General features: G+C 43.8%; 1 protein-coding gene across 1 annotated transcript; it reads left to right on the forward strand.

Annotated features, from left to right (window-relative positions):
* The first annotated feature begins 6,086 nt into the window (after positions 1-6,086).
* Positions 6,087-17,259, forward strand: FBXO4 (F-box protein 4). Its single transcript, XM_060190993.1, has 7 exons — positions 6,087-6,372; positions 9,166-9,401; positions 11,082-11,302; positions 12,757-12,832; positions 12,978-13,153; positions 15,104-15,279; positions 16,871-17,259. The coding sequence occupies exons 1-7, from the start codon at positions 6,184-6,186 to the stop codon at positions 16,958-16,960; spliced, it is 1,164 nt and encodes a 387-aa protein (XP_060046976.1). The 5' UTR covers positions 6,087-6,183; the 3' UTR covers positions 16,961-17,259.
* The last annotated feature ends 37,326 nt before the right edge of the window (positions 17,260-54,585 follow it).

Genomic DNA, 54,585 nt, shown 5'->3' on the forward strand with positions numbered 1-54,585 from the left:
TTCCAGTCGCCTATCAAACATCTTCACATCTGTACAGAAACCCATTTTAAATGCAGTGCGTCTGCACTGTTTGATCATCTTTGGCCTAAACTCTTTTTCTGGTGAGGCTTTTCTGTTCTTTTCTCTTCTTTTCTGTTCTTTTCTTTTGAAAGATTCTATTTATTTATTAATGAGAAACATAGGAGGAGAGAGAAAGAGCCAGACATCACTCTGGTGGGTCTGATGTGCTGCCAGGGATTGAACGTGGGACCTCATGCTTGAGAGTCCAATGCTTTATCCACTGCGCCACCTACCAGACTACTCTTTCTTCATTCTTTCTTCCTTCCTTCCTCTCCCCTCCTTTCCTCTCCCCTCCCCTCCCCTTCTTTTCCTTTCCTCCCTTCCTTTCTTTCTTTCCTTTCTGCCTTCCTTCCTTTCTTTCCTTCCTGTTCTTCCACAGAGCAGGGCAACTCCTATACCTACTTTCCTAACCTAATCTCTACAGTTCATCCTGTGTGATTCTGTTCTAGTTCAGAGTTCCTCAGACCGAACCTAGGCTCCCCCCCCCCTTTTTTTAAAATTTCTTTATTGGAGGATTAATGGTTTACAGTCAACAGTAAATTACAGTAGTTTGTACATGCGTAACACTTCCACACAACAGTCAAGCCCCACTAGGTCCTCCTCTGCCATCCTGTTCCAGGGCCTGACCCCCTTCCCCCCCCCCCCAGAGGCTTTTACTTTGGTGCAATACGCCAGCTCCAGCCAACATAAACGTTCTGCTAGAGCTCTTGGCGCAGGGAGGGTCTCGCTATATATTTGCCCTTACGTGCTTGCTTACCCCTTATAACTGGACTTTGCTTTAACGTGGCCTTTTCCCAGGTTCTGGAGGTGCGCTGTGGAGGCAGTGTGTGCTTGCTTTCAGACCCTGCAGCAAAGTGAGTCAGTCACACGAATGTGGGGGTCACTAGTGGATCTGAAAGTATGTTCACACTGTGCTGTAGTCTGCTAAGTGTGCAGTGACAGTGCACGCCAAAAAATGTACATTCCATAAATCACAAGTGACCCAAAGGAATAAACAACATGACAATGCAAAATGACTGATAGCATTCCTTGCAGGGTTGCCAAAAACCTTGACTTAAATAAATAAAGTATCTGCCAAGTTCCGCTAAGGCAAGACTTCAGAAAGCAAGGTATGGAATGTAGGATGGAAACAGACTTGCTTTTCAAGTCTGCAGATTGAAGTAATCTCTGGTAGGGTTTCCATAAGCAGAGTGCCCCCTACTGCCCTTCCGGAGGCTCGCGATCAGTGACGGGCACATCAAGCCCCAGTGTGCTGTGTGTTCCCAGCGCTTTCGAGCCAAGATGAGATGTTTCTATGCCTGCATCCCCTCAGCCTCCTCTCACTTTATATTTGTCACGTTGCTGCTTCTTCTTCTAGCGTTTGCCCTTCTTCCGTAGCCAGTCAACAGCGTCAGGTTGAGCCTGATGTCAAGTTTCGAGACCTCCTTTGAATCTGGAGAGGTGGCAGTCGTTGACTATGTGGGTCATAGTCTGTCTGGAGCCGCAGGGACAGTTCGGGTCATCTCTGGCTCCCCAGCGGTGGAACATAGCGGCGCACCGGCCATGGCCTGTTCGATAGCGATTGAGGAGGAGGTCACATTGCTTTGTGGTTATCTTGCTTAGGAGTTGGTGAGTCCATATTTAACAGCGATAGCAGCGGTCTTTCTCTGTAGCACTTAAAGAGCGATCGGCTCTTGGTCTCTTCTTTTTTAAAGTAAGAGACATGACTCTCAAGTGCAGAGCCACACGCAGCTGGGCTGCTGCTGTTATATTCCAAACTGCCGTCCCGTCTGTGGTATCCCAAACTGCCGGCCCGTCTGTGGTATTCCAAACTGCTGGCCTGTCTGTGGTATTCCAAACTGCCGGCCCGTCTATTGTATCCCAAACTGCCGGCCCCTCTGTTGTATCCCAAACTGCCGGCCCGTCTGTGGTATTCCAAACTGCCGGCCCGTCTGTTGTATCCCAAACTGCCGGCCCGTCTATTGTATCCCAAACTGCCGGCCCCTCTGTTGTATCCCAAACTGCCGGCCCGTCTGTGGTATCCCAAACTGCCGGCCCGTCTGTTGTATCCCAAACTGCCGGCCCGTCTGTTGTATCCCAAACTGCCGGCCCGTCTGTTATATCCCAAACTGCCGGCCCGTCTGTTGTATCCCAAACTGCCGGCCCGTCTGTGGTATCCCAAACTGCCGGCCCGTCTGTTATATCCCAAACTGCCGGCCCGTCTGTGGTATCCCAAACTGCCGGCCCGTCTGTTGTATCCCAAACTGCCGGCCCATCTGTGGTATCCCAAACTGCCGGCCCGTCTGTGGTATTCCAAACTGCTGGCCTGTCTGTGGTATTCCAAACTGCCGGCCCGTCTATTGTATCCCAAACTGCTGGCCCCTCTGTGGTATCCCAAACTGCCGGCCCGTCTGTGGTATTCCAAACTGCCGGCCCGTCTGTTGTATCCCAAACTGCCGGCCCGTCTATTGTATCCCAAACTGCTGGCCCCTCTGTTGTATCCCAAACTGCCGGCCCGTCTGTGGTATTCCAAACTGCTGGCCTGTCTGTGGTATTCCAAACTGCTGGCCATCTGTGGTATTCCAAACTGCCAGCCTGGCTGTGTATCCCAGTGGTCGCCAAGGTGAATAAGGAATAGCTCCTTGAAGCAGTGAAGTATTACTGAATTTGACGAAGCCAGAAAGCTTTGTCTTCAGGAGCTGGAGACTTCCATTTTGCCATCAAGACCCATTTGAACCCCTTGGGTCTCTCTCTGGTTGGTACAATTCTGAGGGTACAACGGGGTGCTTTTTGTACAACTTTTCCATCCCCCATAACTGGAGAATGATTTAGAAACCCTAACAGTACTTTTTATTCTGCTGTCTTAGAAAACAGTAAACAACACATTTTTTGTATACGTTCGAGCCTTCTCAGTAAACGGCTTCATTTAAAATGAGGTCACTGAAGACACCAGGTACCCCACGCAAAGGGAGTGTGATGGCCCACTCCTTCCATCTCTGGTGCATGTGCTTCGTGCCAGGTTTAGTTTGGGGGGCACCAAGGGTATAATCTTGCAAAGCGCCCTCTTTCAGAGCTAATGTTCTGTAGAGGAAGTCTGCCAAAATGTGTCAAGAAAAAAATGGTGTGTTGGGAAGAAGACAGAGGGGCCGGGGACCCGTGTGGTGCTGCAGAGGGAGGGTGGGATCCGGGCTGGATGGGAGGCCGCCTCTCACTCGCACCCAACAAGGGCACCTCCAGAGCCGGCCGGCCGCGTGGGGCACGCCCCGCACACCAGCCACAGCCACAGCCTCTCTGGCTTATGGAAGTTACAGTAGGAAAGTAAGAGACGAGCCACTACTTATTCATTCTCCTGTCCCTTTCCTTCAAAGGGTTTCTCTCCCTCTCAACGTGTGGGCTTCACTGCTGTGTGCATAGTTAACCTCATGGCCGTGTCGCCTTTATCATCCTTGGGATTTCTTTCTCTTCATTGTGAGTTCCCTGCTGGTCACTAACACGGAAACTCTGTCAAAGAATCTGTTTGGGATCCTTTAATTTGCACGGCTCTTTCCCAGTCTGAGTGTTCTGGCTTCCAGCCACCCGCGCCTGTCACTTCTGCTGCATTGGTAGCACTCTGGATGCTGGGAACTGCCGAACGCTGATTGAAGTGCAAGTTCTGCTTAAAGCCTCGTCTTTATTCTTTTGCAGAGAGCAGAGTGAGGGGAGAGCTGTGACTAGAGCCCCCAGCTGTCCAGTCCCCCTGGGAGCTCTGTCCACACTGCAGAGTGGGAGCCGGGTCTGAACACTGTCAGATTCACTCTCATGACGCTTTGAACTTGCAGCTGGCTGACCCTGACCCCGCAGTTGCAGGTGTGGATTCCCTGCGGTTGCTCTGGGCCTCCAGCAGGGCTGCTTTTCTGGGTCTCCAGAGGAACCCCATACTCCGCTTCGCCCCTTGTGTTACTTGCTGACGCGCTAGGAGACATCCTGACACAGAAGTATGGCGGTTAGCACAGTGGCTGCCGACACAGGGACGTCGGTTCATGCTGCTGTTCCTTACTGTCTGTTTTCCTACTTGTAGTGAACATTTCCAAGTCAAATGTTTTGGAGCTGATACTTTTTTAAAATAAACAAACAAAACCATATTCCCTTATTTGTGTGTCTGTCTCCTTTACTTTACTATTTGGTGTTACATCATAGTGAAAGGAGGTCTCGATTTACTACTGAGATCTGCATATTATTACTTCTGGTTCTTATAATTTTCAGACAGGGTAGCACAGTGGTTAGGTGGATGAATTTCTGGAGCCAGAGGTTAAGCTGTTACTTCTCTGTGGTACTCCCCATCAACAATTCAGCTTTTATGCCTTAAGGGCTAATCACTTAGCGCCCCCTCCCATCATTTCTCAAAGGAATTACCATAGTAATGGGATAACCATAGTATGGAAATTAAATGAGTCGGATGGTGGCACTCCTAGGTGAGCACACATGTTACAATGTCTAAGGGTCTGGGTTCGAGCCCCCGGTCCCCACCTGCAGGGAAAGCTTTGCATGTTTGAAGCAGGGCTGCAGGTGTGTCTCTGTCTCTCTTCCTCTCTGTCTCCCCATCTCCCTCAATTTCTGGCTGTCTCTGTCCAATAAATAAATGAAGATAATAATTTTTTTTTTATTAAATGAGTTACTGTTCCAAGTGTTCAGTTCAACACTTAGATGCTGGAAAGAAAACACCCTTAAAGGCGTTTAAGTTCTGCTGTGACTGTCTTCTGTTAGCAGGCGAGTTTGGGTTATAGGGACTCTTTGGGTCAGTGACATCATTGGACAGTGGTAGGTGATGGGATGTAAGTTTCATATACTTGACTGTCTGCCAAGAGAGTGGGCATGGCTATTCTCAGCAATTACCAGCTGAAAATGACTTTAAACTAGATTGTGGGGGAATCTATCATGTCCGTTCTCAGAAGCGGGAGCCGCTAGATTATTTCAGCTGTGTTCCTTGTCACTGCATGGTAGCACAAATGCTGTACTGCTCTCTAGGGAATGAGCCCAGAAATTATACATATGCACATGGTCCATACTAAAACACTTAGGCATAAACATTCCGTTAAGGAACAGAGATCTAGTTTTGGAGCAGAGCTGTTTGATTAATCTATTTGAAAGTGGCCGGTACAACCCACTGCGATACGTGTGTCCTTTCTGTTCACAGAGACCATATTATTCTTCGCTGGCTGACAGATCAGCTCAGAACGTCATTTAGAAAACCGTTTCTTAAAACGCTCTTAAAGAAATGTTGGACAAAGTGAGTGGACTTGAGAGAGAAAACTCACTCTGGAAAACTCCCTCTTCCTTCCTTCCTTCCTTCCTTCCTTCCTTCCTTCCTTCCTTCCTTCCTCTCTCTCCCTCTCCCTTTCTTTCCCTTCCTTCCTTCCTCTCTCTCTCTCTCTCTCTCTCTTCTCTTTCTTTCTTTCTTTCTTTCTTTCTTTCTTTCTTTCTTTCTTTCTTTCTTTCTTTCTTTCTTTCTTTCTCTTTTGCCCTAAGCCCCATATTAATTGGGCTCCTGTCTATCTGGTCTCCATTTCTGCAAGCCCCTAAGAAAGAAAGAAACAAAAACCACGAGACGATGAAGACTGAAAAACAGGGGCCAGGTGGAGGCGCACCTGATCTCAGCACACATGCTACGGTGCACAAGGACCAGGGTTCGAGTCCCCCGGTCCACACCTGCAGGGGCGAAAGCTTTGCGAGAGGTGAAGCAGGGCTGCAAGTCTCTCTCTGTCTCCCTCTCTCCCTCCCCCTTCCCTCTGGGTTTCTGGATGTCTCTAACCAATAAATAAATAGAACACAAAAATAATTTTTAAAGGGCGGAACAACAGGCAACTCCCAAAGCCTCACACGAGCTCGGGAGGGAAAAGTGTGTGCGGGGCGGCGGTGAGGAAGTGGGGTCTGGGGGCGGCGGGCAGGGGGGAGGTGGGGACGTGAAGAGCAGGTGCCCTGCCGCCACCCCTGTCCGCCGTGTGCGGGAGCTTTGCAGAAGGTGGGCCGCGGGGCGGGCGGGCGGCCGACACTCCCGGAGGCCTGCGGGGAGGCGGCGGCCACTGGGTCCGCAGGGCGGGCGGGCGGACACGCCCGGAGGCCTGCGGGGAGGCGGAGGCGCCGGAAGGACGGACGGAGGAGGCCGCCATGGCCGCGAGCGAGCGGCGCCCGGAAGGCAGCTCGGCGGAGGCGCCGCAGGGCGACTGGGGCCGCCTGGAGGCCGCCATCCTCAGCGGCTGGAGGACCTTCTGGCAGGCGGTGGGCAAGGAGCGGCCGGGCCCGGGGGCCCCCCCGGAGGAGGCGGCCGAAGACACCAGCCGCCTGGCTCGGCTGCCGGTGAGCGGGGCCGCCCCGCACCCAACCCGGGCCCGCACACTCGGACCCCGCACCCAACCCGGGCCCGCACACTCGGACCCCGCACCCAACCCGGGCCCGCACACTCGGACCCCGCACCCAACCCGGGCCCGCACACTCGGACCCCGCACCCAACCCGGGCCCGCACACTCGGACCCCGCACCCAACCCGGGCCCGCACACTCGGACCCCGCACCCAACCCGGGCCCGCACACTCGGACCCCGCACCCAACCCGGGCCCGCACACTCGGACCCCGCACCCAACCTGGGCCCGCACACTCGGACCCCGCACACTCGGACCCCGCACCCCCGGAACTGCACAGTCGGACCCCGCACCCAAGCCGGGTCCGCACCCCCACCCCCGCACACTCGGACCCCGCACCCAACCCGGCCCCGCACGGTCGGACCCCAGGCCCGCACCCCTGGACCCGCACACTCGGACCCCGCACTCCCAGACCCGCACCCCCGGAACTGCACAGTCGGACCCCGCACAGTCGAACCCCGCACCTCCGGACCCCGCACACTCGGACCCCGCACCCCCAGACCCCGCACACTCGGACTCCGCACCCAACCCGGCCTCGCACACTCGGACCCGCAAACCCGGGCCCAGCACACCCTGCCCCCCCCCCCCCGCAGCCCCGGATCCCTCACACTCGGACCCCGCACCCCTGGGCCCCCCCAAACCCGGACCCGCACCCCCGACCCACACTCCTGGGCCACCGCGGCCCTGGCCCCGCACCCCAGGGCCCCACACCCCGGGCCCCGCCCCGCACCCAGGCCCGGCCTGGAAGCCCCCGAGCAGCAGTTAGGCCCTGGGGACCCGCCAGCTCACCCCCGCAAGGCCTGGGACAGGACACCAGCCGCAGGTGTGCCACCACCTGGCCCCTGTAATTTTTTTTAAGGGGGAGCCAGGCAGTGGTGCACCTGCTTAAGCGCACACGCTACAGCGCACAAGGACCCAGGTTCAAGGGCCCCGGCCCGAGTGGTGAAACAGGGCTGCAGGTGTCTCTCTGTCTCTCTCTCTACCTCCCATGCCCCTCTCAGATTCTCAGTCTCTATCCAATAAATAAGTAGAATGAAGTATTTTATAAAAGGAGGGCAGGCAGTGATGCACCTGGTTAAGCACACACACTGCAGTGCAGAAGGTCCCAGGTTCAAGCCCTCGTCCCCACCTGCTTCACAAGTAGTGAAGCAGGACTGCAGGTGTCTCTCTGTCTCTCTGTCTCTCTCTGTCTCCCACTCTCCTCTCAATTTATCTCTGTCTCTATCTAATAAATAAATAAAATATTTTTAAAAGGGAGGATGGCCTCTGTGGTGGTGCACCTGGTTGAGCACACCTTTTCTCATGCACAAGGACCCAGGTTCAAGGCCCTGGTCCCCACCTGCAGGGGAAAACTTAACAAGCATTGAAGGCGGGCTGCTGGTGTCTCTCTGTCTCTTATCTATCTCTCCCCAGCCTTCTCAGTTTCTCTCTATCTGTATCCAATAATAAAAAAATAAAATAATTTTTAAAAGGGAAATAAATTTATTCCAGATATTCTAGCTAGCATGATGAAGTATTCAAAGTGTGTGCTCTTAAAAAGCTCAGACTCAATATATGAAAATAGCAGAAAGGAGGGCGAGGTTGTTACCCTAAACTGTTCTTTAGACATCTTTCTGCTAATACTTACCCTCTAATTTGGAAATAGTAAAGCTACCGCTCGGTTAAAAACAGCCTCACCAACAGACCACAAGAATTGTACCTCATATATATATATTTTTTGCTAAACTTTTTTAGGTAGATGGGAAAATGGATGTGAGGCGAAATTCTTAGAAATGTCTAGTGAGCAGTGACCCTCAGAAGCTGAGGACAGAGAGATCAGAATGTCTCCCTCCCAAGTCCCCGCCTGCCCTGGCAGGGGTTCTTTGAAAGAGATTTTACAGAGGAACTCGATGACAAACCTGCATTCTCCATTTGACTGCGTGATAAAATGAGTAGTGAGTCCACTTGATAAAGGCTTTGCTTGAGAGAATTCTTTCTTTTTTTTAAAAGATTTAAAAAAATATATTTATTCCCTTTTGTTACCCTTGTTGTAGTTATTATTGTTGTTGTTATTGATGTCATTGTTGTTGACGTTGTTTGTTGTTGGATAGGACAGAGAGAGATGGAGAGAGGAGGGGAAGACAGAGAGGGGGAGAGAAAGACAGACACCTGCAGACCTGCTTCACCGCCTGGGAAGCGACTCCCTTGCAGGTGGGGAGCCGGGGGATCGAACCAGGATCCTTACGCCGCTCCTTGCGCTTTGTGCCACGTGCGCTTAACCCGCTGCGCTGCCGCCTGACTCCCTGGAGAATTATTTCTATAAGTAATTCATCAAATGGTATATCAAAATATTCATGAGAAATTAAATTAACTACTTATTTCATTGAAAAAAAAACCCAGAAGTTGTTGGGTTTTTTTTTTTTTTTTTTTTAGGAATGTTTTAGTATGCCAAAAATTCAGTTTTCAGTTACTGTTGTCACTTACTGGCAGGAAAATTATTCCAGAAATCATTCCGTCATCATCGTGAAGATCACTGGCTGCTAAGTTGCCCTTTGGTTATGCAGTGTAATAATCCTTCCTGATTTCCGTGATAGATCTAATTATTAACAAGCGGTTCAACTGACCTTTAGCTTCTTAGTATAATATATTATGGATTTGCAACTTATCATCAGACATCAAAATAGCTTTCTGACATGCAGTAATTCACTCCACTTGTTTGTTTTTTTTTTAACTTGTTTTCTGCCTCTGTTTCAGGTTGATGTCCAGCTATACATCTTGTCATTTCTTTCCCCTCATGATCTGTGTCAGTTGGGAAGCACAAATCATTACTGGAATGGAACCGTGCGAGACCCGATCCTCTGGAGGTATTTCCTGTTGCGAGACCTTCCTTCCTGGTCTTCTGTTGACTGGAAGTCCCTTCCAGATCTAGAGATCTTAAAAAAGCCTGTATCGGAGGTCACTGATGGTACCTTATTTGACTACATGGCCGTGTAAGTATATAACTATGTGACTTCAAAAGATGATACTAAGTTTGATTGTACTCCAAGTTAATAACAATGGCCCTGCTACTAATTTGCATTCATGAATTTTGGTGAAGTGTCCTTTTGTGAAAGTTTGGAATTGGACCCTTTGAACGTTTAGATTTTGTCGCTGCCCAGTGGTACTTGACTAGAGTGTTTGAATTAAAGCACTCCTTAAAACTGTCATTATCTGTAGAACCTTTTTAATTTTATTACATGGCAAAACCTCTTCCATGTCCAGAAAAGTGGTAGCCAGAGTGGTGTTCTTTGGTACGATAGAAATCAGTTATCCTGAGTGACGGATAGCGTGTGCTTAATTCTGGATAGCGGCTGGGCCTCACGTTCTGGGAGCATAAGGGACTCTCCTCCTCACTGTAGAATCTTTAACATCCTCACTGGCCTGTCTGCAGAGGTGACCAGATGTTTCCCAGGGAGCAGAATACGCTGAGATGCAGAGTCACTGCTCTGTTAGTGATTTTTCACCATTGAAGTTAAGTATCAGATGTGAGGCCCAGGAGATGGCACAGTGGCCAGAGCTTGGGCCTGGCAACATAAGGTCTCCAGTTTGGCTCTGGCATCACACTTGCTAAAGTGATGGTCTGGTGCCTTCTCACTCCTCTACCTCGTGTAAATATATAATGTCAGGCCAGCCGAGAGAGAGAGAGAGATGACCCAGGAACCAAGCTTGTGGCAGTGAGGCAATTCATATCTTTATTCATCAGAACGCCCCAGAGTCCGGGCGGTATCACACCTGGTTAAGCCACGTGCCGCAAACCGCAATAGCAGTAGTCAGCCTCCCAGTTTTCCCAAGCGCTTCCCCAGGCCGGAAAAAGGAAGAGCCAAGTCGGAAACGGAAGTGGCTTGATAATACCCTACATGGTTAGGAAAGGGGCAGAGAAGGGTGAAAAAGGGAGGGACTTCCTTAGCAACTATTGCTAGGGGTTTAACTGGTAGGATTAATGGTACGCTGCGGTTTTGAGGGAAGAAAAAGAATATATTAAATGAGCAGAATGGGTGGGGGAATAGGGTGGAGGCCTTAAGTCATTTGTTAGACAAAGCAGAAGATTGATACGGAGATAATAAAAGGAGGGGCCAGAGTATCAAGGAATGCAGGGTGGAGCAGGGGGAGCTGCCTTAATGTTTTAAAGAATGTCGGGCTCCTGGAGGCAGAAAAATGCAGGGTGCTTTGTGAGGCGGGAAGTCTGATAAGAGGAGGCAAACCTTTGGGGTCACTCCTTCTTGCTCAACCTCTCGGCAGAGAGAGAGACTGACAGGAGAGACGCACCCCTCAGGTTCAAGCCCTGCCAGGCTCCACCACAATTTCCCGACAATATAGCATTTAACAAATAATAGGTGTTAGACTGAATGTCCCATGAGGGCAGATACACAAGTGGAAAATTAGAATGTAAGTCACCACTCCCAGGGAAGACGTCAACCACATCAGGACCACTCCTGCTCCATGATGCCTGCAGGTTTTTACTCTCCATCCTGGCTCTCAGCGACGCGAACTGTGCCATCCACCCTTTGCTGCCGTCCACGATGACGGGGTTGTCGTCGTTATACGCTTGAGTGTAGCACATACGCCATGAGTTACATATTGTCGCATGAATACGTTTGTGTTTATCTTCTCATTGTGGTGATTTCATGCAGCTATAAAATGTGCTGCCCGTACACAAGACCGTCCTCTAAGCCCGGCCGTCCAATGTATGGAGCTGTCACCTCTTTTTTGCACTCACTGATCATTCAGAGTGAACCGCGCTTTGCCATGTTTGGACCGGGTCTGGAAGAACTGGACACGTCTCTGGTGTTGAGTCTGATGTCTTCTGAGGAACTTTGCCCGACAGCTGGTTTGCCTCACAGGCAGATTGATGGTAATCCCCCCCCCCCCAATTTCTATTTTATTGAATAGGACAGAGAGAAGTTGAGAAGGGATAGAGAGGGAGAAGAGGGGTCTGGTAGTGGTGCACTTAGTTAAGCACACATGTTACAATGTGCAAGGACCCAGGTTTGATCCCCTGGTCCCCACTTGCAGGGGAAAGTTTCCTAAGTAGTGAAGCAGGCCTTCAGATGTCTCTCTGCTTTCTCTCCCTCTCTACCACTCCCTCCCCTCTCAATTTCTGGCTGTTTCTACCCAGTAAATAAAATAATAAAGTTGAGAGAGAGAAACCCATAGACCTGCTTCACTACTTGTAGAACTTCCCCTCTGCAGGTGGGGAGTGGGGGCTTGAACCTGAGTCCTTGCTCACTGTAACGTGCACTTAACCAAGTGCGCCACCACCAGGCCACCGTCTCCCTCCCTCTCTGCCTCCCTATGTGGTGCTCAGCAGGCCGCACCATCACCTTCTTCTTCTTCTAGCGTTTGCCCTTCTTCCGTAGCCAGTCAACAGCCTGATGGTTGAGCCTGATGTCAAGTTTCGAGACCTCCTTTGACCTGGTGCCCAAAGTTAATTTTTTAACTAAGTGTTTCATGTGATAAAATGTACTGATTTGATGAACAGAACCACATTGTTCCTAATGGACTAAACGAATGAATAGACTCGTATAAGGGTGAGGGCCTTCCTTTCTCAAGTTTGTAGAGTCTAGAATATAAAATCATGTGAAGTAAACCATGTTTTCTTTGTACAGTGGACAGCACATTTACCACACGTGGAGGGAATGTAAACAGCAAAATCATTCCGTATCTGCTATGTGCGAATCCCTTTGGTTTATACCGGAACTTAAAAAATGAGATAAATGTTTATTTTACCCTTCTTTGAAAAGAAAAAGCATCCACCACTGTGTAGCTGGTCAGAGGTGTGCCTAATTTTTTTTTTTTTTTTTTTTTTTTACCTGAGCACATTACATGTGCTCAGCTCTGGCTTATGGTGGTGCAGAGAACTGAACCCTGCAGGGGTGCAGACACAGGGAACGCAAGTACGGCGAGGTTACTTCCTGGCTCCAGAGGTGCGGGTCAAAGAAGGACCCACACCGAACATGACGCCTGGCTTGAGCTAGGATGAGTTGGAGTAGGCTCTCAAGCAAAGAAACAAAAGATACACACCTCTAAATAACATCACGAGAAAAACGCAAAGCACTACATTCCTAAATGGACCGAGCAGTTCTGTGTTGCGTGGTCATGTTTCTGTCACAGTGCCAGCGGGAACTGCTCACACCCTGTTTTCCTCAATATTTCATTTTGTAACTTCTCACAGGGTTTTGTTGTTGTTTGTCTAGTGTTCTGCTTACCCTGTGTCACTTTTTCTTTTTGTATTGTGTGTCTGATCTTTTGCTTCAGATCTACTGACTCACCTTTTGATAAGTGCTACTTGTCTGTCCCCTCCCTTAGGTATTGGGTCAGGAGTCAGTTTTCAGCTGACTAACCAGCATAAGTTCAACATCCTGATACTGTATTCAACGACCAGGTAAGCTCCCTCGTTAGCCTCCTGGAGACGTCAGCGCTGGGGGGTGTCTGCTCCTTTGTTTCTGAGGGGTGTGGATGGAGCCTGTCTAGTGCCGTGTTCTGTATTGACATATATATATATATATATATTTTTTTTTTCCTCATAGAAAGGAAAGAGACAGAGCAAGAGAAGGACAAACAAGTACCGTGAACAAGATGTTCAGTGTGCAGAGCGAAGGGGCTGACCAGCAGGGCAGCCGGTACAGCGTGATCCCTCAGATCCAGAGGGTGTGCGAGGTGGTGGACGGGTTCATCTACGTAGCGAACGGCGAAGCCCATCAAAGTGAGCACACTCTTCTCTTCTTTCTAGAAAGCTCTTGAGGTGGGACAAATAAAATAAGAACATTGTTTTATTTTTTATCTCTCTTTTTTTTTTTTGAGTAGTGATTTAATATTGTCTTTCCTTATCTTCCTTTCCTTCCCCCCCCCCCCTGGGTCCTGATGGAATTGGGACAAACACACACTTCTTTTAAAATTTTTTTGGTATTGATTTAATTATGAACGGGTCTGTTGGATAAGAGGAGTACAATTCCACATAATTCCCACCACCAGAATTCTGCGTCCCACCCCCTCCCCTGATAGCTTTCCTATTCTCTATCCCTCTGGGAGTATGGACCCAGGGTCATTGTGGGATGCAGAAGGTGGGAGTTCTTGGCTTCTGTCATTGCTTCTCCGCTGGACATGGGTGTTGACAGGTGGATCCACCGCCCTCCACCCCCCGCCCCCGCCTGTCTCTCTCTCTCTCTCTCTCTCTCTCTCTCTCTCTCTCTCCCTCCCTAGTGGGGCAGCTCCTCTGGGAGCTGGGGTTCTAGGACAGACTGGTCAGGTCGTCTGCCCAGAGAAGTCAGGTTAGTGTCATGGTAGCATCTGCAGCTTGGTAGGGTTTTGCTTCCTTTGTCCTTTAAAGTCCTTCTTGCTGGCTTATAGATGAGTTATAATTTTCCACTGTGGTTCCTTGTTGTCCCTTCCTCTCTACTTTAACTCATCTTGGCCTGAAAATCCTGTTTCTGCTTAGAATTCTCAGGGTTGGAATCAGTTTTTTGGGAGAGTCTGTCTGGTTGCGGCCTTCAGATCTCCATCTTGACTCCAGCCCAGAACATACCTTTCTCATCTTAAACATGAATCGCATTCTTATTTGTTGATTCATTTACTTATGTATTTTGACAGGACAGAGAAATTGAGGGAGAGAGAGAGAGAGAGAGGCCTGCAGCACAGCTTCACTGATTGTGAAGCTTCTCCCCTACAGGTGGGGACGTGGGGGCCTGAAACCCTGGTTCTTGTGCGTGGTAATACGTGCACTCAGCCAAGTGTGTCACTGCACAGCCCTCGCTGTGGTCACTACAGAATGTGTTGGCTGTGAATCGGGAAGTTCAGACAGCGGCTGGAGCTTTGGACGTACAAGCATAAGGTCCAGCTTCTGACCTGTGACATTGCGTGTGCTAGGGAAATGCTTTTGTCCTCTGCCCCTCTCCCATTAATAAATAAACCAGGTTCTTTTTTTCTAAGAAATAATGTTAAGCTCACTGAGGTGGTCCTGTGCTCAGTAGGGCAAGTAGTGTGTTGTAAACCTGAGGTCCCTCAAGGTCGCCTGAGAAGAGGCCTGGTCCCTCCCCTCAGAATTATGGTCACAGGAGTGTGTGGTGGGCCTCGGGAAATCGGATGCAAGCCATTGCTAGGCACTTGACCTCACAGTGTCTTTGTCCTTCTAATGCTCACCCAGTCTTAGAGCCATGTGCGAGGCGTCTGGATTTATTTCTTTGTCGACCCCTGTCCTGCCACATCCATAAAGTCACTGCTGCCGACACCTCAGAGCTCTCCAGGCCATCCCACTCCCAGCATGGCTGAAGGCGGGCCGGGCAGCGCAGTGCAGATCCTCCTCCCCCCCCCCCCCCCCCCGCACCCCAGCAACCTTCCTGATCCCTAGGCTGGGTGTTTAAGAAGTGAGAGCTACAGATTTGGGGCAAGAAATGATCTATATGAAAGCTTTTTTTTTTTTTTTTTGCCGATAAATTATAGACACATCTACGTTCCCCACCTCCCCTATCTCAGCTGAATTCTTAACCCATGCTGGAGGGTTGATAATGCATGTGCCTAGCCATAAAGGCAATTTTTACATTTGGATTCAGCTGGAGTTTTGGTTTCCTTGTGTTCTTTTTATTTATTATTTTCAACGTTGTTACTTCTAAGTCACTACAAGTAATGTAAATTAAGTCCTCCCCCTTACATTCCATAGACCACCAGTGGCAAGATGAATTTTCCCGTATTATGGCAATGACAGATCCAGCGTTTGGATCTTCAGGAAGACCAGTGCTGGTGTTATCTTGCATTTCTCAAGCAAATATAAAAAGAGTGCCCTGTTTCTATTTGGCCCACGAGCTGCATCTGAGTCGGCTAAAGCAGCCCTGGATGGTAAGGTTCTGACTTCTGTGGGGAGAACAATCTTGTTTTACCTTTCAGTTTATTTTCCACTTGATTTTATTTCCTCTTCCTTTTGTTTAATAAAATCATGTTCTTTTTTTTAATTTCTTTATTGGGGAATTAATGTTTTACATTCGACTGTAACTACAATAGTTTGCACATGCATAACATTTCCCAGTTTTCCATATAACAATACAACCCCCACTAGGTCCTCTGTCATCCTTCTTGGATCTGTACTCTCTCTCCCCACCCACCCCAGAGTCTTTTACTATGGTGCAATACGCCAAAAATCATGTTCTAAAGTTGGTAGCTTCACCAGAGGAAGAGCACTGATGGGTGTGGCTGCGTCTCAGCTGGTGGGTTGCTCCGGCCTGAAGCCCACCTGTCAGAGACACGGTGTGGGAGTAATGGGGGATTTTTAGACTGCAGATGCCACAGCACGCCCTCAGCGCTCACGCACTGGGCTCTAGCGGGCCTACAAACCTGTACATCTCAGCTTACACGGCATTGCTTCTCCAATTACATTTTGATTTTGGAATCCTGTCCTCAAATAAAAAACTTACTCAAGCTTCTTGGCAAAAGGAAGGAAAATTAACATTGGAAGTGCTTGTGCTGGAAGAGGCCCCATCGTTTCTCCCTCTCCATTTCTCCCATGGAGCTACAAGACTCTTAGGAACACAGTCTGCAGCTACTCACAAAGGTGTATCTTCCTCCGTGGACGTTGTTTTAACTTAGCCTTAGGTGAGACAGGAAGCTTTGCAACAGGGTGTCTGCTACACTCATCTGTAGACTAGCTGGGTTCATTTGAAATTTACTTTGTTGGGAGTTGGGCAGTAGCGCAGCGGGCTAAGCACAGGTGGCACAAAGCGTACGGATCCCAGTTTGAGCCCCCGACTCCCCACCTGCAGGGGAGTCGCTTCACAGGTGGTGAAGCAGGTCTGCAGGTGTCTGTCTTTCTCTCCCCCTCTCTGTCTTCCCCTCCTCTCTCCATTTCTCTTTGTCCTATCCAACAACGAACAACATCAACAACAATGACATCAATAATAACAACAATAAAAAGGGCAACAAAAGGGAAAATAAATAAATATTAAAAAATTTAAAATATTACTTTGTTTTGTGGTCCGGGAGGTGGCACAGTGGATAAAGCATTGGACTCTCAAGCATGAGGTCCTGAGTTCAATCCCTGGCAGCATATGTACCAGAGTGACGTCTGACTGTTTCTCTCTCCTGTGCGTCTCAGTAATAAATAAATACAATCTTTAAAAAAATTACTTTGTTTTTAAAGTGAATTTGGAACAATCTTCTTTCCTAATGTGTACAATCAAGTTACCAGAATTGTAATTTTCCCCCCATTTTCAAAGATGAGTTCCAAGTTTTATATTCTGGTGATAATTATAAGACATAAAAGAAGCTCCTATTTTTATTGACGCTTTCTAGACAGCAAAGCTCCAATGATTTTACCCAGTGTTTGGGGGTGGGGAGGAGGATTTAGTTCTCTTCTTTTTCTACAGTCTAGAAAAATATTCCTTGTAATATTTTTGACTCAGTTGAAAAAAAAAAAGTCTCACTGATCTCTTTATAGGTCCAGGACACAGAAGCTGAAACTCTGACTGGTTTTCTGAACGGCATTCAGTGGATCCTTGAAGAAGTAGAAGCTAAACACGCAAGATGATCCTTCTTTTAGGCCTTGGTACTGAAACCCTTGGCACCTTGTTACTGAGGTCATCATATAGATATTATATTGTCCTGCCTTTTTGTAGGTGGGCTGATGGAAAATTGGACTGCTATAACTACTATGTTTATGTAAATGTAAGTCTTACTTTTCACCTTAAATCAATCACAAGGAAAAAGTTCCTAGTGCTAGCTAGAATATATATATATCCCTGGAATGAATCTTTAAATATTTTTGATAATTTTTATATTTTTATGTCTTTTTTTTAAAGATATTAAACTCTAGGAATTTAAAAACAGCACATTTGAATTTGTTTGATTCCTTCTTGTTTCTGTTCTTGTCAAAAGTTGTCCTTCTTCTAGCGTTTGCCCTTCTTCCGTAGCCAGTCAACAGTGTCAGGTTGAGCCTGATGTAAAGTTTCGAGACCTCCTTTGAATCTGGAGAGGTGGCAGTCGTTGACTATGTGGGTCATAGTCTGTCTGGAGCCGCAGGGGCAGTTCGGGTCGTCTCTGGCTCCCCAGCGATGGAACATAGCGGCGCACCGGCCATGGCCTGTTCGATAACGATTGAGGAGGGCCCAATCATAACGTGCTAGGTCAAAGCCGGGTTGATGCTCGCAGGGGTCTGTGATGAGGTGTTTGTTCTTGACCTCAGCTGACTGCCAGCTCTGTTTCCAAGAGACTGGAACAGAGAAGTTCAGTGTAGGCGTAGGGGACCAGATTGGGTGACGAGACATCAAGCGTTGGACAGGGTGGGCGAAGATCTCTGCGTATATTGGCAGGTCCGGTCGAGCGTAGACGTGGGAAATGAACTTAGATGATGCCGCATCCCGACGAATATCTGGCGGGGCAATGTTGCTAAGAACTGGCAGCCATGGGACCGGGGTGGAACAGATGGTTCCAGAAATGATCCTCATGGAGGAATATAATTTGGAATCGACCAAGTGGACATGGGGGCTACGGAACCATACTGGGGCACAGTAAATAAAAAAAAGTTGTCCTGGTGGGGAGTAACAGGTTTTCTTAAGCATGCCATGAGATCTTTTCAGTTTAGTGAAAATGACTTTTCTTAAAGGTTCTTGCTTTGGGGGGCCAGGTGGTGGCGCACCTGGTTGAGCACACATCACAGCACACAAGGACCCGGGTTCGAGCCCCTGGCCCCCACCTGCAGGGGGAAAGCTTTGTGAGTGGTGAAGCAGGGCTGCAGGTGTCTCTACCTCTCTCTCGCTTTTCAGTTTCTCTCAGTCTGTATTCAGTAATTTTTTTTTAAAGTTCCTGTTTTTGTTACGTTACCTTGAAAGCTTATAAAGTACTCAAGCCAAATTCTACACCTTACTGACTGATAGAACAAATGTTCCAGAGACTGGCTCCCGACCTTTTCCATTCAAAGTCTCTATACTTTATGTAATAGAGAAGAGTGGCACAGCCCTCCTACTCGCCCAGCTGAGGCTGTAATTTTAAAAGCACAGCAACAATTGTATGTTAGATAAGCTATAAGGTCATAATGTGCTCATAACTAATATATAAGACAGATGCTAGTAAAAAGAGCACAGCATCTCTCCTGGTGCTGTCTGACGTGTAGCCTCCTCCCACAGTGCTTGCCGTTCCAAAGAAAGGACCCCCTCCACATACACCCCCATCTCAGAAAGACTCACCCAGATCCAGAGGCAGCTTCAGCAACTTGCAGCTGTGGCCAAGCTGGGACAACCGTAACATCTTGCTTCACTAGGAAGAGAACTTTCTGGCTTTGGAGGGGAGTCCCATGTTTTCTGATGTTCTAGTCTGGACTGGGAGAGGGGAGTTGGGAGTGGGTTTTGACTCAAGCTACACGGGGGCTTTTCTTGTTGCCAGATAGCTATTTTAAAATAAACGTTTCGTTTGCCTCATAGGAACATTTACAGGTTTATTTATTTATTGGAGGGAGGGAGGGAGAGAGAGAGAGAGAGAGATCAAAAGGGAACAGGGAGACAGGGAGGGAGAGAGAGGCCTGCAGTGCTGTGTCAGCACCCATGAAGCTCCCAGCCAGGTTTTTCCGTTTAGCTTCATAAGAGAGATTTGATATAAAACCCCATTTAGTCACCATTGGATCTAAAAACCTATAGTAGATGTCTTGAGTGATTCAATGGAGCTATGAGGTTTTTTTTTTTTTAACTCACAGAGAACTGAGTTAAAACAGAAATCTGGCAAAGAGCATGTGTGTGTGCCCTTCCTTCCAGCTGGACGGCAGAGGCCGATGACGTCACCTTTGATGTCTTAACTCTTACTGCATCTTTGTCAAATGGGAACTCTTGTCTTTCATCTGACATACTTATCTAGACAACCAGTTCCATATTTTTATGCTCTGACATAATTTTCCTAAGAAAACAATTCCTATACAAATACATTTGTTACAAGTTACTCACAAGTGAGCTGTCTCTTGGCCCCTAATTCCCATCTGTTTCTTGGGATTATAGGTCAATAATAATGTGAGGGCAAGGCTTGTCTGTTGTTTTATATGGATTTATTAAAAGCAAATGTAAAAGTCTTAGTTCTTTATCAAATAATTCTATAATTAGCAACGTTTTATTTTCTTTTATTTTCTCATTGCTTGGGCTTCACCCTGCTGGGCCAACATTTTCTTTTTTTTTTTAAATTTCTTTATTGGGGAATTAATGTTTTACATTCAACAGTAAATACAATAGTTTGTACATGCATAACATCCCCCAGTTTCCCATTTAACAATACAACCCCCACTATGTCATTTATCATCCTTCATGGACCTGTATTCTCCCCACCCACCCACCCCAGAGTCTTTTACTTTGGTGCGATATGCCAATTACACTTCAGGTTCTGCTTGTGTTTTCGTTTCTGATCTTGTTTTTCAACTTCTGCCTGAGAGTGAGATCATCCCATATTCATCCTTCTGTTTCTGACTTATTTCACTTAACATGAATTTTTCAAGGTCCATCCAAGATCGGCTGAAAACGGTGAAGTCACCATTTTTTACAGCTGAGTAGTATTCCATTGTGTATATAGACCACAACTTGCTCAGCCACGCATGTGTTGTTGGACACCTGGGTTGCTTCCAGGTTTTGGCTATTACAAATTGTGCTGCCAAGAACATATGTGTACACAGATCTTTTTGGATGGGTGTGTTGGGTTCCTTAGGATTTATCCCCAGGAGAGGAATTGCAGGGTCACAGGGTAGGTCCATTTCTAGCCTTCTGAGAGTTCTCCAGACTGTTCTCCACAGAGGCTGGACCAACTGACATTCCCACCAGCAGTGCAGGAGGGTTCCTTTTGGGCCAACATTTTCAGACAGAGGCCAGGGGAAAGACACCACAGCACAGAAGCTTCCCCAGTGTGGCAGGTCAGTGAGGCCCTGAGAAGTCCCTGAGCTGTGTGGGTGACATGCACGTGCACTGAGTTATTTTGTCAGCCTGACGAGTATTTTTCGCTCTGAAAAATCTGACTGTGCTATTCTAGTTTCCTAGAAGGTGGTGGTATTGCACCATACAGAAAAGGTTTGTGACTAAAATCATCCTTTCAATTGAAATGTTTTCACTCAGATTGGGATCTGGGCAGCATATTGCCGACACCTGCTCATATGGACTCCTTTCAGCTTCTCGATCACTTTCTTGCTGATCCCTTTAGACTTAGTCTTTTTATTTTTAAATCTATTTATTTACTTTATTGCAGAGAGACCAAAATCAAGAGAGAAAGGGGAGACAGGGAGAAAGAAAGACACCTGCAGCCCTAATTCACCACATGCAAAGCTTTGCCCTGCAGGTGGGGGCCCCCCAGGGACTTGAATCCAGGCCCCTGTGCTCTGTGATGTGTGCGCTCAGTCATGTGCACCACCACCTGGCTCCTTTCAACTTGTTCTTTGTTTAAATCTAATTATCTCATCAGTTTTAATTGTCGCTCATAGAATTTACTGTATTTTCAGTCTGTTTTGTCCTTCATTGAATAGCTTCTAATTTGGTTTTTATGAGCTGAAGCTGGCTCTTTTAGAGAGTGATTGGTTGGGTTGGTGAGGAAGCCTATTGGTTATGCAAAAACGTTTTTTTCTTTTAAAGTAGCATTTATTTTCCCATTTCCCTTCAAAATACAAATCCTGGATGCTCCAGGTAGAGCCCCCAGGTGGACACAGTGTTCCCAGAATTTCCTGCCTTGATGGACAGCAAGCTCGTTCATTCTCCTCTGAGGAAATTATGCAAAAGACTTTCATGTCTCAGGTCCCAGGTTCAATGCCCAGCACCACCCTAAGCTAGAGCTGAGCAGTGTTCTGATTTAAAACAAATAATAATAAATTACACTAATAAAATGATTTTAAAGTGACTTATTTTAAGGTACTCTTAGCTTACAAATCTATAGATGTTTCCTGAGTATGATTCCTCTCTGTTCCCTCCTCCATTTTCTTTCTCTCTCTCCTCTTTTACCTCTCTTTTCATTAATTTTATGTTTTAACTTTGATGGGACAGAGAGAAAGTTTAATGGGAAGAGGGGTGCGGAGGGAGAGAGAGAGAGAGAGAGAGACACCTGTAGATCTGTTTCACCACTTATGAAGCTTCCCCCCTGCATGTGGGGAGCCAGGGTCTTGAAGCTGGGTCCCTGCACACTGTAATGTGTGTGCTTAACCACTAGTACCACCACCCGGCCCGTTTTGCTTAGAGATACAGGTGCAGAGAGGCAGAGAGAGGGATGGAAAGAAACCACAGCACCGAGGGTTTCTCCAGCGCAGTGGGGGCTGGGCTTGAACCTGGGTCGCATATAAGGCGAAGCTGCACATAAACCCAAGTGAACTATTTTGCCTGGCCAGAAAACCAGTTGTCTGTCTCCAGAACCACAGCACACCACAGTCACCATCAAAGTACCAGCGTCCTTCCACCAAAGTCTGAGACCCCTCCACTCTGCGATCCATCCATCCACAGCCTTCTCCGGTGCTAGGCCCCTGCACAGCCTCTTTGTTTGGGTCAGGGCTATAGTTTGAGGATGGCCGTTTTCAGTCCCCTTGTCCCTTGTTTTGCTTCTTGTATCTTGGCCTTATGACGAATACAATTCAGCATCTCGTCTCATCTCAAGGAGCCTCCTCGGGATCATTGCTTTGAAATCCTCTTTGCAAGTCGACGTGACAATTAAGGGTTTTATACAAGGGAGCAGTGAAGCCCTAGGCGGTTTATTAGATTTCATAGCTCGAGCCTGCCCTCTTCTGTTGGCATGAGGGAGTGCAGTCAATTAATGTCAGCCTTCTGTGGTTGACAGGGTTATGGTGATGTTTTCATGTACTTTGTTTCTACAGAAATATTATTTATATTATATTATATTATTTTTATTTTATTTATTATTTTTATAATATTATATTATTTTCTCCCCCTCCCATCTCGATTTCTCTGTCTCCAATAATAAATAAAAATTTAAAAAATAAAGATATTTTCTTTTTTAAAAGACTTTGTTTTTTCTTTTTTATTATTGTATAGACAGAGACAGAGAGAAATTGAGAGAGGAAGGGGAGATAGAGAGGAAGAGAGGCAGAGAGACACCTGCAGCCCTGCTTCATCACTTTTGAAGCTTTTCCCCTGCAGGTGGGGGACAGGGGCTTGAACTTGGGTCCTTACGCACTGTAATGTGATCGCTTAACCAGGTGTGCCACCGCCTGGTCCCCGAGATAATTGTTTTATTTTTTTTTCCACATCTCCTGGAAACGGCTGTGTATTTGATATGCGGACTCTCTCAAAAGCCTAGACCAAGTGGATCAGAGGCATCCAATGGCACAGCTATATACAAGATACTGGGTACTGTACAGCAAACCCTAACAAGGGGACTTTCCAAAGTTAACCCAATTACCAAATAATGTGATGATAACCATAACTATCCATTCTTTTTGAACCCTAAGACAGCAGGAACCTCACATCTCCACTATAGAGCCTCTACTTCCCCCAGTCCTGGAACCCTTGGATAGGGTCCACTTTCCCGTATGCATCTCCCAATCCATATCAAATAATATTGCATCTGCCGATCGCAACCTAACCAACACAACGATTGCTACCTCAACATGCTTCAGCTCAGACTGTGTCCAGAGACTTCACGTGTGGAATGACAACCCTTCAGCTTCATTGCTCGGGTGAGACCTTTCCTTTTATAGTATACTCTAATTTCATCTCAGGTGGTTCACTTTCTAACAAAGTCCCAAAACCTAGATATAAACCAGTTTCTGTGAAAGAGAGCATATGTTCACACATATCCATAAACTACTGCAAAATATATACCTGAAAGCAGAAGTACACTAGAGTTTGCAGTGAGAACCTCCCTAACACTTCCTCTCCACTATTGCAAGCTTTGGGTCCATGAGTGCTCAACAACTTGTTTGGCTTCGTATGTTAACTCTCTTTTCAATCACCAGGTTCCAGATGCCACCAGGATGCCAGTCAGGCTTCCCTGGACTGAAGACCCCACCAATGTGTCCTGGAGCTCAGCTTCCCCAGAGACACACCCTATTAGGGAAAGAGAGAGGCAGACTGGGAGTATGGACCGACCAGTCAACGCCCATGTTCAGCGGGGAAGCAATGACAGAAGCCAGACCTTCCACCTTCTGCAACCCACAATGACCCTGGGTCCATGCTCCCAGAGGGACAGAGAATGGGAAAGCTATCAGGGGAGGGGGTGGGATATGGAGATTGGATGGTGGGAATTGTGTGGAGTTGTACCCCTCCTACCCTATGGTTTTGTTAATCCTTTCTTAAATAAAAAAATTTAAAAAAATTTTTCCAAAGCATTTATTTATTTCCTTTTGTTGCCCTTGTTTACATTGTTGTAGTTATTATTGTTATTGATGTCATTGTTGTTAGATAGGACAGAGAGAAATGGAGAGAGGAGGGAAGACAGAGAGGAGGAGAGAAAGACAGACACCTGCAGACCTGCTTCACCGCCTGTGAAGCGACGCCCCTGCAGGTGGGGAGCCGGGGACTCGAACCAGGATCCTTAGACCGGTCCTTGCGCTTTGCGCCACCTGCGCTTAACCCGCTGCGCTACCGCCCGACTCCCGAGATAATTATTTTCTACCACTGATTTCCCTCTCATTCTTTACCTGAAAATTTCAAAGAAATCCTTCTTCCTGACGAGTTGCTTCTCCTCCTTTTGAGTCTGTAGTTCTCTTTTAGAAAACAGTGCAACTCCCAAGTCTGCAAGCTTCTCCCTCTGCCCTCCCCTCGCCTTCTCTTACCTCCTCTCCCCTTCCTTCCGCCCCTTCCCCTTCTCTTTTTCTCTCCCCGCCCCCCGCCCCCCGCCCCTCCCTCTTTCTCTTTCCCGCTTTTTTTAAAGATCTTTTTAATTGAAGGGGTTACTGCTTTACACTGCAATCCCTGACCTATGCATGCAATTTTATTATATCACAGGCCCATGCAATTTTATTATATCACAGGCCCATGCAATTTTATTATATCACAGGCCCATGCAATTTTATTATATCACAGGCCCATGCAATTTTATTATATCACAGGCCCATGCAATTTTATTATATAATGGCCCCATGGAATTTTATTATATCATGGGCCCATGGAACTTTATTATATAACGGCCCCATGGAATTTTATTATATAACGGCCCCATGGAATTTTATTATATAACGGGCCCGTGCAATTTTATTATATAACGGGCCCGTGCAATTTTATTATATAACGGGCCCGTGCAATTTTATTATATCACGGGCCCGTGCAATTTTATTATATAACGGGCCCGTGCAATTTCATTATATCACGGGCCCGTGCAATTTCATTATATCACGGGCCCGTGCAATTTCATTATATCACGGGCCCGTGCAATTTCATTATATCACGGGCCCGTGCAATTTCATTATATCACGGGCCCGTGCAATTTCATTATATCACGGGCCCGTGCAATTTCATTATATCACGGGCCCGTGCAATTTCATTATATCACGGGCCCGTGCAATTTCATTATATCACAGGCCCGTGCAATTTCATTATATAACAGGGCCCATGCAATTTCATTATATCACGGGCCCATGCAATTTCATTATATCACGGGCCCATGCAATTTCATTATATCACGGGCCCATGCAATTTCATTATATCACGGGCCCATGCAATTTCATTATATCACGGGCCCATGCAATTTCATTATATTTCTCCTTTCCCTTCTCATCCCATCCTTTCCCTTCTCCTCCTTTTCCTTCCTTCTATATTACTGTGATTCTCAGGACTCCACTACTTTGGGCCAACTATTCAGACAGGAGAGAGACCCAGAGAAAGACATGGCAACACTGACTTCCTCCAAAGCTGCTGAGGCTGGGCTCGGCCTTACACAGGGCAGGGCAGGTGTTCAGGAGAGTTGCTTGTCAAAGCACTTTTAAGGCCTTGACCTTTTATGTCCCACAGTTGGAACTTTTAACAGCCAGACTGCAAACATGTCCTCATCAATTCTGGTCTCCTGGCGATCCTGTCTTTTGGAAGACGCGTGTACCTGTGTTCCCTGCTTCATGCCTCTACTTGCTGCTTCAGGAGAGTGTCCAGAAATGTCCTGCTGGTTTCAGAACATTTATTTATTTATTTTTATTATATGTCAGTGGAGGCCTCTTCCGTTTTAGTCAAGCTTTAGGTGTGACTTTACTGACTCTCTTTGCCTTATGTGACATTCAGAATATGATAGAAGGTTCTAATCTACCAAACAACGTCTTTTCTATGGAATTTCAAAATCAGATTTTTTTTTAACCTAACGGAAATGGGAATGGAAGTCATTTATTTTATTTTTTTTAAATGTTTGTTATCTTATTATTTTCATGAGAGATAAAGACACACAGAGAGACCAGAGCACTGCTCAGCTCTGGCTGATTGAACCTGGGACCTCATTCTCAGGATGAGAGTCTCGCAGAATCATGATGCTATCTACCCGCCCCCAGATCAGATCTTTTTTTTTTTTTTTGGCAGAGTCCAGGCATCACTCCAGGAAACTTCAGAGAAGAGAAGGAGGGATGGAGAGAAAGAGAGAGAGAGAGAGAGATGCAGATGCCACAGCCCTCAACTTTGCTTCCCTAAGCCAGCACCTCTTATGTATGTATTCCCTGAGCTCTAGCCTGAGGAGCTATCTCTCTGAGCTATTTCTCTGAGGAGCTATTTCTCTGCGAGCTATTTCTCTGACCTCAGAGTACTTTCACCTTTGAAAAAAATAATAAAACTACCCAAATAATTCAAAAGTTCATTTGTAGAACAATTATTCTTCCTTGTCCAAACAATTTGGGGAAGAAATAAAAAAAAAAAAAGCTGCAAGTAGGAGCAAAACGTGTTTTTGCCGGTTGTTTGCAACACAGGACAAATAACGGTTTATCCACAAGCACACGTGTTTGTTGTTCTGTCAGCAAGAACAATCAGTGTGTCTAAGCGTTTCTAAGTCTAGCAGGCGAGATGCAGAGGAGTGTGAATGCACATGAATATTCATGGCTCTCTAAGTGGGGAGTCTGGTGCTGCAGAGTGAATGCTACTTGCTCACGGAACATCGCGGCTTGGCTTTGCCTGTTCTCATTGTTGTGGGGCCAACAAGGTTTTTGCCTATTTAGAGAAGCTTGCTGGCCAATTTTAAATCTGGCTAAAACATTTCAATATGGGGTAGAGTCTAAACGATTGAAGTAGGAAGATGATAAAATACCGTTGGGACCTTAGATGGAGCTGTGGAATTTTGAAAGGTAGAAAGAGCATGGAATTGGTGGGAATTTTTGCTTTGATTGATTTCATAATGATCCATCCACAAGATCGTAGGGTAACAGGGGTACAGTTCCCACCACCAGAGTTCCATATCCCATCCCCTCCATAGCAAGCGTTCCTATTCTTAATCCCTCTGGGAGTATGAAAAGGGAATTAATTGTTATGGGTTGCAGCAGGTGGGAGTTCTGGCTTCTGTAATTATTTCTCTGCTGGACATGGGCGTTGGCAGGTGACTCCATACTGGTGTCTATTAGTGAAATCCACAACTAGGATTAAATACACGTGCACAGTGCATTTGCTTCACATGATCCTTCACCTCTTCCATGAGATCTCAAATATCTTTATTGTAAAGAAAATAAATGCACCTGAATATATATGTACATATATATATATTTTTTTTTTAACCCATTTATTTATTCCCTTTTGTTGCCCTTGTTTTATTGTTGTAGTTATTATTGTTGTCGTCCTTGTTGGGTAGGCAGAAAGAAATGGAGAGAGGAGGGGAAGACAGAGAGGGGGAGAGAAAGACAGACACCTGCAGACCTGCTTCACCGCCTGTGAAGTGACTCCCCTGCAGGTGGGGAACCTGGGGCTTGAACCCGGATCCTTTCTCGGGTCCTTGCGCTTTGCACCAAGTGTGCTTAACCTGCTGCATTACTGCCTGACTCTGGAACCTGAATATTTAAATACAGGAAGGGATATGAACTTAGCTGTAGGAACTAAAATGTAAGTAAAAAAAGGAGGGGGAGGAGGGAGGGAGAGGGAGAAAGAGAAGGAGAAGGAGTAGTGACTATAGGGACAAAATGGGGACCAAGAGTTAGAAATATCTTTTGTTTCCCTTACTAATCAGGTAAGACATTGAGCTATTGTATTTATACACAATTTTCTACTTTATACATAATATTACTACTTCTTGAATTTTTTCAATATCCAGAAAATATTTAATTTTTTAGTAATTTAATAATGGCTTATGATATTAAAAAGTTCAGGGCTCTGGTCTTATGTCATACCCACCACCCAAAGTTCTGTGAATGGGGCTGTTTTTGTTCATTTGTTAATTTTAAAAATATTCTATATATTCAATTTCAGAACTTCTTAAATATATTCATTTTATTCCTTTAAATACTCCCTGTAATGATTTTTTTTTTTCGGCAGAGAGAGAAAGGCAGAGTTGGTGAGGGGAAGAGACCACAGCACCAACGCTCCCTTCAGTGCTGGAAGGGCTGAACCTAGACTGCACAATGGAAAACGTCACTGGTCCCGGCGACAATCTTTAATTACTCCCCAAATCCATATCTGCTCTAAGCTAAGAGTGCCACTCAGAGCTCAGTTTCAAAATACGGTTAATGATGAAAGTAATATTTTAAATAAAAATATCATTATAAGGTAGCTACTTATTATAACTTTATAAACACGTTTTGAAATAAGGAGGTTTTCTTATTATGGCTACTTGGTTATATAACAGTAACCAATTTATTTTTTAATCTTTCTCTCCTTCCTTTCTTTGTTTCTTTCTTTCTTACTGGATAGACACAGAACGAAATTGAGAGGGGAGGGAGGATAGAGAATGGAGAAGACAGGCACACATGTGGTCTTCTTTCACCGCTCGTGAAGCTTTCCCCCTGCAGTTGGGGCCACGGGGCTTGAACCTGCAACCTTGTGCATTGTAACGTGTTCCTTTAACCAGGTGTAGCATTGCCTGGCCTCTCACCACAGTAATTTAAATCAACTCTTTAGAAATATAATCTCAAAATTCACTTTCATAGCTTAGTCACCATCAGCATCTTTTTGTCTATTTGGATTTTTAAAAAATTTTATTAGTAACAATATTTATTTACAAAATTAAAAAATAGCAGGTATAACTCTGCACCATTCCCACGACCAGAGTTCTTTTTAAAAATTTTTTTATTATTATCTTTATTTATTTACTGGATAGAGACAGCCAGAAATCGAGAGGGAAGGGGGAGATAGAGAGGGTGAAAGACAGAGAGACGGAGAGACACCTGCAGCCCTGCTGCACCACTCGTGAAGCTTTCCCCCTGCAGGTGGGGACTGGGGGCTCGAACCCGGGTCCTTGCGCACTGTAATGTGTGCGCTCAGCCAGGTGTGCCACCACCCGGCCCCCCCCCCCCCCAGAGTTCTGTATCCTCATTCTCTCCATCAGAAGCTACCATACTTCCCCCAAGCTCACAGATATGTGTTGGCTATTACTTCTATGACTGTCTGTCTATATTTATATATATTTGCCCATTTCCTTCATAATCCCATCTTCTCTTCTCTTCTTTTAAATATTTTATTTTATTTATTTATTCCCTTTTGTTGCCCTTGTTGTTTTATTGTTGTAGTTATTGATGTCGTCGATGTTGGATAGGACAGAGAGAAATGGAGAGAGCAGGGGAAGACAGAGAAGGGGGAGAGAAAGACAGACACCTGCAGACCTGCTTCACCGCCTGTGAAGCGACTCCCCTGCAGGTGGGGAGCCGGGCCTCGAACCGGGATCCTTACGCCGGTCCTTGTGCTTTGTGCCACGTGCGCTTAACCCGCTGCGCCACTGCCCGACCCCCTCTTCTCTTCTTTTCTAAGTCACACCTACACTTATTACTACTTCTGAATTTTCTTCCTCATCCTCCCTCTTCTCTCTTCAGGCCCTGAGTAGCTTGGAGTTCGCAGCCCTCTGGTCATCTTCCCCTAACACTTCTCCCCCACTGGAAGCATGGATCAAAGATCTTCATGGGGTGCAGAAGGTGGGAGGTCTGGCTTCTTCTTTTTAAACATTTTATTTATTTATGAGAAAGACAGGAGGAGAGAGAAAGAACCAGACATCACTCTGGCACATGTGCTGCCGGGGATCAAACTCGGGACCTCATGCTTGAGAGTCCAAAGCTTTACCGCTGCGCCACTTCCCGGACCACAGAGTTCTGGCTTCTGTCATTGCTTCTCCGCTGGACATGGGTGTTGGCAGGTGGATCCACACCCCCAGCCTGTGTCTGTCTGTCCCTAGTGGGGCAGGGCTCTGGGGAGGGGAGGCTCCAGGACACATGGGTGATGGCGTCTGCCCACAGGATGGAGTCATAGTAGCATCTGCAACTTGCTGGCTGAAAGGCAGTAAGATATAAAGCACAACAAAAATGATTAATGAAAAGGAACCAAAAAGTAGGAAGAGAGAAGAGAATAGAGATCTTAGGGTAAAAATAAGTGAGGAAGTCTATTTTAGGTGTGTTCCTAGGGTCTATGTCTTTCATAATTTTTTTCTTGAGTTTGATAGCTAAATTGAGGTGGCCAAAAATATTGTTTGAAAAGATGGTGTCAGAGTTGAGAAAAGGGCTAGGAAGTTGGACTGGGGCAAAGAGTATCTCCCAAACAGAAAGAAAACCTATGAGTAAAATGAACTGCTTGCCCCATCCATGTGACCCAGGGTTCATGTCTGTTCATATTCAGCACAGGGGCCTGTGTGGCCTCTGAGTCTCTGTAGATGTGAGCTCGTAGTCCAGGTCACAGCTGCGGATGCTCTAGGCTGCGCTCAGTTCACCACCATCAGCATTTGTATCTAAGTCTGAACACATAAAACACGATGCTTTTCAAATGTCAATTCTACTACAATCAGTGGCTGGAAAGAATATTCTGTCCTTAAACATATTGTATGCTCACAGGGGAAATTTGATTCATCAGAGACTGCCAAGGAAAAAAGAATGCTCTGGAAACACGAGGATTAAACTGTGTTTTTGGAAATGGCAGGAGAATAGAGTCTGATCTCATGAGTTTCTGTGGCGAAGTGACTAAGAGCATCTTTAATGTGATAAGCCATTTGGAATGTGGTGACCACCTAGTATTTACATCAGAAGCAGAGACTGAAACTTGTATTTATAATAATGACACAAAAGAAAATCAAATAAGCAAAGTGGTTTCCATAGAACTATCTAACCCCACCTCTGCCTTCATATTCTAGGGCGGGGCACTCCCTGTTCCAGCCCAGTGTTTAGGCCTTTCATTTTGGTGCAATTCACCAACTCCAGTTCAAGTTGCTTCTGGAACGTGTGTGTGTGTGTGTGTGTGTGTGTGTGTGTGTGTGTTATTATCACTAGTGTTTCTTTGTTGGAGGCTGAATTTTCCCGGTAGATTACACCTACCAGTGGCCAGGGTGTAGTACATCTGCGTCAGTCTACACACTGCAGTGCACAGGTCTCAGGTTGAAGTCTGCGATTGCCACATACAGGGAGATGTCCTTTCATTTTGGTTCAGTACACAAATTCCAATTCAAGCTGCTTCTGGACTCTCTCTCTCTCTCTCTCTATTTCTCTCTCTCTCTCTGTATGTATCCATCATCACTAGTGTTTCTTTATTGGAGGCTGATTTTTTTTGTTAGATTACATCTATCAGTTGGTAGGGTGTAGTGCATCTGATTAAGTCTTCACGAGCACTGGAGCAGAGCTGCTGATGGCTTTCTGTCCTGCTCACTCTCGCCTCTCAGTTTCTGTCTGTCTCTATCCAATAATAAATAAATTAAGACAGTTTACACACATGCACACAAACACACAAGCCAAGGAAGAGATGTGAGAGCAAGGGGAAGATATATAGATGCAATCTAACAAAAAAAATTAGCCTCCAATAAAGAAACACTAGTGATGATGGATACACACACACACAGGAGAGAGAGAGAGAGAGGAAGCGCCATCAGGAAAGCTGGCCTCGTTGTCTTAGGGACTGGGCTTGATTTCAACCAGGGCTGTGCCATGTCAAAGCAAGTTCACGCTGCACAAGTGGTTTTGCATGTGTGATGGCACATTGGACGCAGGAAACTGCAGTTCTTTCCCCAGGGCGTTCCCCAACCTAGATCTTGCCATCCCGATGCTGCTTTCTGTCGTCTTCTGGGAAGACTCCAGTGGGAGTTGCTGTGTGGGAGCTGAGCTGCAGTGTGCTGTGTGTCCACAAGGCGGCAGCAAACCCCAGAGTTGTGTGTAGAGAGTTGGTGGAAGGAGAGCTGAGGCTTTGTGGCCCCTGGGTGTCAAGGTTAGAATTGCCCATAGGCCTGCCAAACCATCTGCTCTTTCCTCTCGGGTGTGGTGACCCCGCATTTGGCTTTCCAACTGGAAGACTCCATTGGGAGCATCTGAGTTCCTGTGCTCAGCTGCATTCTTCTGTGTGTCCATTAGAGGGCAGCACAAGGGCAGGTATGAGGCTCGTGGGCGGCACCCTAATGGCACTGGCCAATGAGATTGCTGGCAGGGTTTCTGCCAAAGAGCCCGGCCTATCAGAGCGTAGGCATTGTCCAGAGGGTGGGGATCAGAAAACAGCCCACCAATGAGAGCCCATATTGGAGCTCTGGGGTGGGGCCTTGTTTGCAAAACAGGCCAGTGGGAGTCCAGCTGCAGGTTTGTTTTAAGTTCACGTGTGCATAGGCATGCACATATATGTATGTTAAGGAAACAGTGTGAAAGAACAACAGAAATAATTCACAACACAAAGCCATACGCAATGCTTGTTTTAGCCGGCTCATTGCACGTTTTCCTGCTATTGATGCAATTACTCATAATTATGAGAGGGTCGTCATTTCACAAGGACAGATGAGTATATTTAATTTTAACAAAACAACAACAACAACAAAAATCCTCCTAGTCATTTTAGCATTCAGTAACTTACAATTAACAATTTGGTTTCATTCACAGTCTTGGCTAATACTGGAAATTCTTTGTATCTTCTTGAACAAGGAATTTTTATTTAGCTTTTAAACATCTAGATGATGCAAAGTGTTTAAAACTGTCTCAGTTGGCTTTTTTCTTTGTGTGCGTGTGTGTGTGTTTTGTGGTTATTAGTGATTTAGTAGTGATTTACAAGATTACGAGCTAATAAAGGGTAGGGCCCCCTGTTGCCACCACCAGAGTTTGTGTGCTCACCCCCCAGTGATAATCACCATGATTCCTCTAAGGCCTTAGATATTGGCTGGCCATACATTTTTCTTTTCAAGTTCATGTGTTTCAATGATCTAAATCCCACATATGAGGAATACCAAAGGAGACCACCTGGGACAGCAACAAGGCAGGACTAGAACGACTTCAGGAACCCACCCAATAACCGTGAGTGCAAACACGTGAGGCTCGTGGACAGAGAGGAGCCTAGGGAGAGATTGAGTGGTTGGTAACAGTCCAGCAGTTTGCCAGTTGAGACACCACCTCCAGTCTGTTTCACCAACGAAAAGACGGCTGAAGGGAGGAGAGGACTCCCCTGAGACTCACCAAATGCAACTGTGAGTCTCCATTGTTGCTGCCCTCAGAGTCTGGAGCAGCAGCAGGCAGGCCCTGTGCTGACACCAGGGGACAGAGAACTGACCAGGAAACTCAGGAGAAGATCTAATCCTTGGTGGTCTAGCAGTGGGGCTGAGAGTCTTTTTACATAACCACTGGATTATCTCTGCCCCACCCTGCTTTATCTCTTGGTCAGGAGTGAGGGATTAAGCTAAGGAGCCTACTTATAGTTTAAAAGCCCTCAGGCTCCCATAGCCTAAAGGAAAAAAAAGAAAAGAAAAAAAAAAGAGGCTTTAAAATGCCACACATGAGTGAAATCATCTGGTAGCTGTCCTTCACTAAACAGAATCATATCAGTTCCATCCATTCTGGTCCACTTGGAAATACTGGCTCAGTGAGTTAAAACTTACAAGTGTTCATGAATTTTGTTATACTATAGAAAAGAAAACAACAACAACCAGTTACTATTACTACTGGTTTTATCAGCAAGGTCTTGAGATGTTAGGAGTCAGTGAAACTGACAGCTACAAATTTTCTCTGATTTAAGTTTTTCTCTGGAAATCTCATATTTTTGAGCTGATAAGTTACTAACAACTGTCCCAATTTACATAATAAACTCGCTTCATTTTGAGAGACTTCCTAACAGACATCCAAGTCTGAAAGCCATGGTTTGCTTGTCATCATTTCAAATCAAAATGACTTTCCGTGAGAAGAGAAGCTCAGCTGACTTACAGCTCAGGCCATTATGCAAGTGGTCTTCCTAGAGGCAGTTACAGCACTTTGATAAACAGCAGAAATGGGCTGGGGAGGTGGTGCGCCCATTTAAACGCACATCGTTTGAAGTTCAAGGACCAGGTAAGGACCTGGGTTTGAGCCTCTGCTCAAAAATCAGGGGATGTTTCACTTGTGGTGAAGCAGGTTTGAAAATGTTTATCTTTCTTTCTCTTTCTCTATCTTCCCCATCTTTCTCGATTTCTCTCTGTCGTATCCAAGAAGATGGAAAAAAAAAAAAAAAAGGTCACTAGGAGCAGTGGATTTATGGTGTAGGCACTGAGTCCCGGCAATAACCCTGGAGGCAATAAATAAATAAATAAATACAGCAGGGCTCACAAATGCTTTCTCGTCACGCAAGCTCTCTGCAGTAAAGGTGTATATGCACTTTCAACTCTTCCCTACAGATCATTAAGGTGAGATATAATGACGTATTATGATTTGATACAAGCAATAGTTTTTACTGGTTCAGCAAAGAAAGTCTTCATTAAAATTCACTTTATTTTTTTTTCCATTGAGATATGTAGCCAGGAAGAATATTATAACTATAGCATAGTGTATTCTTCAGTCTTAATTAATATTAGGACACTTCTGTCAGTGAAGACAGCAAATAACACCTTAGTCTCACCATCAAAGCAACGTCAACGTAATAATTTTGAGCCTTAGAATTTAAAAAAATTTTTTTTTGTATTTTATTTACTTTATTTTTTGTGAGAGATGCAGAGAGAGAAAGACACAGAGGCAAATACCAGAGCACTGCACAGCTCTGGCTTATTGCGGTATGGGAGATTGAGCCTGGGGCTTCGGAGTCTCAGGCTTGAGAGCCTCTTTGCAGAACCATTATGCTATCTACCCCCGTTCAAGTACAGTAACTAGAGTGCTGGACTTAAAAGTGTGTGGTCCTGAGTCTGATCTCCAGCATCACATCTCCTTTCTCTAGTAATTAACAAATAAATAAATTATGAAAAAAGCATCTCAGGAAATTGTTGGGTTCCTCAGATATTGCCTTAAAACCAGTTCAGTAACTATCCTAGGTGATGTTAAACATATTAACATTTCTTTAGAGACTGTATCAGTAATTCAAGAGAGAAAACTATTCACCCCGTATTTATGAGAAAATAAAGTTTGAAGCCCTTGAGATGTCCCTATGAAATTTATAATGGAAGACTATAAAGTGATTTCAAATCATTTTCAATATAAAGCTCCGTGCAGCTGGTACATTTAGTCAACTTGAAAGATATTGTAATGTAACAGGGGAAAAAATGCTTCCTGGAATAAGCTAATGAAAAAAGCCAGGTTGTCAGGAACCCCTATCAATAGACATGAGGTTTTAAAGAAAAGTATTGATCCATAGATGGGACTAACAGCATGTGCTGGGAGCACATAAAATATGATGGTCCTGGTTTTTCACTACTGAGTGGAACTTAGATCCTAATAGCCTTTATCTTAGAGGGGTCTATGTTCCATCTTGAAGATGAAGAATTTTGTCTTGAGTAGCCTTTGCTAGCTCTAGTTCACTATATTCCAATTTGAAAGATTTCCTCATTTTTTTTCTTAAGCCTGGTAGACCACCCTCCCTTTTCTGGAACCCTCCACGGTTTTATTAAACAGATCCTAGCAAGCATAGCTCACTACTACCCACTGTTTCCTAACTCTGCTGCACTTTTTCAGTACTTGTTCAGACCAAGATGCTATCAAATCCTCAGACCTGAAAAATGATTTGATAAACTGCCTCCTTTAAGGCCTGTGTCGTCAATAGCTGGATATAAACATAAAATATATCTGAAAGCAAGAAATTAGAAGTTGTATGATTGATTTAAGATAAAATTGGCGAGTCCTGAGATTCCCACACAGACATGATGGACCTAGGCCTCAAATAGATCCCTCTCTCCATTGATACCTGTCATCTCTATCAGGAACAACATAATAGACCACTTGTGGGCCCCCATAGGACCTTGCCCTCAATGTGGATCAACAACAGTAGAGAATGTTCCATCCTCTGAAGGGAGTCTGGACAACATACTCTATGTTACACCTGAGGAAGATGGGTCCTGAAATTGGGGCAGCTTGGAACGTTCCTACTCATGACCACAGAATGTGAGCTCAGATCTATAGGGATGCAGAGGTCACACAGGCTCCTAAGCTGAATATGGGCCCCAGATCACATCAAATCAATGGGGTTTATAGTCAACAGTATTTATACCCCTTTCCCAGATTAGGGAGCTGCTCTCTTCCCTGACCCAGCTTTCTGGTCCTTATTGCAGCCATGACATCATCTCCCCAGACAATAAATTGGATCCACCTGCATATCAGAGGTCAGGCTCAGAAAAAAATATATAGTCATGTCAATATAGTGTAGCCACGGGCCCTTTGGAGTATAGCTGAGATGAGCCTACTAGCAATCTACAAAACAGACACCGCCAACTCTTCACCTGCACTACTCCAGCCTTTAGGTTCATGATTAGTCAACAATTTGTTTGGTTTTATATGTTAACTCTCTTTTTAGCCACCAGGTTCCAGATACTAGCATTATGCCGACCAGACTTCCCTGGACAGACAACCCCACCCATGTGTCCTGGAGCCCCACTTCCCCAGAACCCTGCCCCACTAGGGAAAGAGAGAGACAGGCTGGGAGTATGGATCCACCTGTCAACACCCATGTTCAGCGGGGAAGCAATTACAGAAGCCAGACCTTCCACATTCTGTATCACACAATGACCCTGGGTCCATGCTCCCGGAGGGATAAAGAATAGGAAAGCTATCAGGGGAGGGGATGGGATATGGAGTTCTGGTAGTGGAAATTGTGTGGAGTTGTATCCCTCTTATCCTATGGTTTTTGTCAGTGTTTCCTTTTTATAAATAAAAGTTGAAAATATATAAATAAAATTATAAAAAAGATAAAATCGGAAGCCATTACGGTTTTGTCTGAGAACAAGAGTCCCAGTGATGAAGTCCCAGGGGGGGATGGGAGGCAGTGTAGGATCTTTAAAAGTGAAGGAAAAAAATGAACAAATAAATCAAGAAAGCTGAGTTTATAATTTATCTTTTTTGGACAATGGCAAATCAAGATAATAACCATCATCTTGGTTAATTCTACTCATTTGCAATAGCTCTTATTAGCAGCTGGTTGAATGCTTCTACCTGTAATTAATCGAAGCTTTTAACACTCGTTATTCTAAAATGACTAGATTGCACCTATATATCCCTCAGCCTTTTCCATTTAAAATGCTCACAAATACAAATTATGAGTCGCTCTTAGCCAACAGATAAAATGGGGCCACTACACATTTTATGGGCTCATTTCTATGAAACATAAAAAAGTACTTAACTTTCATTTCCAGCCAATAACACAGTCATTAGGTAGCAAATGTCCTTCATTTGAGCATGAAGATCCAAGGAAAATTAGCTACCAAACCCTGCAATGACTGAAAAAACTTAGAAATTGGATTATCGCCTCAAAGGTAAGAAAAAGTGGGTCTTTCCATTTAAAACTCAGATGACAATACAGGTTTCCCAGTGTCTGAATAGATAATGCTTCTGATTTTTTGTATTTCCTCTATTTATTGGATAGAAACATACAGCAATCAAGAGGGAACAGTGATAAGAGAGGCAGAGAGACACCTGCATCACTCCTTCACCTCTTGTAAAGCTTCCTTCCCCCTTGCAGGAGCTCAAACCCGGGTCCCTGAGCTCAGCCAGGTGCACCACCACACACCCAGCAGCTTGCTGTGCTGTGCTGTGCTTTTTTCTTTTCCTTTCTTTTCTTTTCTTCTTTTTCCCCACTTTCTTATTTCCTTCCTTCCATCCTTCCTCTCTCTCTTTCTTTCTTTCTTTTCACCAGAGCCCTGCTCAACTCTGGCTTATGGTGGTACTGGGGATTGAACCAGGGACTTTGGAGCCTCAGGCATGAGAGTCTCTGAATAACCATTATGCTATCTACCCCTGCTATAACACTTCTATTTGGTATGAATAGAAAATTATGTTGTGGGTATGGGGATAATTTTTTTATCATAAAAATGAATACCAATGGCTTTCTCAGACCCCACAAGTAACCTACTAATCTACCCATACCAGCAGTGTTTTCACAGGTAGCAGATGAGTCTAATTTATTGATCTCCTTATCAAAGTGTAACTATTATCCAGTAATACAGGCTAACCTTATATTTTAATTTTGCTTCTTCTAAAAGCATGATTTTATTCTTACCCTTTAGTCCCACATACTCACATCACACACACACCCAAAAAAGATAGTGTTGAGTACATATACCAAGGGGGATTTGATCATTTCATAGATCTACCCTTCATCTTAAAACTATTTTTACTTTATTAAACTTTATTTTATTTGATAGGACAAGGGGAAATTCAGAGTGAAGGTGAACAGAGATGGAGAGAGATAGAGAGACATCTGCAGCACCGCTGAGGAAGCCTTCCCCCAGCAGGCGGCTCACCATGCTTCAGCCTGGCCCTTGCCTGCCTAACAAACACATGCACTTCACCAGGTGCACCACCCCCAGCGTCCATCTTAAAAGTTCTACTAAGATTTACTTATCCTTCAAAGTTCTAGTTTTTACCACTATACTTTACTTTCCCAAAAAAATGTTAATATGTTTAACATCACCTAGGATAGTTACTGAACTGGTTTTAAGGCAATATCTGAGGAACCCAACAATTTCCTGAGATGCTTTTTTCATAATTTATTTATTTGTTAATGGTGAATTCACATTAATCTTCCATGTATGCCTAGATTTCCTTAATGCCCAGGTTCTACACATGAGAATTAAAATCAAGTTTTAAAAGGTGTAGCAGACCCTTAAAGGGCCCATCATCACAGTACAACTTGGTCGACTTTGCTGTGTTCACAATACAAAGAAAGAACTCGAGTCCCTCAGAGTGTGCATTCCTGTCAGTATTGTGCCCTGAAGGGGCCATTTCTCTGCATGTCATCACCATCAATTAGCTCTGCATGTTCTGAATATCTGTCTGTCTTGTCTGTCTGTCTGTCTGTCTATCTATCTATCTATCTGTTACCAGGATTATTGCTGGGACTCAGTATCCGTACCCAAATGCACTGTTCCTAATTTCTTCTTCTTTTTAAAATTTCTTTATTGGGGAATAGTAGGATTAGTAGTTCACAGTTGACAGTAAAATACAATAGTTTGTACATGCATAACATTTCCTAGTTTCTCACATAACAATTCAGCCAGCACTAGGTCCTCCTCTGCCTTCATGTTCCAGGACCTGAACCTGCCCCCTCCAGCCCACCCCAGAGTCTTTTACTTTGGTGCAATATACCAACTCCGGTCCCAGTTCAGGCAGTACATTTTCTGATTATTTTGCACCAAATGATATAGCTTTCCCTCATTCTACTTCTGAAATTAATTTTAGAGAAGTGTCAAGTCCATGGTGATTTTGAGTGGAAAGTAAACTTCCACCGAAGTTCTATTTTTTTTTTAATTTTTATTTATAAAAAGGAAACACTGACAAAGCCATGGGATAAGAGGGGTACAGCTCCACACAGTTCCCACCACGAGAACTCTGCATCCCATCCCCTCCCCTGATAGCTTTCCTATTCTTTATCCCTCTGGGAGCATGGACCCAGGGTCACTGTGGGATGCAGAGGGTGGAAGGTCTGGCTTCTGTAATTGCTTCTGCGCTGAACATGGGTGTTGGCAGGTGGATCCATACTCCCAGCCTGTCTCTCTCTTTCCCTAGTGGGACGGGGATCTGGGGAAGTGGGGCTACTATCTTTTAGCTCCAGTATTTTTTCTCAGAGCTCTCTTTGTGTAATTTTTAATTCTTTGGTGACTAGGTCTCAAGATTCCTTAATTTGCATTTGCATGTAATGGTTGGAATCCTGAATTGCCATCGTAATTAGTTTTCTGAATGCACACTCAGACATGCTGTCAGAATCCTTACAGAGTTTAATACTTGTATTTTTTTATGTTTCGGTTGGGTTTGCTTTCTGCTGTTCATCAGCATGTCACTCTGCGGTTGTGTTTTTGTGCCAGTGTGACTTGGAGAGGGGCATCTTCCCTGTTCGCTGGGCTAAAGCCAAGGTGGGTGGAGTTGGTCAGATATGGTTTCTGGCGACTCCTTTTCTCACTCCTGTTCCCAGTTTTTATCCATTGCTTAAAGTTTGCTTTTGATAAACCATCTGTGTTACTATCATTAGCTCTATCGATGCCTTTTTCTTTCAAATAGTAAACTTTTGGTACATACTCTTAGATTATCTTAATAAATGGGCCGACTTCATGATTGTCCTCCAAATTACAATAGTGAAAATATTTTCACAATATTTTAGCAAAATATTCATCCTGTTCTAACTACTACCCTTATTGCTAACAAATAGTTGTTAATCTGTGTCTGCACATGTAGAATAATTGTAGTATATCTATTATCTTACATGTGACAGTGCATTGCGTGTGTCTGTACATGTAGAATAATTGTAGTGTATCTACTATCTTACACATGACAGTGCATCAGGTGTCTCTGTACATGTAGAATAATTGTAGTATATCTATTATTGTACACGTGACAGTGCATCGCGTGTGTCTGTACATGTAGAATAATTGTAGTATATCTATTATCATACACATGACAGTGCATTGCGTGTGTCTGTACATGTAGAATAATTGTAGTGTATCTATTATCTTACACGTGAGAGTGCATCGCGTGTGTCTGTACATGTAGAATAATTGTAGTGTATTTACTATCTTACACGTGACAGTGCATCACGTGTCTCTGTACATGTAGAATAATTGTAGTGTATCTACTATCTTACATGTGACAGTGCATTGTGTGTGTCTGTACATGTAGAATAATTGTAGTGTACCTATTATCTTACACGTGACAGTGCATCACGTGTCTCTGTACATGTAGAATAATTGTAGTGTATCTACTATCTTACATGTGACAGTGCATTGTGTGTGTCTGTACATGTAGAATAATTGTAGTGTATCTATTATCTTACACGTGACAGTGCATCACGTGTCTCTGTACATGTAGAATAATTGTAGTGTATCTACTATCTTACACGTGACAGTGCATCACGTGTCTCTGTACATGTAGAATAATTGTAGTGTATCTACTATCTTACACGTGACAGTGCATCACGTGTCTCTGTACATGTAGAATAATTGTAGTGTATCTACTATCTTACACGTGACAGTGCATCACGTGTCTCTGTACATGTAGAATAATTGTAGTGTACCTATTATCTTACACGTGACAGTGCATCACGTGTCTCTGTACATGTAGAATAATTGTAGTGTACCTATTATCTTACACGTGACAGTGCATCACGTGTCTCTGTACATGTAGAATAATTGTAGTGTATCTACTATCTTACACGAGACAGTGCATCACGTGTGTCTGTACATGTAGAATAATTGTAGTGTATCTACTATCTTACATGTGATAGTGCATCGCGTGTCTCTGTACATGTAGAATAATTGTAGTGTACCTATTATCTTACACGTGACAGTGCATCGCGTGTGTCTGTACATGTAGAATAATTGTAGTGTACCTATTATCTTACACGTGACAGTGCATCAAGTGTCTCTGTACATGTAGAATAATTGTAGTGTATCTACTATCTTACATGTGACAGTGCATCGCATGTCTCTGTACATGTAGAATAATTGTAGTATATCTATTATCTTACATGTGACAGTGCATTATTCTCTTGGGTTTATTGTTTCATTGTAGGAAATCAAGATTCAAATTTATTAAATAAGAAGCAGAACTCTTATGCAATGAAAACGCCTTGCAGTTGTGAGTGGCCACTGCAGAAGAGAAGTGTGGTCTTCATAGCCGAGAAAACATTTCAGTTTGAGTAAGAGGTCAGAAATGGAGTGTTTATTATCAATTTCACATTAGGAGAATGTCTAACACTAAGAGACTTCTTGAGGCTAAAATTCCAGTCATGTAACTTAAGTGTTTGGTTACAGTGACAGTTCAGACTTTGTCCTCCATTGCTAAGCAACCAAAGGCAATGATTAAGTAAAATGAAAAGTATGGTATAAACCTGTCTGGTTTTGTCTTATCTTAATCACACCTAGAAAATGTTCCTTGTGACCAAAATAGGTAGGGCTACAACATAATCACATGTGGCTTACAATTCACAGTTTATTTAGCCCTTGCTTAAGAAGGTCAAATTTCATATCCACATCTTGCTAGATATTTTATATTCAAAATATTTAAATAAAACTGGAAATACTTTATGATCCAAAAATGCCACTCCTACACACACACACACACATGTAGAACATATGAGAACACTGATTCAAAGTGACATGTCAACCTCTGTGTGCATAGCTGCATTATTCACAATAAGACAGGCGATATATGGAAATTACCTAAATGCCCATCAAAGATGACTGCACAGAGAAGCTACGGGATGCATAGAGTACTACCCTGCAATTAAAAATAACAGTATTGTGTACTTCAAAACAAAATGGATGAAACTGGAGGAGATTATGCTTTGTGAAGCAGGCGTAAAGGACGGTTAATTACTGGATGTCTTCACTCACAGGATGTCGGGCTAGCTTCGCGGGCGGGAAAGAGAGACGACCAGGGACTCATGGCTGAGTGGTATGCAGTTCAGTCTTTATTCATGTGGAACGCAGCGCAGTCTAAGCTATCTCTAATCACAATCCTGTCCTTATATATCCTGAGGCGGAAGAGTCAGGTCCGAAGAGGATGTACGCAGGATAGGGGGTGGGGAGAAGGAAAAAGCGCGTAAAACAATGAGGATTAAACCAATGCCCTGGAGGCAGGGTGGTGCTTAGTTATTTTTTTTTAAAATAATTTATTTCTTTATTGGGAAATTAATGTTTTACATTCAACAGTAAATACAATAGTTTGTACATGCATAACATTCCCCAGATTCCCATTTAACAATACAACCCCCACTAAGTCATTCATCATCTTTCATGGACCTGTATTCTCCCCACCCACCCACCCACCCCAGAGTCTTTTACTTTGGTGTAATACTCCAATTCCATTTCAGGTTCGACTTGTGTTTTCTTTTCTAATCTTGTTTTTCAACTTCGGCCTGAGAGTGAGATCATCCCATATTCATCTTTCTGTTTCTGACTTATTTCACTCAACATGATTTCTTCAAGGTCCATCCAAGATCGGCTGAAAACGGTGAAGTCACCATTTTTTACAGCTGAGTAGTATTCCATTGTGTATATAGACCACAACTTGCTCAGCCACTCATCTGTTGTTGGACACCGGGGTTGCTTCCAGGTTTTGGCTATTACAAATTGTGCTGCCAAGAACATATGTGTACACAGATCTTTTTGGATGGGTGTGTTGGGTTCCTTAGGATATATCCCTAGGAGGGGAATTGCAGGGTCATAGGGTAGGTCCATTTCTAGCCTTCTGAGAGTTCTCCAGACTGTTCTCCACAGAGATTGGACCAATTGACATTCCCACCAGCAGTGCAGGAGGGTTCCTTTGACCCCACACCCTTTCCAGCATTTGCTGCTATTACCTTTTCTGATGTATGACATTCTCACAGGAGTGAAGTGATATCTCCTTGTTGTCTTGATTTGCATTTCTCTGACAATCAGAGACTTGGAGCATTTTTTCATGTGTTTCTTGGCCTTTTGGATCTCTTCTGTGGTGAATATTCTGTCCAAGTCCTCCCCCCATTTTTGGATGGGGTTATTTGTTGTCTTGTTGTTGAGTCTGGCAAGCTCTTTATATATGTTGGTTATTAAACTCTTATCTGATGTATGGCATGTAAAGATCTTCTCCCATTCTGTGAGGGGTCTCTTGGTTTGGGTAGTGGTTTCTTTTGCTGTGAAGAAGCTTTTTAATTTGATGTAGTCCCATAGGTTTATACTTGCCTTAGTCTTCCTTGTAATTGGATTTGTTTCATTGAAAATGTCTTTAAAATTTATGCGGAAAAAAGTTCTGCCAATATTTTCCTCTAAGTATCTGATAGTTTCTGGTCTAACATCCAAGTCCTTAATCCACTTGGAATTTACTTTTGTATTTGGTGAAATACAGTGATTCAGTTTCATTCTTCTGCATGTTTCAACCCATTGTTTCCAACACCATTTGTTGAAGAGACTCTGCTTTCCCCATGTAATAGTCTGGGCCCCTTTGTCAAAGATTAGATGTCCATACGTGTGGGGCCTCATTTCTGGGCTCTCAATTCTATTCCATTGGTCAGTGTGTCTGTTCATGTTCCAGTACCAAGCAGTTTTGATGACAATGGCCCTATAATACAGTTTGAGATCTGGGAGTGTGATGCCGCCGGTTCTGTTCTTTTTTCTCAAGATTGTTTTGGCAATTCTAGGTTTTTTCTGGTTCAGGGCGGTGCTTATTTAACAGTGGTTATGTAAATAGAACACAGTGTTAAGCAGGGGGGCTTAAACCCATGACACAGAAGGGGTCTTAGAAGCAGAATTTAGAAGCAGACCAACAATAGGAGGAGTATAGATCATTGAAACACATGAACTTGCAAAGAAAAAAAATTGTCAAAGTCTAAAAATTGTCTAAGGTTTTGCTCCAACCATGGTGATTGTCCATGGGGGGTGTAGAGGCACCAACTTTGATGGTGAATGTGGTATGGAGCTATGCTCCTGTTATACAATAAAAAAAAAGAGAAGGATAAAATGTTAACACGGATAAGATCCTGGTGAAAATCCTATGTAGAGGATGCTACCCTGAGTCACCATATGCCTTCCCACGGCTGAGACAGTCATTTCTTTAGTGGTTGTAGTGATTCACTGCTATCAACTCACTGCCATCGCCTCTCAAAATTTTCAGGAACAGCTGTCTTGTCTGAGTGAAATCCCTATCTTGGGTGTAGCTTGTACCCATCATTTCAAAGAAAATTTGAGGTGATTCTGAAGAATTCTTAAACCAGTATTTTTCAGTTTGACCTCCTTCCCTCTCCACCCCGACACATGATGCACATGAACTATTTGGTAAAGTCTAGACACGTTTTTAATTGTTATATAATGGAGAAAGATGTAAAAATATCATCTAGTGGGTAAAGTTCAAGCATACAGTTTGACTTTCTGTAACCCTTGGGACACATTCCTCTACATCAAATAACGATTGTTTCCAAATATCAGTAGCACTGGAGTTAAAAAAAAGAAAAAAAAACCCTGGAAAATATATACATACTGTTATTTCAAGTTTTCTTGATAAGATTCTTCCACTCAATTCTCAGTATCAGAGTCTTAGAATCATGTATAAGTCAACTTATAGTTTTGATGCCTTTTCAGTGGCCTGTTTATATTCTTTTTTTTTTTTTTTTTTACCAAAGCACTGCTCAGCTCTGGTTTATGGCGGTGTGGGGGATTGACCCTGGAACTTGAGAGCCTCAGGCATGCAAGTTTCTTTGCATAACCATTGTGCTCTACCCCCACCCACTGTTTATAGTCTTGTTTAGGATATGACTAATACCTTGTCTTCAAAGCCTATCTGACTGGTAAAGAAGAGGTTTGATATTCTGTCATATATTACTGTGTCTTAGAAGATAATCCAAACCATAAGAGAATCGACCAGAAGGTAATGATGGATGGCAGCACAGCACGCGGAGCACGAAGTCACCGTGAACAAGAGCCTGCATTCAAGCCTCTGGTTCTTACCTGGAGGGGAAGCTTCATGAGCGATTGAGGTTTCTTTTTCTCTTTTCTCTCTCTCTCTCTCCCCTCCCCTGCTCTATTTCTCTAGCATTACAGAAATAAAAAGAAAAAAAATACTGCCAGCCGTGGTGGGGTCACCACACAGGCGTAGCCCCGCACCGGGACTCTCCCACCCCACGCTGGGCACCAGTTGTTGCTTTGCGGCCGGGACGTGGAGGAGAGAGGAAAAGAAAATCCAGAGCAGAGAGGGAACACAATTAATCCTTTATTGGCGTGGGCACCTCAGGGTTGGGTCAGAGCGCTGCGGTTCAGACAACATGGAGGTAGCAAAATGGCCGCCTCCCAGACCACCCTTTTCTGCATCTAACCACTGAGGTAAAAACCGGGCAAGAGAGAGGGGGGCGGAAGTAGTAGGGCTTGTTATAGGGCAACAACCAGGAGTGACGTGTCAGGACAGGATTGGTTGGGAAAGGCACTCCGAGAACGTCCCAATTCTCGCGGGACTGGCACCAGCCTGAGGGGCCAGCTTGGCAGATGTGACTGCATCTGCATAATTCCCCAGCAAACTCCAGTGATACCCTTAGTGGTGGAGGTGTTGGGGGTAAGGTGTGGGGGGTGGTCTACATCAAAATATGCAACATGTTATTAATATGACTTTGAAACCTTGATAGAACAAGGAAAATAAAGTTTGGGTGAAAGAGCCTTAACCTATCTTTTTCTCAAATGTAGCAAAATCACATACAAAGGATGAGTCCAGAGAAAAGACTCTTCCTTAATAATGAAATTACCAACTGAAACAACTGTTGAATCCAAACCGCTGAAGAGCGTGCACCAAAACCAAAGGAGAGGAGCACTGATTGCAGACGAGTTCTTTTTCAGACTTTTGTTCAAATACCAGGAGAAATGGTTTGTTATTTGACTCTGAAGAGTAACCACAAATCCCTCACTTGGAATTCCAAAGCTGTACACAGCAGTATGCGAAATCTTGGGCCAGTTTCCATGTTGCAAAGTAACTCAAATGGCAGGATGAAGAAACTAGGCCAGCAACTCAATTTTGAAAGAATCAGGATACCGTTGAATTAACACAAAGGAAAGACTGTTAGCAGTCAATGCAACAAGAGTTATTTGAAGAGAAAAGAGTGAAATAAGCCACTACCAGTACCGTCTACTTCTTAAGAAATGGAAACAAATTTCTTTTTTTATATATATATTTTTTTATTTAAGAAAGTATTAATTAACAAAACCATAGGGTAGGAGGGGTACAATTCCATACAGTTCCCACCACCCATTATGCAGTTTTTCCTAGCAAGCCAAGAAAATCTCAGCCATCCATTCACCCTAAAGAGAAGGGAGAGTGTATAGGTTTTAGCATATTGATTTTATTTTCTAGTGTTTTACTAGTGAATTAATACTGATTTACAAAATGATAAAAGGGGTGTGACTGCACACCATTCCCACCACCAGAGTTCTGTGCCCCCTTACTCCATTAGAAACTGCAGTAGTTCTCCCAAGTTCACAGATAAGAGTTGACTATTATTTCTAACTATCTATTTATATTATATTGGCTCATGTTTTCCCTATGGTCCTGTCTTCTATTCCATTCTAAGTCATACTTACTACTACTATTTCTAAGTGTCTTTTTTTTCCCCTTTCTTTTTCTCTCCCCAGTCTCAATGGAATTGGAGTTCAGAGCCCTCTGGTCATCTTACCTTGACATTTACTTACTCCTCTGGGAGTATGGATCAAAATTCTTTATGGGCTGCAGAAGGAAGGAGGTCTGGCTTCTGTAATTGCTTCTATGCTGGACATGGGCGTTGACAGGTAGATTCATACTCCCAGCCTGTTTCTGTCTTTCTCTATTGGGGCAGGGTTCTGGGGTTCCAGGACATATTGGTTCATTCAGGATGCAATCATAGCAGCATATGCAATCTGGTGACTCTGGCTTAGTGAATTTCTGAAGAAATTCTGGTTGTTTTGTTGAATTTCCATTTTTTTTATTATTGTTTATGTGACGTCCTAGAGCTAAGTATACAACAGAGTTGGGGTGTGTTCTTAAGAAAGACGCCTGCATTTAAGATGCTTTTGTTCCACTTCCCCCAGTAGTCTTAATTTCCCCAAATACTGAGTAAAGTAATTCCCATTTTTTAGATATTGACTAAGCGAGAAAGGAAAGGACACATTCCAAAATAAGTAATAGTCAGAGACTGAGCTATGACAATAATATTGTAATCAGGGAAAAGGATCAAGTACTTTTTAAAATGAAATTTCCCTTTGTATTTGGAAAAGAATGTTTTTCTGAAAACCTCACATTGGCTCTTACTAGTCTGAGAAGTGTGACAAGTTCACCTCTGTAGGGATGAGAAGTGGAGAAATCAAGTACTTTACTTTATTCCTTGCCAATGGAAGACAATGAAGAAGGGAGTTAGAAAAAGTCCAAACAAGACTTAGCTGCCATCAAATTCCAGTCCTGTTATTTACTAGTTTTGTAATACTGAACGAGTTATTTCACTGCCTCCTTTTTTAATATTATTTTGCTACATGTAAGAAAAATATATGTTAAAGCCCTTTCACCCAAACCTTATTTTACTTGCTCTGTCAAGCTTTCGAAGTCATCAATAACATATTCACTGTCAAAATATGAGTGATGATATTAGTAGTATCTATTTCAAAAGTTGTTGTAAGGGTTAAATACATTATTATATAGAAGACACTGTACACATGACCTGACATCAGGAGTTACACATTAGATTTTATAACTGTGCCCTAGGGAGATTTTTTAGCACTTAAATTCATAATTTCATAAATAATTATTTGATGATAAAAGGATTGACAAGAATTAAAAATAATCTGTGTTTGCAGTTAGATCATATTCTGTTTAAAAATACTAAAATGTTTGCGTCTCATAGGAGTCAATGCCAACAAATACTTGCACTGGATTAAAAGTGTTTTTATTAGAAAAGAAATATGACTTGTGTAGTTGGATAAACTTTTGAGCAAGACTCGTGAACATTCAATGATTATAAGGATTTGACTCTACTTTAAAAACATCTGGAAAGAATCTCTTAAGGGAGTTGTTGTTCTACCTTATTTTCCTTTGAGTATATAAACTATTTAAGTTTTCCTAAGTAAGCATTGGCGTGTCCTGAGGGGAACTGTCACAGCTCCCTTCTCCATTGGCCAAAGTTAACGCACCATGAGCTCCAATTTATGAAGACTTTCTTTGTCCCATGACCTAAAACCTAGGTTTATCCTAAAGGAAGAAGTCATGTAATAAGTTTAGAAAGATGAGTGCTCTCTGGATGCAAACTTCACTAAGACTGAGATAAACACTTATATCTGGGTTAAACATGTCTTTTAAGATGCTTATAGCCCACTCAAAGAAGGTGACAAATAGTGAAATTACGGCAGTTACAATCTTATGTGCAGCTTAGGAAAACTAACATCATACTTTGAGCAGAGGTTGTATGCTATGAGATGATCAGAAACTGTCTTGAAAGAGATGGTATTCAGACATGCCATTATAAAGAATCTGCTCTGGAACAGGTAGCATTGAGAGGAAGATGAGGGGAAGGAAGGAGCAGGTACAGAGGAAGGAAAGTGTAGGACAGATACAGGGAAGTGTAAGAGACAGGGCAGATAGAGTCATGAACAGTCATGAAAAACCACCTTAGCGAGATTACATTTCAGCATGAAAGGCAGAAAGTAAAAAATCACCTACAGAGATGACTACAGAAGGCTGGGAAACAAATAAAGTAGAATGATGAGGAAAAATTCTGACTGGAGAGATTCGAGGTGAGACCAACGCGGAAATTGTGTCGCCTATGTCTGGAATGTCAGACGTAACAGCCCGAGGACTTTTGTTTCATTCCTGTCACTGTGTGTAACAAAATGACGCTCTAGTCTTCCTCTCTCTTTTCTTCTTTATCCTGTAATAATGAACAGGTGAATCTTCTTTTAAAAACAACATGAAAAGATGGAAATTGCTGTTTTATATAGAACTGCCAATATATAGGACATTCCTGGTGGTGATGTATGTGAAAAGCCCTGAAAGAATTGTAAATCAAAGAGCTGGACCGCTGGCTAAATAGCACAACAGTATGAAAGCTTTGGAATAGGTTAAACAAGGGAGTCAGGCGGTAGCGCAGTGGGTTAAGCGCACATGGTACAAAGCGCAAGGACCAGCGTAAGGATCCCGGTTCGAGCCCCTGGCTCCCCACATCCAGGGGAATCACTTCACCGGTGTTGAAGCAAGTCTGCAGGTGTCTATCTTTCTCTCCCTCTCTCCATTTCTCTCTGTCCTCTCTAACATCGATGACATCATCATCATCAACAATAAAAAATAAATTAAAAAAAGCACAAAGGAATAGGTTAAACAGGCTCTTGCACTGAATATAGACCCAGATCAAATCGATGAGGTTTACATTTAAAAGTATATATTTTCCCCAGATTTGGGAGCTACTCTCTGCCCCAACCCAGATTTCTATTCCTAGCTGCAATGCTGACACCATCTCCCTAGACAATACCTTTGGCCCACCTGCATATTAGTTGTCAGGATCAGGCAAAAATTAGTAAACTCATGGGCCCCTTGGAATATACCTAAAACAGACCTACTAACTTTTTCCAAAATGGAGACCCCAAATCTATTTATTTATTTATTTATTCACTTTTGTTGCCCTTGTTTTATTGTTGTAGTTATTACTGTTGTTATTAAGGTCATTGTTGTTGGATAGGACCGAGAGAAATGGAGAGAGGAGGGGAAGACAGAGAGAGGGAGAGAAAGACAGACACCTGCAGACCTGCTTCACTGCCTGTGAAGCGACTCCCCTGCAGGTGGGGAGCCGGGGGCTTGAACCAGGATCCTTGAACAAGTCCTTGCATTTCACACCATGTGCACTTAACCCGCTGCACTACCACCTGACTCACAAAGACCCCAAATCTTGTCTGCTATATTCTTGCCTTTAGGTTCCAGATTATTAAACAATTTGTTCTGCTTTATATTATAATGCTTTTTCAGCCACCAAGTTGCAGATGCTACCATGATGCCAACTGGACTTTCCTGGGCAGACGACCTCACCAATGTGTCCTGGAAACCCATCTCTCCAGAGCCCTGTTCCACTAGGGAAAGAGAGAAACAGGCTGGGAGTATGGACTGACATTTAGCAGGGAAGCAATTTCAGAAGCCAGACCTTCCACCTTCTGCACCCCATAATGACCCTGGGTTCATGCTCCCAAAGGGACAGAAAATAGAAAGTTCCCAGTGGAGGGGCTGAGACATGGAATTCCGGTGGTGGGAAATGTGTGGAATTTTAGCCCCCTTATCCTATGGTTTTGTCAATATTTTCTATTTTTATTTTATAAATAAATTAAAAATTAACAAAAAGAACTGTCTATTCAAAAAAAAAACTGATTTGAGATGAGAAAAGCAGGGAAATACATGGCAAACACAAAGCTTTGTAGAAGACGAGATTCCAGAACAGTGTACAGCATGGCAGTTGAGTATGTTCACATATGTGAGCTAAACACTACAGTAAGTCGACTTAATATATATCACCAGACACAGTTTTGCTGTTTACAAATAACTTTTTATTTACTATCAAGTAGAGACAGAGAAATTGACAGGGGAGGGAGAGATAGACAGGGAGAGAGACAGAGAGACACCTACAGCCCTGCTTCACCACTCGTGAAGCTTTCCACCGCAGGTGGGGACTAGGAGCTTGAACCTGGGTCCTTGTGCGCTGTAATGTGAGCATCTAACCAGGTGCAGCACCGCCTGGCCCCCAGATGTACTTTTTTTTTTCATGATGAAAACCTTCAAGATGTACTCTGTGCAAAGACCTGGGTTCGAGTCCCCAGTCCCCACCTGCAGGAGAAAAGCTTTTCGAGTGGTGAAGCAGGGTTGCAGGTGTCTCTCTCCCATTTCTGCTACCACCATTCCCTCTCAATTTCTGGCTATCTCTACCCAATAAATAAATAAAGATATAAAAAACATTATGCCATTAAGACTCATATAAAATAATGGAAATAACAAAACTCCCATCTTCCTGACTCAACTACAATAAATTGTATACACATACAGACATAAACATACATGCACACATACAATACACATACATGTATATATTGTTGGGTCCTTTGGTATTCCTAATTTTACTTTTGTGAGAATCTGCCAATCTTTTTTATCACAGAGGCTGCATCAATTTATACTCTTGTGGGTAGAGTACACCAACAATACATTCAGGGGAAGTAAGACCAGAGAAAATAGTACATTTATTTGTTGTGTTAGAATCTTGCCAGTTCTACTCCTAAACAGAAAAAATTCTGAAAGCGCCATCTATCTTAGTACTGTAGTCAGAATATGAATTATCATTGACTTATTAAAGATGCTAATCTAAGACAGTCGTATTAGTGGGGTTGATCTATATTTCAATCATTAATTCTGTGAGTATGTTCAAATCATGACGAAGATGTTTCATTCTTGTCCAGTCGATCAGTGAGATAATCTTAAGACTGGACGTCACAGTATGGTTCCCTGTGTACTAAGTCAAATAGGCACTTTATTTCAGCCATGTTCTTGTTATACCCTAACCATTCTGTGGGCTTTACTGCTTGTATTTCTGCGACTATATGTTTAAAATGAATTTAACCTTGACAACAGTCATTAGACTTAAGTGAACCAGTTCAGTTCAACAAACAAGATGTACAAAGAAGCATAATGTCCAAAATTAGGGTGATGCCGGCCACTTATTTGTGCTGCTCTGGCAAACTAGGCAGCAATGTTCCCTGTTTAAAATCCAGGACAAATAATCATGACTCTTAACTGTAACAGTGACCCTTTCCCTGAGTTCATTTTTCACAAATAGAACTTAGATTTATCATAAATTAGTAAGAAACCTCCCCTGTCATGTTCAATTCATCTAAACAAATAAAGTCAATCAGTCTCTAAACGACACAGGAAAATTACATAAAAAAGCAAAGATGTGGTTTGCTACCAAATTTAATGAATGACTTAGATGTTACAGTCCTTCTGTGGGGAACGGATAAAAAAAAAATACAGCAAAACAAAAGAAAAAGTGACCAGAGACCGGTAGTGACCTTGCTGGTATGGTAAATCACGGTGCTATTCCCTAAATTGATATGCCTATAGAAAATGAACATAGATTATTTTGAAAATAACATTCTGACACTGAGGGAAAAGATAAAAGAAGTCAAGTTACAAGTCATATATGGTCCCTTTTTTCCCCCCAGCTATTATTTGTGAATACTAGGACAAGGACAAAGTACTTGTTTGATGTTCTCAGCTCAGTTGTTTCAAGGTTTCTTCAAAAGAAACATCATGGTCTTCTGTGAGGGTCTGAGTACACTAAGTCAATACACAGGCCATTGAATACCCTGTCATCAGCTCTGGACTTAACTAGGAAGGACTTGGGGTTTGAATTTGTTTTCTCTCTTCTTTCTCATTCTTACCTTCTGCTGGAAACTTTTTGTAGTCTTCTACAAAAAGTAGAAGACCCTCTAATGTATTCTAAGCACAACCAGACATACTGTTTTTTCTTCTTCCATAAAAATATTTCTTCAGACGTTTGGATGTTGGAGTTAACTTTCAGACCTGAAGCTCAAATGTAGATCTCAGCAGTCCTATATTTTAAAGCTGTAGATTTGCCCATGAGCAGTAATGGGGATATCTATCTAATGATTTACACCAAAGCAAAGGACTCTGGGGAGAGCGGGAGCCGAGGGGAGTGGGGGTTAGGATATGGGGTCCTGGTGCAGAATGAATGGTGGAAGTGGATCTTAGTTGGGGGGAGAGTGTTTTGCAGACACTTATCATGGTAGGATGAGAGATTTTTCCTTTGTGTCAACAACTGTACTGCAAATCATTAATCCCTTAATAAAATGACAAAAAATTATTTTAGATAACAGAAGAAAATGACACAGACTATATGATGGGAAGAAATTACCATTGATTTAAAAAATTTCTGATCATAATATTGTGACTTGTCTAAAAAAATAGTCTTTATCAACTAAATATCTATATATAAGTATTTTCCACTAAACAATTTGCCCTACTTTAATTTATATCTTACCGCCTTTCAGCCACCAAGTTGCTGATGCTACCATGACACCATCCTCACTTCCCTGGGCAGATGGCCTCACCAGTGTGTCCTGGAACATCACCTCCCCAGAGCCAGAAACAGGCTTGGGTCGGGACAGGAAATTCATGGTGGAACTGTGTAGAATTGTACCTTTGTTATCTTACAATCTTCTTAATCATTATTAAATCGGTAATAAAAAAGAAATATTATTTGGAGGATTCACTTTAAAGTACTTGAGCACAATAAGTCAAGGGGAACAGATAAGAAGTGTAGAATTGTGACAATATTTGAATTGCTGTTTGTTAAATGAATGTTCATTCTGTTATTGAATGAATGTGTTGATTCTGAGTGCTTGAAATTTTCCATATCAGAAAGCAGTGGAATAAACACACTGTTGGGCAAGACATAGAGCCAAAACACTGTGTGATCCTAACTGACAGGAAAAAGCACTGCTTTCAGAAAACTGTCAAAAAAGAAATCTTGTCGAATTCAGATAAGTTTTGAAAGACCTTGCTTCCTTCCTTGCTGAGTTGCTTATCACTATAAATCTGAAGTTAGTTTCATCATAGTATTTCTACATTAACTCTACCACTTTTGGTACTACTTGCTATTTCAATTTATAAATAACAATGACTTTGCAGTATGCAAAACAAAATGGTTCTTTAATTCCAACTAATAACCGAATTTTCAACAAAAATGGAAAAATGCGTGATGATATTTACCTTTACCTGAGTCCCGGCCCTCATGCCTTTCCATCTGGAAAAAGGGTTAACATCTCCTGAAGACTCAGAACTCCTGTATTCTGAGACACCTCCTGTATTCTGAGACACCCCAAAGCTGCCTCATGACTCAGATAAGACTCATCTCCATCCATCATGAACTCCATGAACTGAGGATGACTCTTTTGTGTACCTATCTCTATAAAGTTGTAAAATTTCTCTTTCTTTTTTTAATATTTATTTATTTTCCCTTTTGTTGTCCTTGTTGTTTTTTATTGTTGTTATTGACATCGTTGCTGCTAGATAGGACAGAGAGAAATGGAGAGAGAAGGGGAAGACAGAGAGGGGGAGAGAAAGACAGACACCTGCAGACCTTCATCACCGCCTGTGAAGCGACTCCCCTGCAGGTGGGGAGCCGGGGGCTCAAACCGGGATGCCTACGCCGGTCCCGCACCTTGCGCCATGCATGCTCAACCCTCTGGGCCACCGCCTGACTC

The sequence above is a fragment of the Erinaceus europaeus genome, chromosome 5 (genome assembly GCF_950295315.1).
Source record: "Erinaceus europaeus chromosome 5, mEriEur2.1, whole genome shotgun sequence".
Classification (NCBI taxonomy): Eukaryota; Metazoa; Chordata; class Mammalia; order Eulipotyphla; family Erinaceidae; genus Erinaceus; species Erinaceus europaeus.

Excerpts from the sequence above, each read along its gene's own strand:
- FBXO4 (XM_060190993.1), top strand. The coding sequence starts at position 6,184 with ATGGCCGCGAGCGAGCGGCGCCCGGAAGGCAGCTCGGCGGAGGCGCCG. Across the intron at positions 6,373-9,165 it reads GCCGCCTGGCTCGGCTGCCG|GTTGATGTCCAGCTATACAT; the intron begins GTGAGCGGGGCC and ends CCTCTGTTTCAG. Across the intron at positions 9,402-11,081 it reads TTATTTGACTACATGGCCGT|CTATAAAATGTGCTGCCCGT; the intron begins GTAAGTATATAA and ends GATTTCATGCAG.